Source organism: Malaclemys terrapin, chromosome 1 (genome assembly GCF_027887155.1).
Source record: "Malaclemys terrapin pileata isolate rMalTer1 chromosome 1, rMalTer1.hap1, whole genome shotgun sequence".
Taxonomy (NCBI): Eukaryota; Metazoa; Chordata; order Testudines; family Emydidae; genus Malaclemys; species Malaclemys terrapin.
The window spans coordinates 288510637-288582725 of NC_071505.1; positions in this window are offsets into that span (position 1 = coordinate 288510637).

The following is a 72089-nucleotide window of genomic DNA, read 5'->3' on the forward strand; positions in this document are numbered from 1 at the left end:
CAGCCAATGGGAGCTGCAGGGGCGGTGCTTGGGGCAGGGGCAGCCAGGGGATTTTGTACGCTGCCCCTGCCCCAATGTGTAGGAGCAGGAGCGGGGACATCCCACTGCTTCTGGTAGCCGCACAGAGTGGGACAAGCCCCCAACCCTGCTCCCAGGTGGGATCTTGAGGGCCGGATTAAAATGTCTGGAGGGCTGGAAGTGGCCCCTGGGCCGTAGTTTGCCAAGTCCTGTCCTAGAGCCCTTTAGCCCCTTTAATCTGATCAGGGTCAGACTTGGCAGCATCATCAGTGCCCATCTTGGATGAGCAGCATGAGCTAGTGAATACGCATGTGCTTTTGTACTTTGCTGAATAAAGAATTTAGTTATAAAATTCAAATCAGGTTGGCCCAATTCCCATTTTCTTAATAATAATATTAAAATAATATTTTATTTATTTTATTAGATGAGATTCCATTATAGCTCTCAATCTGTGTCTAGCATTGCTAGTTCTAGACTCCTCAAGCCATACAGTGCTTCCTCCAGCCACAAACTAAAGGACATTTAGCTGATTATTCTGCTTGTTTTTTAAATAGTACTCCTCTCTTTCTTTCTAGTCATCTTGCTTAGCTCATGCTGTTTCTCCTGCCTTGAAATTATACAGAAAATGATCTCAAATTCTCTTATACTTAAGTGTCAAAAACTTGTGCACTGGAAAATGAACAACTCAAATGTAAATGACAAAAAATGGTTATATAACCAATGTAATTCTCTTAAACTGTTACCAAAGGTAGTATTTTTCACTAGAGCCAAACAAGTATCTCCAAACGGTTTTCACAAATATCCACTGCAATAAACATGCTGAATTCACTTCAAGCTGTTTTTGCTTGCCTTTGTGTTTGCTTTCCATGAGTACTCTGTCAAAAATGTTCTCACAACACATCTTAAGTGCATATAAATGCATTAATTTTGAAGCATTTACACTACAAACCTGATACAAAGGGCCAGATTCTGATCCTCTGTGAAAGGTGCCACTGAAGTCCAAATGATCATTTGTGGAGGAAGGTGAAACACAAAATCAAATGTATCTGAATCTAGCTGTAAGAGTTACGCTTAGCTAATCAGGAAACAGAACTATCATCTGAATATGATGTTTAATCAAAACTAAACAGCAGATCAAGAATTATTCTCCAAAATTATTTGGTGAGTAACTTATAATATAATAATAGAGATATCCCATCTCCTAGAACTGGAAGGGACCTTGGAAGGTCATTGAGTCCAGCCCCCTGCCTTCATTAGCAGGACCAAGTACTGATTTTGCTCCAGATCCCCAAGTGGCCCCTCAAGGATTGAACTCATAACCCTAGGTTTAGCAGGCCAATGCTCAAACCACCGAGCTATCCCTCCCACCAACTTAAAATAATGAATGTGTCAGTGAAAATTGTAAGCTTTTTGCACATAATTCACAATAAGAAAAAAAAAGATTTTGCTGAATATTGGTCACAATGAATAATTTGCTCAACTAAACGAAAGTATAACGGTTCTGCCATGCCATTTGATATAAGGAGGTGTGCATTTAGAACCCAGCTTCCAAACACTTCACTCTAACAGAAGAGGAAAGCTGATCCAGTGTTTAATGCAATATCCTTGCATATCAATTTCTCTGCTCTGCCATACACTTCCTGTGTGACTGTGACTAAGTGCTTTCAATAGGAGTTAGGTGCTTTTGAAAATCCTACTAGGCACCTATCTGCATCTTTAGGAGCCTAAATACCTTTAAAATGTGTCCCTCAGCCTTCCTTCTCTCAATTGCTCATTTGTAAATATTGGTATTTTGGGTATAATAGCACCTTCCTACCTCGCAAGGGCATTTTGAGGATAAATACACTGAAGATTGTGGGGTGCTCAGATACCATGGTAATGAGGGCCAGACAAAGACCTAAAATAGAAAGCCACAATGCTGAAATATTAAGTCTCTCAGCTATTTAATCCCTGGGAAAGGAATAGGGGCTCCATGCTAATCAGCAGCAGACCCCGTTAAAGACAAAGATGATGAAATTGGGCAGGATGTAATTCCTGAACTGAGAGCAAGGACTTGTATTTGAGAAACTTGTTTTGATGACAAGTTTTTGCCTGACAAAGCTGTCCACATTGTTTTATTTGATACAATATAGGAGCTAATTAGAGGCACACACTATTTATAAAAATTAAGAAAAAGCCCAAACTGAAAAGAGAATGATTAGATTTATTTGTTATGAAGGTTTCATTGCAGAGGCCTGGACTGGTGCCAGGCACAGCCTCCCTCCCTCAGAGAGCCAAACTCCAGCATCATCAGCTGAATCAGATGGATTCACAACTCCTTTAGAAGTAACATTTCAAAAAGTAAAGATACTGGAAGCAGTGGTGTCAGCAAGTGATGCAGAAACTTGACCAACTTGCTGCACTTGTACAGTGAACAACAAATGGTTTTAAAAGAATACTGAGTGAGCAGTGGGGTGACTGAAGAAATAAGGAGATGGAAAACACATAATTTGCGTAATGGGATGGTAAAGTCTTACGCAGCATTCATGGATGTTACCGCATAAAATTGAACATTGAGGGCTAGATTGTGACTTTAGGACAGGTCTGAAAAAGAGGTGGGACGTAAGTTGTGTCACCTCAGGGGTAGCTCTAAGAGAGACAGTTTACTCCATGTAAGAGAATAGTAACTTAGTGGTGGCCTGTATCTGCAGCAAATTATGACAGTCTTTCCATCCCCAGCCCCCTATGTCAGCTAAGATGTACTGACCAGCGAGTGGGGGAATGGCAATATGACTGTGAACATTCTCCACCCTTCCCTTGATAAATCCCCCTCCACCTACTCCATGTGAGGGGAATGGTAAACAAAGCCTGCTCAGATCAGGTCTACAGATGCGGGGAGTTCTTATTCTCTTGCCATGAGCCCATAGTCCAGGTCACCCACTAGCCTTTAAAGAATCAAGATCAAACTCTTGAGTCTTCTTACTTCAGTGGAGTGAGCCTATTTGTTACATTTATTGAAGAAGTGGATTCCTGTTATTGTAGGATTTGATGATAGAGCCATGCGAATAATAAACCGTGGGATGAATGGAACGTTTCATTTGACCCAAAAAGAAATGTTTAATTTCTGAATATTTTAAAAACTTAAAAAAAAAATAGAATTGAAATCAAGTTTGAAATGAAAAGTCATTTGAAACTGAAAAATCAATACATTATTTTTTTCTGGACGAAACAATTTGGTTAATTCTACATGAATTTCTGAAATGTTTCAGTCAACCCAAATTTGCATTTTTGGGGGAAAAAGTTTTGTCTAAACATTTCCATCCAGCGCTACTTGTTAAAAAGAGGAACATGTTAAAGCAGAATTTATCCATGGTTTGTGAATCCAAAGAGAAACCTTGGGCAGCAAGGTATCTTCTGAAATTAATTAATTTTAAATTAGACATGCTACTTTGGCCAGGTTTACACTACAGACCTATATTAGTATAACTACGTTGCTAAGGGGTGTGAAAAATCCACACTCCCTGAGTGATGCAGTTACACCAAACTAACACCCAGTGTAGACAGCACTGCCACCTCCCTGGGACAGTTACTGCCTTTTGGGGAGGTGGATTATCTACGCTAACGGGAAAAGCTCTCCCATCGGTGTAGTAGCATCTTCACTTAAGTGCTACAGCAGCGCAGCTGCATTGGTGCTGCTGTGCCAGTACAGTGTTTGAAGTGTAGACCTGCCCTTTGATTGAAAAGGAGCAGATATTGACAATTGTGAGAAAGAAAAGCATGGTTTTAATATACGGGGGAGGAGATGTGTTGTGTGTGTGTGGGGGGAGGGGGGATGCAGGAATCATGTTCTTTCTGCACCTGAGATCCTTTGTGAGAAAAAAACAATGCTTTTTCCTCCTTGAGGAACTGAAGTCAGCTTATTGTATCCTATCAAGTTTACAGGGAGCTATAATTCTGAAAAGTGCATTTTGGAAACTAGAATATGTGCTTTGTCTACTGGATAAAACTAAGGAGCAATCCCTGGTCATGGGGCATGGTTAAAAAAACCCTGAACTTGCTTAAGGTCTCTCTTATCCCTCTTAAATATTCCACTTCCTTCAGATGCTATTATCATTATTTTTATTGTGGTAGCACCTAGCACTCATTGTGCTAGGAGCTGTACAAACACGAAACAGACAGTCTCTGCCCCGAATAGCTTATCCCTCACCTTTTCTTTTCTCTGCCATTATTTTGCATGGTTCCTTCACCTCTGACATATATATCAAAGAACTTTATATATATATATATATAATCTTCAAAGTTCTGTGATGTGATCTTGGACTTTGGCATCCAGGAGATGATTTGTGGATAAATATTAAGATTTCCTTGCCTTTTGTTTTGTACATCAACCTAATTAAACCCATGGAAAATCATCCCCTCTATTTTTGTCAAGGGTGTTCTCCCCTGAAGGGAGAAAGGAATTACTACAAATGGGATTAGCTTCTTTTAGTAAATGGCTTCATGTTACTTGTGTAAGCATTTTACTCAGTATTGAAACTAAATATATATTAAAAAGCAACATTTTTGAGGCCATGGATTATTTCTTTTTTTAGTACATTTTATTAGGTTGGTTTCTGAAGCAGTTAAATTAGTTATGGTACTGTTACTGATGTTGATTATAAGGATGTCTGATTTCATTTAGCATTCATACTGCACTGTAAGTGTCTTTTATAACCACCTTACTTTCACAGATGATTTATCCCACTGTAAAATCATTAAGAACATTCATTAGAATTTGTCACTCTGTTCCAGCAGACCAATACTTTTGAAAATAGAGATTCAACTGTTTGCCTTTAATTTCAGTCATGTTTTCTTTTAGGCTTTAAGCTATTCTGTATTTTAACATACTGCTAAGTGGCTCTGCCACGTCTTAATATTATAAGAAATTTTTATTATTATTCCTGGCTGCTCTCCAGACTTAGTCCTACCTTAGTCCCCCTGGCATAGCCAGGTCCGCATCAGTCTGGTTATAAGCCAGATAGTCCTCTCTTATAAGTTTTGTCCCCTGTCCGGTTCTGAGACAGAACTAGGCATGGTTTTGTCCAATATTATGGATAGAGGACACTATTTTGAAGAGCATGCTTCTGCACTGCTGCTGGCATGACCTCACACATACCATGCATGCAAGGTCATGCTGGCAGGGGCAAGCCACTCTTCAAAATGGCATCCTCTGTACAGTGTAACCTCCCATAATAGGAGAAACAGGAAGGGGAGAAGACAAGTACCCCACACTCAAGACTAGTAGAATTTGGTAGGACAGGGGCTAAGATCCCTGACTAAGTCCCCTTTTACTTCAATGGGCTTTGGTTAAAGGCCAAAATGCACAGTATAGCCTTGTAAAAGGCTGCAGCAGCACCAGGCTCATCTGTGATCCCTAGCACTCAAGGCAATAACAGAGTCAAGAGGTGTAGGTGGTGTGAATTCCCTTTAGGCGATGCCTTTAAACTATAATCCAGCCCCTAGCAAATAGTACCTTATATAAAACAAGATGTTAGAACACTTTACAGAATGTGCTTTCTCAGCGAATGTTTCATAATGGGGAGGACAAGTAAAGAACAGAACTATTTCTCTGAAAGAACCACAGTTAGATTTTCACTCATCTATTTACTAAAGAATCTTCATGATCTGGATCGCCACATACTAGCAAATTTGGACCCCGTCGCTGCCTCAATTTCCCCAGTCTCATATAAACTGGCAGGCCAAACACCAACTAGCTGCATCCATGAAGTTCCAACCAATGTCGGTATTTCCGTCTCTTTTCCTAGGGATGCATTTATTACTCAAACAAATAGAGTCTAACATCATTTAAAACAGGTAAACCAAATCCTCAGAGGGTTTCTGCTGCCACCTACATAGTAGAGATACCCCAGCCAGATGTCTACCTAACTTGGTGTGGGGAGCCTCTTTTTGGTCCCTTACACTGACTCAGAATCCTAGCATGACCAGATGTCCTGATTTTATAGGGACAGTCACGATTTTTGTGTCTTTTTCTTATATAGGCTCCTATTACCTCCTTCCCCTGTCCTAATTTTTCACACTTGCTGTCTGGTCACCCTACAGGATCCCCTGTAAAAAATACCATCTGCTGATCTCAAGTGTGCTGCCTGTTGGTCTTTTATCATACCAGCTGGGGAGCAGCTGATTAGTTCCAGGGCGGGGCTCAACCAGACTCTCTTAAAGGGCCGTCTGACCCAGTAACACATACATGTCCAAGTGTTAGAATGGTGTTTTCACCTGTAATGTTTTCACTTGTAATGAGTGATAAAGTTGCTCATGCAATTTTGGATAAGTATATGTGGAGGCTGAAAATTTATCCCTACATCTCAGGGTGCTTTCTGATTAGAAATATATATGTATCAGTTAGAATATCAGTGAGTGTGTATATGTATGTATGTATATATATATATATATTAAGAAAGTAAATTCATTTATTATTTCCACCTTGTCCTTGCCATGAATTATATTTTCTCTCCAATACTGTCCTTTGGAACTATGTCAAAGGAAGTTCATTCATCAGGTGTTTATTTTCATCAGTATTACAACAAATTATATTCACTCTTAAAATCTGAATAAAGGGAAGGCCTTTCTTCATTGCTGATGCATAAAAACTTTCAGCATACAGATTATTTTTGTCAATTGATTTCTGATAAATGGCTGGCGTTAGACTTGCTGAGGCCAGGGCTGAAGCCGAAGCCAGAGGGCTTTAGCACTGGGCGGCATGACTCAGATTACAGGTGGGGTTCAGGCTTTGGCTTCCTCCCTCTACCCTGCTCAGGCTTTGTTTTTTTGCTATCCTATTTGGGGTGGTGGGGCTCGGGTGGACTCAGGCTTTGGTCCCCCCTTGTGGGATCATGTAGCTATTTTTGTTGTCAGAAGAGGGGTCACAGTATAATGAAGTTTGAGAACTGTGCCTAGCTTCAACTTCTATAGGGATTTTCCATAAGGAGAAAAAAAATGTATGTTAATTAGTTAATCAAAATTTCGGAGTCCATTTTAACCTCTCTTTGTTTATGTTTTAGATTTTGGGGGGACTGTTTGTCTTTTAGATTTTTGTGGCTTGTACATTATCATCACTTCACAAATTATAATTATAACTAATCTTACTATTTGTTTGTATGTATTCGTTTAAAAGAGAACTGGATAAATTCATGGAGGTTAAATCCATTAGTGGCTATTAGCCAGGATGGGTAAGGAATGGTGTCCCTAGACTCTGTTTGTCAGATGGCTGGCAGGAGAGAGATCACTTGATCATTACCTGTTCGGTTCACTCCCTCTGGGGCACCTGCCATTGGCCACCATCGGTAGACAGGATACTGGGCTAGATGGACCTTTGGTCTGACCCAGTACGGCCGTTCTTATGTTACACACACAGACACAGACACACACACACACACACACACACACACGACTCTATATAGGTACACAAGATCCTCACTAGCTTATCATGATACCATATAAATATAAAGTGTGATTATGTGCAGTGCCTCAAAGAAATGCAGCACAGAAATCACAGCCCAGGGAGGAGGAGAGGCTAAGGTGGCTTTAAAACAGCTTTGCACCCTCCTGATTTTGGCTTATTCCAAGAATTGCAGTGGCCCTGGGCATAATTCAGATCTGAGGGGGCTGTCTAAATTACAGTAATCTCCTGGGGCTGCCCTATTAACTGTAATACTGCTCAGAATCTCTGCTGTGTTGTGTCCTGCCACCCCCTCCCAAGCATGTCCTCAATGCCAGGGCTTGTAAGGGGTCCTTGGTAGATAGCCTGTGGCTTTCTATCTCATTTTCTGTGTCAGGGGAATCCTCAGTGGCTGGCTTCAGATCTTCAAGCCCTTTCTTTATCACTCCTACCCTTTTACCTGGCATAAAAGGACCAGGACATAGGTGAAAATCTTACCCATAGTCTCTTTCTAATATCCCCATACACATATTTGCATATAAAAGAGCAATCTGAATTTTCATTATTATGATGCAAGTTTGTAAATAGGAGTTTTAAAATTTCTTTTATTATTTCAAAAATATAAATACATTTTATAAAAGATCAGTTCCACCATGGATAATAAAATAGCAGTTTTGTTATACTCTAAATCAGCGGTTCTCCAACTTCAGCAACCTGAGGACACTCATTTTGATTAAAAAATTTTCTGGGACCCCCAAACTTGCCCTGCCCCCATCCCTTCTCCGAGGCCCCACCCCCACTCACACCATCCATCCTCCCTCCATCACTCGCTGTCCCCGACCCTCACTCATTTTCACCAGGCTGTGGGGTGCAGAAGAGGGTCTGGGGTGTGGACTCTGGGAGGGAGTTTGGTTGTAGGAGCGGGGTGGGGTGCAGGCCTGGGAGAGAGTTTGGGTGCGGGAGGAGGTGCGGGGTGCAGGCTCTGTGAGGGAGTTTGGGTGCAGGGTGCAGACTCTGGGCTGGGGCAGGGAGTTGGGGTGGAGGAGGGGGTCAGGGCTCTGGCCAGGTGGCGCTAACCTTGGGCAGTTCCCGAAAAGTGACTGGCACATCCCTCTGGCAGCAGCACCTAGGCAGGGTGCGGCAGGGGGTCTCTGCAGAGTTGGCGCTCAGGATGGGGGCAGCGTGCGGAAACCCCCAGAGCCTCAGGGACATGCCATCCACTTCCAGGAGTGGCACGGAGCCGGGGCAGGTAAGAAGCCTGCCTTCACCCCACTGCACTGCTAGACTTTTAGCGTGCAGGAGGTACTGGGAGGGAGGGGAAGGAGTTGAGGGAGAGAGGGAAGGAGGGAGGGAGGGGGAGGAGTTGATCAGCGGGGCATGTGGACCCCGTGGAGTTCCCTCAGGGTCCCCCAGGGGTCCACGGTCCCCAGTTTGAGAAACGGTGCTCTAAATTTCATAGAAAGTGCTACTCAGCTTCCAAACCATCCTTATTTATTAGAAGTAAAATATTCCTTAACATTACCTTTGTTTTCTGGCACTCATAGTCACATATATCTTAAATTATTAAATGCACCCCACCACAAACATTTCCAAAGGAGCAATAAATAATGTCTATGTACACTATCCTTGGGGAGTTTGGCACAAGTCTATTTTAAAGACGCACATGCACAACCCTCCTCCCCTTTCCTCCCTGGGTTACCCAAGAGCAGGCAACACTCACCTGTGTGCATGGCTGCCTGATGTTGACAGTAAAGGAAATCCTGAGTATACCAGTAGTAATGCTGGCTAGGTGGGAATCTTCCATCCACACCTCTGCTGTAGTCCTTTTACTTGTAAAGGAAATTCATCTTGTCAGTGCTACCCCTGGCTGGGCCCTGTACACACTCAATGACATGCCTTGGGAGCCTCCAGGAATAAACCTGAGCTAATCTGTGCAATGGGTCTAATTCAAAAGTACCAATTATGACCAATATACACTTAAATAAGCATTAACACACCTTTACTTAAAAATTTAAGAAAACATGATATAACAGACTGAGATTAATTAAAACGTTGCAACCAATTTAAATCAGCAAGGGGCATTTCAGTAAATCAATTAATAAATGCAGTTTGCAGTAGTAAATAAAACAATCACCATTCACACCATCCCTAAATGTGCACTCCTCTGAATTTCAGAGTTTTACATGCTTGTGTGGGCATACTTAAAGGTCTTGAAGCTGGGGTCAGAACTCTCTTGGGCCAGTAAAACAGTCCAGTCAATGCAACTGACAGAGCAATTCTAACTTGAGATCATTCCATGCAGCATTTGCCCTCTGAAGAAGGAAATTGTTTTAACCAGAGGTCAGTAACCCTGGATTCTGGCTAGACAATAAAACCACTTTGTCTCTTCTCAAACTCAGGCAGCTCCTTAAAGTCTCTTTGCTACTCTCCTTCCCTTGCAAACACTTTCCCAAACTACAAAGATGGTGATTAATAGGGTCCTAGGGTTACCATTCGTCCGGATTCTGCCGGACATGTCCAGCTTTTTTGAGTTAAAAATAGTGTCTGGGGGGAATTTGTAAATGTCCGGATTCCCCCCCCCCCATGCAGAGTGCACACGCTGACTGGGCAGCCGGCTGGATCGTGCCCCTCCTCCGCTTCCCCCTCCTCTCCCCTGCAACTTGAGATCACTCCCCTCCTCTCTCTCTCTCCCTCCCCCTCCCTGCATTCGCAGATCGCCGGCCAGCCATTTGCCTCGGGCCTCCGGCAGTCTGGAGCTCCTCCCCCCACCCCTGCTGCCCAGCGCGCCACTCCACAGCACTCTGTTCTGAGCGGCACAGTAAGGGGGCCAAGGGGTCGGAGAAGGGGCAGGGAGGTTCTGGAGGGGGCAGTCAAGAGACAGGGAGCAGGGTTGGATGGGTCAGGATTTCGGGGGGGGCTGTCTGGGGGTTGGGGGTGTAAGGTTTTGGGAAGTCAGGGGACAGGTAGGGGGTAGGGTCCTAGGGGGGCAGTTAGGAGCAGGGGTCCCAGGAGGGGGCAGTCAGGGGACAGGGAGCAGAGGGGTTTAGATGGGTCGGGAGTTCTGGGGGGGCTGTCAGGGGGTGGGGAGTGGTTGGATGGGGCGTGGGAGTCCCTGGTGTCTGTCTGGGGGTGGGGATGTGGATAAGGGTTGGGGCAGTCAGGGGACAGGTAGGGGGTAGGGTCCTAGGGGGCCAGTTAGGATGGGGGGAGGGTCTCAGGAGGGGGCAGTCAGGGGACAAGGAGTGGGGGGGAGGGTTGGGAGTTCTGAGGGGGGCGGGAAGTGGGAGGGAGTGGAAGGGGCAGGGGCGGGGCTAGGGCAGGACGGGAGCGGGGCTAAGGTGGGGGTCTTCCCATCCTCTTTTTTGATTGTTGAAATATGGTAACCCTAGTGATTATTCACACTGCCTGCACTGCAAGCCCACTGCAGTTAGTTCTGTGCACAGCAACAGTCTCTGTCCTGGGTCCTCTCTTCCCCCAAGGCATCATTGGAGTTGTAGCCACCAAGGCTAGATTGCAGCACTAAGGATCTTCCCAACTGGAACACTCCCAGTAACATTCAGACGTCCCTCTAATAGAGGGTGCCTATGGGCCTATATTAAACCAAGAGATAAACAACAACGAGTGGCCTATAAAGAAGCAAGCGTATTTGTTGAAGTGAAAAGATTATGATGTGCATGACAAAGATGGATGATTTGGGAATTCACTCCAATCATGCTTCCCCTCCACCCTAAAACTCAAGTTAGGGTCACATCCTCAGCTGATATAAAACATTTCCATTGACTTCAACTGATTTACACCAGCGGAGTACCTAGACCTTTACTGCCCTCAACCTACATCTTTTTCACTTCAGTGCACATGTCTTCTCTATTTTCTACCTGGCTTGGAACAGATTGGCAGTTTATTTTTCCTTTTTAGGAAGTATAAGAATATTTCATCCCTTAAGGGTGATGCTAAAAGTTATCCAGTATGGGAGATAAAGGACGGATAAGTGGAAATATTGTCTTCCTCTATCAATTTTCACTAGTGAGACCATCACAAGCAATCAGACAACATCCTTTTGAACGTGATGTTTTAGTCAAGGACAAATCAAAATGATGCAAAAGGAAAATTGCAAGGAAGGTTTACCAAACGTTATCCCATATTGATCTCACAAAGCCCTTCACGTAGCAGACGAATGCAAAGCATTGACAGGAAAACATTTTCAATGACTCAACAGTCAACGGAGAGCCAACAAAGTGACAGCAGCAGCACATTTCCTATGTTGGAGAAAACTGACCTCATTAGCAAAGAGATGGCTGTGACTCTGGGGGAGGGTATGACTAAATCACAAGACAGTCCATTCTGCAGAGTAAATCTGAAAGTGAAAGATCATTGGACTCACTTGGGTCAAAGGTTTACAGCATGCATAGTCCTGCTTTAAGTTAGGAGACTGTATGATGAATTCATTGTATATGCAGGTGGATGGAGACAGGTATTTTGAAATGAATAAAAAGAAAGAAATGGAAAAAAGATCAGGATTTACAGTAGAATTGAAGTTACCTTTATGAGTGTTTGGGGACAGATGTCTCTGGTCAGATCCTCAGCTATTGCAAATCAGCCTAGCTTCACTGAAGCCAATGGAGCTACTACATTCAAGCCCAGTTGAGAATTTGAACTAATTATCTCAAAATAACAATGAAGATTTATACATGGCGAGAAAGATTTCCAGTTGCTTTGCTAATGGGTACCTTCATTAAAGACACTGCCTGAGGTCCCAATCCTGCTGTCACTGAAATCATTGGCAATTTTGCAATTAACTCTGGTGGGAAGAAAAGTGGACTCTAAATGAGGACCTTAATCCAGGACTGAGAAAAATATAGCATATATCATGCTTTAATGAAGGCTAATAAAACAGTTATTATTCAGTTTTTAAGAACTTTGGATGATGCTGACGAGTCTGAGGTTGGCTAAGTTTGTTGCTAGAGTTATTGAATGGGTGACCTCTACATGAAGAAAATACCAAACTCAGATTTATAGAAGCATTTCCACTGGAATAAGCAAGAAGATTAAAAAGGTCTGTCAGAGAACTGAGACAATTCCAGCTAAAAATGGTTCCATGCTGTCTGGGGCAGGATTTTTATTTTTTATGATTAATACTCAAGAGCATTTTCAAAACATCACTTTCAGAGAACATCTAAAAGTGGCTCATATTAATTGCATCATGATCCAAGATTACATTACAGTAGTATCGTTATTCTTGCTGTCTGCAGAATATTTTTAAATACAAAACCTGCCCTAATAAAAAGCTTGTTAACATAATGAACTTCTGACTTTTTTGGTAGGCAATATGGGTTTCCTTAATTTCATTATTGATGGAGCATCAGAATTAACTTTTTATTGAATTTCATTTGCCTTAAACTTAAATAATCAAAAACACAAACCATCATTGGTTGTTTTGTAAGGAACAAAATGCAATAGGCAGATATCTACAAACCATCAATTTGTTTAGAGAAACATATTTCATTTGCTGACATTTTTCAAATTTCACATGCATAAAAGAGATTTGCTGAGGACTTTGTATTGAAAGTTTGCCATGTTTATCAGGAAATTTGACACCAATGCATCTTAAATGAATACATAAAAATATCAATTGGCTGGCTACTGTGATAGATATATTCAACATTCAATAGGTATTAAATCAAACACCCCAAACAGTAAATTCTGTGATTTTTATAACATTTTTTGCTTGAAATAATGTTTTGTTCCTGGAAGACATTAAAACACATAGTGTTTTGAAAGACCTGTTTATATTTAGAATAATTGACAGATTTCTTGAACTGGCAAACAGTAATGTAGAAATAATTATAATTTATTCTTTCCTGTTCTTATCTAGTTCAGTCAGAAAGTTTGTGTGTGTTTACGTGCATGCATGCTTGCAAACATCAACAGACCCAATGACATTACTAACAAACAATTTTGCTGACTCTAGTACAGTAAAATCCTTCAGCATCTTCAGTTTTCTTCTGGAATAGCTCCCTAACAGATGACAACTTGTCATTGCCAATGGCTTGCTACCCTGGAAAGCCTAAAGGATCCATGCAGAGCTTGACACTTTTATTCCTCTTCCTAAGTCATCTAGCAGAAGAAGCCAGTAATGACCTCTTTCTTTTCACAGATGATTCCACCTTATGTCAACTGATTTCTTCCAAATCACATTGTGCCCATTCTACTATAAGTGTGCCAACAGGGCCATACATTATTTGACAGCTAAGCTATACACTAACTAGTTGCCTTTGGTGAAAGCAAAATACAAAAGGCAAATTTCTCTAGCTGCCGGTGCTGCTATTGGTCATCACTGCAAGCAACATCACTTCTTTTCTGATCATTCCATCAGCTTTGTGAATATTATTTTAGACATATGACTAGACACAGCAAGCAAATGGCTTTGAACCACTTTGAGAGTAATTAAGCATGAAGCATAGCTGTGGGCTTTATTTGATCCAGACTGGTCATTCTATTAGTAATACACTCCATACAAGGTCTTTATACCATTATATTTTCCTGGGATAGATTTTTAAAGCTCTATCCTAAATACTCAGATTTCATAACATTCTATTTAAGATTAAATTGAAAAGATATAATTGAGATGCATTGAAAACATTTTAAAGACTATATATACAGTTTTTTTTTTCCTGCAGTGTATCTGTGTAAGTTTAACAGAGCTCCACTGAACACTGAGGAATTCACTTCAATATTTCTTATACCTGAAGTGGAACAGGCACATTAACACCAAGGTAAATAAGGTGAATCTCAGGTCAGTCATCCTCTACCAATCTAGAGGATGGATCTAAAGACTCCAGAGATCTTCCTTCTGTTCAATGGAACCAAGGCAGCCATGCGTAAGACTGTCCTCAAATCAGTGATAAAATATGATTTCTCTCTTAAACTCTTGAACCATGTCCAGCCTATTTGCAGAGATTTACCTTGTAAGTTTAACACTTGACAGATCAACTGTTCATTAGGATATACTGTATTATGAAAGATTTTTGTTAAGATCATTTTTATTGAAGCTCATAGTATTGGGGTGTAATTCCTTCTTTCTACAAATGGTTTGTTAAGGAGTAAATTGCCAGTTTGAAAATTAGTGCATTGATATTCACAGAAAATCCCATATCCACTGAAGTACAATTTGGAAATGTTATGCTGTAAGTCACCTTCACAGTTAAATGAAGTCATCATATCATGTCAGGGTCACAGAACATATATATATATATATATATAAATTTCTTCTTCAACAAACCACAAACCCATCATATACATATTTCTAACCCATATTACTGTACAAAAATGCTTTCCTACGTAGACTAATAATGTAATTTTAGAGGTTGATTCCGATCTCACTTATACTGGTGTAAAACAGAGGTAACTCCATTCAGGTCAGTGGAGCTACACTGGTGCAAAAGCAGTGCAAGTGTGATCAGAATTAGGCCATAGTATAGTGAAGCAAGTTACGTTGGGAGGTGGCCAGACTGCACTAGAGCATAATCATTAATTGCTAGAGTAGTGTGGTTCCTCAAAATAAAAGCCTTTTTGTTGGGTAGAGTTTGACAGAACGAAGTAAACTGTTAAGCTATAAGAACAGGAGTACTTGTGGCACCTTAGAGACTAACAAATTTATTTGAGCATAAGCTTTCGTGGGCTACAGCCCACTTCTTCGGATGCATAGAATGGAACATATATTGAGGAGATACATATACACATACAGAGAGCATGAAAAGGTGGGAGTTGTCTTACCAACTCTTAGAGGCCAATTAAGTTGGTAAGACCACTCTCACCTTTTCATGCTCTCTGTATGTGTATATATATCTCCTCAATATATGTTCCATTCTATGCATCCGAAGAAGTGGGCTGTAGCCCACGAAAGCTTATGCTCAAATAAATTTGTTAGTCTCTAAGGTGCCACAAGTACTCCTGGTCTTTTTGCGGATACAGACTAACACGGCTGCTACTCTGAAACCTGTTAAGCTATATTGTGCCATTACTCTGTACCAATTAATAGACTATTATAATAGAATCGAACCACCTCTTCCCAACAGCTCTTTTCAGATTTTAGACTTGTGCTCAGATATGCTGAATGATTTCAACATGTTGCAGGTGGAGAGACAAGAGACAGATTACACCCTCAATTCAAAAGGGTAAATCTGGAATAACTGCATCGGCAACATTAGTTGAATGTATAATCCTAGTCATTAGGAGCCCCCATTTACCACAAATATTACTTTACCAAGAGTACGTTCTATGCCTCCAAAAGCCCATGCAGTAGTTCATTACCAAGGCCCCAGGTCAGGAAGGCACTGAAGATTGTGCTTAATTTTAAGCATGTGGTTACATGTACCATTGAGTCAGGACCCAAATGCTGACGAAATGAACGGGTTACTAGTGCCATACAACCTGATCAAGTCAAACCACAAAAGTACTCAAAATTAGCTGCGGTTCAAGTTTGAGCTGCATTTGCAAATGGAGAGTGGTGAGACCTTTTTTTTTTTTTCACCCTAATAGATCAGCGGAAGTATTTTGTTATTTATTTTTGCTGCATCATGACACACCCAAACTCTTTCAGCATCCTGCTTGTAGACTTGGTTCATTGGGACATTTTCCTTGAAAAGTTGCATGCTATTTCTGCTGCATACCTAATTGGCTGAGCCTGTTCCATTTGGTCAGGAGTGACAGTTTAGTTTAGCAGACTCCCTCACAGTTTTTTGTTCAGGGATTGTAAACTAATAATTTGCTACTGGACTAATTTAGCAACAAATTACAACATCTCCTGCACCATACAGCTCAGAGTCAGTGCACTGAGGGTTGGAGCCAAGTCTCCACTCTGTTACTCCCCACCCACTTGCTTGAGCGAATAGGGGAGGAGTAGGTGCATAGAGTCTACTTAATCCTGCAAAACAGGACCTCATGCTCAGATAGCCCGTGGAGGAGTTCTTACCCCCTAGCATCTCTGCGCTGGCATATAGTCCAAATTGCTAGCCCATTGAGTTCAATGGGATTATTTTGAATTAAGGCCCTACTCCATGGTATTAGTTAATGAGAGCACTGAAAATACACATGTACTGAAACACAAATTGTACAATTTAGGAGTAAGTGCAAGTTAGTTTTTCTCCTTTTAACAAAGCGGTTTATTTTTATAATTTAGTATTTACTCTATAGTAGGAATGGGCAAAACTAGGCTAGGTTATGTTTCGCTAAGGATCTTATTTTGCAAATCCAAAAGTTAAACAGGTGGTACAGAGCTAAATTCCATTCTATCAAAACTCCTAGGATTAGTTAATGGAATAAATCAATCTGGTTTTGGCCATTGACTATTAGGCCTAATTTTATTCAATGTGGGAAAAATATAAGCATTTGAAGGTATAAATGAATATGTGCAACAAGTGTGAGTGCTAACTATTTCAATAGGTTATGTTTTCATTAGAGAGATTTTTGACTGACACAAGTATTTCCCAAGTTCTTGCATGTCAAGTAGGACAGTATAATAGTGGTGTGTTTATGCTAATCCTAGATATACTATAAATTAGAAGCAAACATTTCTTGTGAGTTAAAATGCGAAATATGGGGACCTCTGTGATTCGGCAAATATGTACTGGTAGCTTACCTATAGGTTAGGAAGGCAGCCTCTTGCATGGAGGTAATTGAATTTTTATGCAGTGAGGGATTCCACATTGTGGCTATTGGAAACATAAAGCTGTTCAGCTTTTTTATTTTCTTCCTTGTGGTTTGTGTTATTCAGAAGCTGCTACCCTTTTTTTAAAAACAGCCCATAAAAAAAAAATGTTTCTTTATATTTCTTTGGCAAAATGAAGTCCCTGTCCTGTTGCAATGTCTTAGTTCATGCCATGTTCTGTGATCTGACCTAACCCACAGCAATATGAAGTCTGTAACACAAAAATAACAAATAGCCGGTATTTTTTTTCCCCTCAGAAAGCATGGATATGGATAATTATCTAGGAACAGTGGGTGGAAGCAGTTAATGGGCATTTTGCTGCTGGCACTTCTTTGATGAAAATACTGCGAAGCAAAGCCCGACATGGGGAAATCATTATTTAACCTGATGTGACTGGATACAGTTTGACAGATATCATTCAGCTGCTGACCTGTAATGGAAATGTGAAAAATCCATTGTCAAAGCAAGGTTAATTCTTGTTCCGTGATAATCACCAAAGCACTGCAAATATAAAGCGGATGCTTTCTTTGCAAATTGTTATTTAAAATACAGTGTTTTCAGACTTTCACAGGGTGCATTGGTGGCTCACTCCCACACTATTGAGTGGTATTTTATTTCCTTTTTATAAAAAGGATCCTTAGGGAATGAGCTGAGTATCTTGGCAGTAAGAGATTCTTCCTAGCTTGTGTTTGTGAAGGAGAAACACATAGGGGGAAAAAACTTTCTTTTCAGTTGCATAAGACCCTAATAAGTTGAATCAACAAAAATATAAATCTAATTGGCTACACTTTGAAAGCTATTTGACCATGACAGGTGACAGCTATGATGCTCATAAACAGCTCTACACTCGGAACATTATTATGTGGGAATGAGAAACAGTCCAAAAGGAATGTATAAACAACATCACAGCATTACATCTCAGAGTGACATATTGATTAGAGCTGAACTGAACAGTTTGAATTAGATTTGGGTCATGTGGTGAGTGGCTTTCCAGACAAGGCCAGAGATCTGAAACACTCTGGCTGACATTTTGAAAAATGCCAGAAGGAACGGAAAGCCTGGTTCCAGCTTCCCTCCCACTCCTCCCTCCCTATCACCCTTTGCCCCAATAAAACTTGAAACACTTGGCTGTAAGACAAATAGCTCCTTTCCGCCTGCCCTTGTGTAGTTTCACATTTCTGTGTGCAATAATGTCATTACACTTGATACGAATATGAAGAATATACTAGCTTGAGGTGGTACATCATTTTCTACAATCTCAGCTGGAGGCACGTTTTTTCCAAACTAGCACAGCTTGAATATTGATAAGATACAATTAAAAAATTTGACTAACAGAATTGAAAAATTAGCAGTCGTTATAATTAATAATAATAATAATGCATGTATTTCTAAAGGATCCCTGGCCCTCTACTAAGCCATTTAGGGACTTTTACAACATAAAATTCAGTAAAAGCAGATTTCAACATGAATGGTTTAGTGAAGATGGATCATTGTGGGTGTGCCAAAATGGGTTCAGTGTGTAGTTACAGTTCATAAGCCAATAAGAGAGTATGATGTAACATATATCCCCACTCATGGCACTGGCTAAGTCATTGAGATATGAACATTTACATTGTTTCCTCCTTTGGGCTGTTAAACAGTGCAGGTTCACAATATTTTGTGGCCACTGAAAAAGTAAAGAGGAACTTCAGACCTGGCTTTGTAAGAGTGGATACTGAGGGCTTTATAATGTTTCCCCACTCCCCTTTTCTTGCTTTCTGGCTGGCCTTAAGAGAAAGAAAAATGGCCAATAATAGATGCATCTGTTGGAGCCTTAGAAGGTTAGTGATCGTTGAGTTGTGATATCCCTCAGAATGAGCTATAAGGAGGAGATTTGGGCCAACATTTCAGAAAGGGCTAGTGATTTTTCATGGACCAATATTTGGATACCCAATTTGAGATGCCTAAAAGGATCTTTAAAAAGATCTAAGCAACTGCCCTATGAAAATCCCCTTTAAGGTATCTCAGATTCAAACATTAAGGCACCCAGATCTGCTAGTTATTTTTATAAACCTAGTCTTGAATTGCAACCAGGGACTGCACCATTAAAATCTTTATACACTGACAACAAATATAAAGGACAGAGGGTGGGCATAATATGATCATTGTTATTGAAATAAATGCACAAGCTACAAGCTGAAGTGATTCACCGCAGGCAGCCTTGTTCGATGGTGCTTCAATACGCAAACCTTCATGTCATGTGGTTATGTGTTGTTATTGCATGGTCATCACTAGATAAATAAAGGTACAGGCACCACAGCTTACATGATGGAAAACACTTGTACTGCAACTGACTCTCGGTTTTCGAGATGAAAGATGCATGGTTAAAATAACAAGATTCTTAAATGACTCATAAATTCATAAAATAGTAAATTTCTCTCATGTATTAAGCATCTGTGTTTTTAGATTATTTCACCTTTTATTTATGAGCTTGCACTTTCCAAAGTCAGATTTAGTTAGTTAGTTTCTGGCCAACACTAACCCCTGTTTCTTTCTTTCTATTATTTCTCTGACCTCACTGCTGTTTACAAATGTCACCCAAATTAATGTCATCTGTGGATTTCATTATCTCATTAACTTGCTGTTTACTGCCTCCTGTAGTTAATTAATTAAGGTGTTAAATAAAACTAAAACTAATACCGGCAGCATTAGACACTGCACCCATTGCAGTTTATCATTTCCCTGCTGTTATGAGCATTCTGTCCAAACAACTGTTGCTATTCAGACAAATCTGAAATAAGTTTTCAGATAAGATCTTGTAAAATAGGTTCAAATGCTTTGCTAAAATATAAATATATTGGATCTATTGCATTCTCTTCATCTACATAATAATAATAATAATGTATTTGTTATTGCTAACAAAAACAATCAAGTTTGTCTGCAAAGATTTATTTTTTATAAATTCATGCTTGTCCCATTATTCTTCAAGATGGTCAAGATTTTCATTCACTCAGTATTTGTTAATTTTACTTAGAAATTCCCTAATAATTCAAATACCGGGGTTCAGTGTTGAGTTATGATTGAACATGGATGTGGCTATTAGGAGTCGCATGAAGAGAGCTTAGTGCAAATGGAGAGAATTGATAGGAATTCTTGGTAATAGGAATATGCCAAGTAAACTAAAAAGCAAAGTATATAAGACCATGATTGGACCAGCCATGACGTATGGGTGAGAATGCTGGCCTATGAGGAAGAGAGAAGAGCAACTACTTCGCACTGCCAAAATGAGAATGCTCAGGTTGATGCTGGATAAAACAAAACCTGGTAGGCTCTGCAGTGAAATGGTATGAGCCATGATACAGGTAGCCCCCATCATGGAAAAGCTTAGAGAGCATTGACTGAGATGGTTTGTTAATGTGAGACAGTGAGACATGGGATACATTGGTCAGAGAGTACAATGTCTAGTAATTATGGGACAAAGATCATGAGGAATACCTAGAGAAAGTGGTTCAAGATGCTGAAGGCAAACATGAAGAAGGTTGGTGTTAGCTGGGAAGACATACTTGACAAGAATGCTTGGAGATGAAGAACAAGAACAGCCAACCTTGACTTGGAATAAGGAAAAGGTGAAGAAGAATTAGAAACTCCCTGGATCATTCTTCACCACCCCTTTTGAAAAGTACTGCTACATTTGTTTTTCTCTGATTCCGAACATACCACTGCAGTTCTCTATGACTGTGCAAATTACACTGTTATTGGGAGGGTAGGTTCTCTTAGGGATCATCACATACAACAATTGTATCACTTTAACTGTGCTGGTGTAGTTAAAGTAATGCAGCCCCCTAGTGTGGATGCATCAGAGCTGGTAGGAAAAAGATTTTCCTGTCCTAAAAAAAAAATGAGATTTCAAAATATCTTCTGCTCTGCCTCAGGACAAAATCAAGATATTTGGAAATGTTTAATTTATATCAGTATGAGTACCGTGCCTGAGAATAGCAAATATTCTGGTAGCTACGGTACTCACTTGTGGGTAATCGGAGAGCTGGGTTCTAGTGCCTGCTCCAAATCAAGAAGAGGAAAGACTTAAACCTGGGTCTTCCAAAATTCCACATGATGCTCTAACCACCAGACCATTACTATTCTGTGGTGGGACACTCACTCATTAGTTTTGACAAGAAATTTCATCCAGGCCCTGAAAAACCTTCCCTATGAGTTTTGTCTGAACCGATAAGTTGTCATTAAAAGCATTGGTTTTGATGAATCAGCATTTTCTGACAAGAAATGCTTCATCAAAACATTCCCAACCAGCTCTGGGATGCAGTCATACCAGTATGAAGGTGCTTAGATCAATATCCCTATTCCCATATAGGAAGGGGCACTGGTATAAGGCACCTTTATACTGGCATAACTATGTTCATCATAGGGATTTTCAATTGAACTATTCCAGTAGAAATTCATACCCCTAATTAAAATAATTCAGCCACTGCAAAAATTGTGTGTAGAACAGACCCCCCCCCCCCCCCGCCACTGAAGTCAATGGTAAAATGCCCATTGACTTCAATGGGGAAAGCGCTAGGCAATGAAGAGTGCTTTTGAAAAAAACACCATTAATACCTTAGGATGTATCTTCAATGGTGGGTTTGTATACATTCATATTTCCTAATCTGCCCATTATCAACCACTCTGTGCAGCCCAAAGCAGAGGAGGGGAGCTATGGTCCCCTCTACACCAGCCTGAAGAGTAAGACAAACACAAGAAGAGGAGCAGGTTATTTACACTTCATGTACACCAGTCACACTCCCTTCCCAAGTTCCCTTTGGGGTGGGGTGATGGAACTCCAAGTAGCGCTGAGCATTAAAGGCACAATCTAGCCCTTGGTCCGTACTAACTGCATTTACTATTTTTCTTGCCATATTTGCCCTGCAAATCCAGCAAGTAAAAAATCCAACCAGAAGAGGACAAAGAATCACAGAAATGTAGGGCTGGAAGGGCTTTCTAGTCCATATTCTCTACACTAAGGCGGGACAAAGTATAGCGTGGCCATCCCTGACAGGTGTTTGTCTAATCTGTTCTTAAAAGCCTCCAATGATGGGGCTTCTATAACCTCCTTTATATGCCTATTCCAATGCTTAACTAGCCTTTTAGTTAAAAAAGATGTTTCCTATGAAACTTAAATTTCAATTGCTGCAAACTAAGCTGATTGCTACTTGTCCTACCCTCAGTGGACATGGAGAATTATCTGATTACAATTCTCTTTAAAACAACCTTTTACATATTTGAAGATTTTCATCATGTTCCTCCTCAGCCTTCTCTTCTCTAGACTAAACCTGCCCAATTCTTTCAATCTTTCTTCATATGGCATGTTTTCTGACCCTTTTATCATTTTGGTGCTCTCCAATTTTTTCACTTTTTTCCATAATGGAAACAGCACTCCAGCTATTGCCTCATCTGTGGTGAGTAGAGTGGAACTACCTCCTGTGTCTTACATATGACACTCCTGTTAATACATCCCAGAATTGCATTTGTCATTTTTGCAATAGCATCACATTGTTGATTCATATTCAATTTGTGATCCCGATAACCCTAAATCTTTTTCTGCACTACTTTGGCCTAGCCACTTATTCCTCATTTTGGAGTTGTGCATTTGATTTTTCCTTCCTATGTGTAGTACTTTTGCATTTGCCTTTATTGAACTTCATCTTTAGGATTTCATATCAATTGTCCAATTTATCAAGATCATTTTGGATCCTAATCCTGTCCTCCAAAGTGCTAGCAACCCCTCACAGCTTGGTGTCATCTGCAGAGTTTATAAGCATATACTCCACTCCATCTTCCATGTCATTAATTAAAATATTGAATAGTATTGGACCGAGAACAGGTCCCTGAGGGACCCCACTTGACACATTCTCCCTGTTTCTCAATGAACCATTATAAACTACTCTTTAAGAATGGATCTTTCAACTAATTATATGCCAACCTTATAGTAAATTCATCTAAACCATATTTCCTTAGTTTGATTATTAGAATATCATGTGGAACTGTGACAAAAGCCTCACTAAAGTCAGGATATAGCACATCTACTGCTTCTCCCTATACCCTGGGATGGATACCCTATCAAAGAATAATTAGATTTGTTTGACATGATTTGTCCTTTAAAAATCCATGTTGGCTTTTATTTACCACCTTATTATCCTTTAGGTTTGAATATCCCACATCTGCTCTTTAATGATTAGGAAAACTTTTGGGAAATGTACTTAATGTAGGGAAGCTACATATCAGGTTTCCTCTGAGAAACCCTATCAAATTGATGAGTGGGGTTTCCCACCCTAAAGACCTCTACAAAGCAGAGCTTTAGTCCACCCTATGTTCGGTCTAGTCAGATCCAACACATTCATTTTGCTTGATATATGCAGAGGGTCCTGAATTTCAGTTGCTGGCTCCCCAAAAATCAAAAATTGAGTTGTCCAAACAGCTAAATCATTCCAAGAAAATGTTGGGAAGGAAGGTAAAATATAACTGCATTACCTGCCCAGAAGACACTTAGTGGTAAGTGATTCAGAAGAGCCGTGAAGGAGGAGTGGTAGGAGCAAAATAGGGAGGTCTGGATGAGGCAAAGAAACCAAAATAAGCCCTTAAGGGTGCTGCTTAGTCAGAAGTCTGTCTCTTCTGGTTTCCTTCCCCATGCTCTTCGGCTTACATAGGGTTTTGTTCCCCAGAATGTTTATTCCCCTCCTTTCCTTCTCTTGGTTTCAAGAAAGGAGATGCAGGGAAGGTGGCCACAAAAGAGTCTATTTAACCTCATCTTCCATCTGCTACAGAAATTACAGAGCAACTCTCCCCTTCCTCAGTGTAATGAGGGACTCAACGGCAGCAATGAGGGCACTAGCGATTTCCTGTTCTGTTCATTCCCACTGGGACACTTGGCACTGGTCACAATTGGAAGACAGGATACTGGGCTAGATGGACCTTTGGTCTCACCCAGTATGGTCACCTTTATGTTCTCATGTACCATTCTATGAGAGGGAACATGACTTATGGGAGGGCTGAGTGTCTTACAGTAGGGGAGGAGGAAAAAGAAAGGCCAAGTATTCAAACTCAAAGTAAAATTGGATGTGACACAATACTTGGGTCTCCTTCAAAGCAGAACTCCAGGCAGGCCTTTGGCTTTCTGCTTATAGTTGGATATCCACATCTTTTATCTGAGCCACTCATATGTGAGGAAGTTTCAAATAAGTATAGGTTTCAGAGTAGCAGCCGTGTTAGTCTGTATCCGCAAAAAGAACAGGAGTACTTGTGGCACCTTAGAGACTAACAAATGTATTAGAGCATAAGCTTTTGTGGACTACAGCCCACTTCTTCGGATGCATATAGAATGGAACATATATTGAGGAGATATATATACACACATACAGAGAGCATGAACAGGTGGGAGTTGTCTTACCAACTCTGAGAGGCCAAATAAGTATGTTTCATTTGTGCTATATATCATAATCAGATCATATCTGGGCTGGTCTTATCTAGGAACATATGTTCCACTTTCATGTGTGAGGGAACACACATTAATACCAAAGCTGTGCAGTTTCAAAGTCAGATGGAGATACAAAGTCCGTGCATTCTTCCACTATCTCTCCTCCTTGACCTCAAAAAAACAGCAAAGACTGGAGATCCCCAGTCAGTTCTCTCAGCTGTGGAAACATATCATGAAGGACATAGTCAGGTGTATCCCAGGGTAGAATTTCACCCTATTTTTTTTTATTAATTTCCCTTCTGTTATTTTTTTTTTTTTTTTTCGATTTTCTTTGTTTGTTATTATAGACTACAGCCTTGCAGTAGAAAAAGAAGACCCTTTAGTGCATCTGGATTAGGTCAGCTCTGCTAGAAATAGATATTATACATGGCTCTGATTCTATATATTTTAACAAGACGCTGTATAGCTCTCTTCTGCTAAATAAGTGCAGAAATACACATTCCTGAGGAATCGATTAACACAGACTAGAAATGCTAACAATTTATTATCCAACATAAACAGAGAGATAAGAAATAGGGCTCTATTAGAGTTCCTCGCCATTAGAATGGATTTGCTGTTTAAAGGTGGTTGAATGGTGGAAAAAGCACAATCCTTGAAGGACTTTTTTGTAAAAAAGCAACTAAAGTTTCAGGAGAAGAGTCAAAAATTTAGTACGCACAAAGCACAGAAAAGTTTTTAATCTTAGCATGTGCCTCCTTTTTTCATCTGGTAAAGGATAAAGAATATAGTTATTTATATAGGATTATGAGATAATAAGTTCACAGATCACCCTGTTGCATTTTGCATTCTGCAGCTTTGATTCCATGGGTGTCTCTTTTCCTTTCAGTATTATTTATTCAGTCTGTTTAGTTTGCTTTACAGGCTGTGGCAGCATTCATAGGGTAGACCTATTGAACCAAGCTGTAATAGATGTAATACGTCAATACATTTGAGCTGAACAGCTTTAATTAGGCCTTCCTGGTCATTTCATCAATTCAGTGGAGTACCATTGGGATTTGGATAACACCATGCCTCCTGTAGTGCATGAGAATTACAGCACTCAAGCAGTGCTCTGCCAGTCACATCACAAGGTTAGACAATCAATGTTAATTCATATAGTTAAGTGTCTGGAATCCAGCACATAAATTTACCCTTAAAGTAATATCTTTGAGACCCTAAAACCTTTTAAACCCTAATGTCAATTTGAAATATAAACTATCCTGAAATCTCTTGCTGCAACATTCTATTCTTGCATGGCAGCAAATGAAAGGTGTACTTAACCTGAAAATTTATGGTTCTCAAATATAATGAATGTATCTCCTGCATTCCTGTGGCAGAGAAGATCTACTAGAACTTGTAGAAATTACTTTAAGTTCAAAATTCTATGTGTACCAGTCTGCTACAGCACTAACACACTTGGTTTGTACTTTGTTTGGTATCGGTGTGTCATAACACAGTATAAATGCATTAATATATCAGAATCCAAAACTTTATATTTAAAAAAGATTATTCAATTTTACTACAAGGTCGGAGTTTTGTGGGTTTTGTTTTGTTTTTGTTTTCCACATACTAACCATTGGAGGAACAATTATAGCCGATTTCTGGAATAAAATTCATCCCAATTAACATAACGAATGTTATGTTAACATTGAAACCTTTTAATTCTTCTTTTTCTTGCCAAACCTCAAAATGTATTTTCAATTACTAGAGAGGCTACAGAACTGCAAATTTCAGAACTTAGTGATCACACTAAACTAGGCCAACAATTATATTACTTATATATTGCTTATATATTTACCAGCCAGTATATGATTCATTAAATACACTTTGGCACTTACTATCTTATATCAGGTAAGTTCACCTAATCAGGAGCATAGGCTCTTATTGAAAACAAAAACAAAAAAACACACCTCCTTTGCCAGAAGCTGGGAATGGGCGACTGGGGATGGATGACTTGATGATTCCCTGTTCTGTTCATTTCCCCTGCGGTACCTGACATTGGCCACTGTTAGAAGACATGATACTGGGCTAGATGGACCTTTGGTCTGACCCAGTATAGCTGCTCTTATGATCCGATGTCTTAGCTAAGCAAGATTGTAAAAGGCATGGCATATCTGTATACTTTAATTAATAATCAGAAAGCCAGAAAAACACCTTCAGAAAAACAGAAATTAAAACTGTAGTCATCGATGATGCATATAGCAAGCTAATCTTTGACATCTATAAAAAGATGGAAAAATCAAATGAATTTGAATTTACCATAAAGAACATTACCACCATATTTGATAAAGAAAAGGTAGAGGCAGAGCCTGATAATGTTTGACTTGTAATTATTTTTGTATATATTTAAATAACAGTAGTTTCCAAAGGTCCAAATCAGTATCTGGAGTCTTTTGTCATAAATATAAAGATATAGCTACAAAGAACTATATAAACTGAGTAAGACAGTTCCTGCCCCAGAGTTTATAATATAAGGACCTGATCCAAAGCTCAGTAGAGTCAATGAAAGACTCCTGATTTACATCCACAGATAATCAAGAATCAGGTGTTCAGTGTGCTCTAATATTCAAAGTATGGGACTGAGAGTGTGGATCTCCTTAATTTTTGAATCCTAGCTCTTTCACCCACTAACTGAGTCATTTTAGGTAAGCCACTTAACTTGTGTTTGTCTCAGTTTCCACATTTATATAAAAGGTAGAGAAATACTTCCCTCGCTCACTGAGCTTTTGTCAGGATTCATTAGCGTAGTCAATGTATATAAAAGACCTTGTTAGTTCTAAGTCATTATTGGTCAAAATACTGCAGTTCTTACTGTCGTTAAAAGGGTTTTTGATGGAAGACAAATTGAAGGCTTTATCATTAAATTAGCTGATCTCTCATTTCCCAGCGTCCCTATTTATAAAAGGATTTTTTTTAAGACAAAGAAATTCAAATCACCAAAATGTCATAGAGCTAGATCCACAAAGGCGGCATTGAGTTAGCATTGTGACACCTAACGTTTAGATGACCTGCTGTCTAGTGGAATTCACAGCCCCAAGTTCAGTGCCCAGACTCTCCTGACATGCAGAAAGTTAGGTGCCTCAGAGATTAACAGAAGCCAGTTAGCTGAGCAGTGATCTGCCTTAACTAGCCAGTAGCAAATGCTGGGAAGAGAGGTGTGCCCTAAGTCCCTCCCTTTGCTTGGGATTCATAGCTTTTCTTACAGTAATACCACTGTAGCATCCTGACTGATAAATCAATGGTTAGAGCTCTTACCCAGGATGTAGGAGATAGGAATTCAATTCCCCCTCTCTGAGTGCTAGGAAGGAACTTGACTATAGGGGGCCCTTTCCAGGAGTGTTATGGGGCATTCTGGGTCAGGGCGCTCTCAAACTCAGCTTTTGAAACTGTTCTACTTTGCACACATAATTAAATATGCTCTGGGCCAGACAGAGAGCAGGAAAGTGATTCTGGAGCCCAGTGGCCAGGACACTCCCATGAGAGATCTAGGTTCCAGTTCCCCTGCTACAATGCATATTTCATTATTTATACACAGTGGGACAGCTTCAACAGGAGAGTGAGAAAAACCTGACCCCGAGTACCCCATTGACCAGTGATTAGGCCCTTGTCCATGGAGGAAGGTGACCGTATTTCAGGTCCCTTCTCCACATCAGGCAGAGGAAGGGGCTGAATACAGATCTCCCAGATCCAGGTTGAACATTCTAACCACTGAGCTAAAAGTTATAGGGGGGACTATCTCCTCCTTCTCTGGTGTTGTTTTGTGTAGGGCCTGATCTGGTAGGTGGCTTCTGAGAATGCCTACTGGATCAGACCCGGCTCCTGCAGGCCAGGTAGGCAGGACACTGCCTAGGCATGCACTAGGAGACTGGGCACTTAGACTGATACAGCTGTGGTGAATACTCACTGGCAGAGTTTTAGTCACCTAGGGGACTTTACCAGTGGAAATGTATGCACCTAGGAAGTTTAGGCACCAATAGGGTTAAGAAGTAGCTGGGCCAAGGTTTTGAAGATTTACATTTTGGATTTAGGCACCTAAAGTGGAAGTTAGGCACCTAACTCCCTAATGTGAATCTAAATTCCTTTGTGAATCTAGCCTTAATCTCTTTTCACAACATTAATAGCATCCAGGACAGATACTGTGAAATAATCAGAGGTATGGTAAATATAGTATTCCCTACACATATTCTGTAGAAAATACAATTTTCCAAGACCTTGTCCCAGTTTAAGTGGAATAGCATATATTTGGATTGATATCAGCTAAACTTCAGGTTAATCACACATTTAGCTATCATAGTGCGATGCCATGCAAAAGCTGAAGTGAGACTTTGCATTTAATGGATGAAATTCTATTTGCTACAACCTGATAGCAGGTTTGGCAGCTGAATGATGTATTTCCGGAAATAGGAAGATGTCCTAGAAGTAACTTGTGGCTGCTTCTAAAGATTTATTAAAACTAAGTTGACACTTGCATCACTGATAGAGGTAATTTCAGAGCTCTTGAAATTCTACTGACCCTAAGATAATGAAACTACCACCTCATGCACATTTGTATTCTGTGGCATGTAGCATGGCTCATGGATTGGAATGTGAAACACTATCATTATGTGCTAGAAGAATTCACACTGGTGACTGAGGGCAAACACATGGAAATGGAGATATTGCAAGGAAGGTAGATACTGTAGTCAGAACCAGATGAGTAGCTCGGTGCATAAACAACAGTGATAACAGGTTATTTAGACACTTAATAAAACTTTGGGTCTGCAAAATGAGTACAGCCTTGTGACTAGACCAGATTTCTTGAAAGCACTTTTTTATCCTGTATCACAGCAAAGAATTTATATTATGCCCTAAAACAAATCAAATCCAGTGCATATGAAAAGTACCATGAAATGTGCTTAGAAAAGTCTTGCTGAAGCAGAGATATGTGCATATTTATGACACAGACAGCCATAGGCTGTACAAATGAAAGCTTTGCTTATAATCCAAGTAACATTTTTAACAGTATTTTAAGATAAGAAGGATATATGTTAAACTCTGATCAAAAGTATCTTTAAGCTCATTCAAAATGTGGATTGCCTGTACAAAATGCGATGATTGCTTTATACTAAAATGCAGCAGAAATATTAATGAAAATATAATATTACTGCACCATTTCACTGCTTTCACAGACTTTGTAAAAAAAAAAAGAGAGAGAGAGAGTTTTGAAGGTGTTTGACGCTTCACAGGGATTAGAGGAAGAAAGCTAATTCACTAAGTGATCCTAAGTACATTGATCACTATTTGATAAAACTGTGAACTGGTAAAAGGAGGTGGGAAATATGGTTAAAAAACACTCTTTAGAGGTGGCTGTGGGGACTGGAATCTTTCAGTCTGGGTCAAATCTGTCAATAAGGAGCTGAATAATTTTGTTCTTCCCTAAAGAGGGTCCCATGAACTAAGGGTTAAGGCACATTGAAGGGGTAGTTTGAGGAAGCTTGCATTGCCACAATCCATGCTGTCTATGCTCTCCAGGACTGAGGGTTTGGCATCTTTCCTGAGCGCTAACTTAAATTATGTACAGCACTTATGCAAGTAGCCCCATTAGGTCTAATTCTCATTTATACTAAGGCCCGTTTATACCCACTTTAAGTTTATGACTACACTTCAAGCACTACAGTGGCACAGTAGCTACGCCACTATATCGTCATAGTGTAGACACTTCTTACAGCAATGGAAAAGGTTTTCCACCTCCCCAACTGGCAGGAGTTAGGTGATGGAAGAATTCTTCCGTCAGCCTGGCCACAGCTGCACCTGGGAATTTTTTCACACCCCTGAGTGACGTAGCTAAGTTGATCTAAAGTTTAAGTGGAGACCACGCCTAAGGCACCTTTACACTGCTAGAGTTAATCCTGGTCCGACTGAAGTCAATGGCGATATAAAGGGGCCTTAGTGTAGATGAGAAAGAGACCCTTTGACTTCAGTGTAACTGATGACTCATATTTGTAAAGTTAAGTATATGCTTAAGTGTTTGCAGCACTGGGGACTATGTCAATATGCTTGGTTAAATGGTGTGTGCTATGGTTATTTTGATTGTTACTTTATTTTATGGTATACCAAGAAGTCTATAATTTTCACTTTTGGGTTTCTTAGTTTTAGTGTAGACTTTCCATAAATTGACTATTGTAAAGGTGACTCACAAAATATTGTGCCCTTTTCAATTCTTTATGATGTACAAAAAAGGCCTGAATTTTTATCCTGCATGGTTTTTTTTTTCAATCTTAGAAATAACAGGAACATCAAGTCCAAACTCACATTTAACTAAGAAAATGGCACCAGTTTAACTAAAGGTCTTATTTTAAAGTGTTCTAATTAAACCAGAGCAAAAGGCTTTGTGAATACTTTTATTTCCATTTAAACTAGGTTTTTTTTTTTTTTTTTTTCAGTCTGGCTTCCGTCAATTAGGAATCAGTTTAAGCTAAATTAAAATAAGTCAATCTTAAACTGAAATAAGCGTATCCACGCAGGGGGTTGCTTTCATTTCAATCAGTTTAAAATAATGGTTTAAGTTAAGGAGGATTTGGCCCTCAGTCTCTTATGGGATCACAATTTCATTAGTCCTTCAGCTACTAGAGTCTTTCAGGTTGGACCTGAGCTGAATTTATAAGGTAAAAAACAAGCAGAAAAGGGCGGGGGGGGGGGGGTATGTGTGTGTGTGTTAGTTACAAAAACCTTTCAAAAGCACTTTATGTATCATAAAGAAGCAAAAATGGAAAAAGCCCAATTTTTCTTTTCTTTTTCCGGTCATCTTTAAGATTCCTGTCCTGAATCCATATTTGCACTGTGAAATGACTGTAAGGAGCCTGATTATCTTTTTTTTTTTTCTTTTTAAATAGAGCCAGATCCTCAGCTGGTGGAAGTTGGCATATCCCTGTTGGCCCTTTGAATACATGGATGTATGCTGACTTGCACCTACTTGAGGATATTACCTCTGGACTATTGTATGTCATTTGCAAACCACAAATTTCAACACATGAACTGCTGGAGATGTTTGGATATATTCTGACCAGTTTTCTCTACAAATCAGTGGACAGGTATAATTTAGCCTGCTCAAAACTTACTGAGTCGTTTTCCTCCTGACTAATATAATTTATTATGCTATATTGTACATAAGGAACAACAAGGAGTCAAGTGCAGAGCTGATTTCTCATTTCATTTCCAACACGCGATGCTCTGTTCAGGAAGGTAGGATTATTTGCTAAAAAATGCATTAACTTTGGCATAACCTTGATATGTTTACCAAAATTCATTTAAAATTTATATTAGAGCTATGAAAGCTTTAAAATTGCTGCCTAACAAATTATTCACGGAGCTATTCAAAATGGTTCACTGCCATGTTTGTACTTGCAGGTCTATTCCAGGAAAGCTTAGCTGGAGCAAAAATCACAGCTTACGACGAATGGGTCTCACCTGATGGCATCCCTAAGAAAAGAATTCAGGTCATTGATGACAGATGATTTGTGAATATGGATCTATATGATACACAAGAGCTTTATGATAAACATGAAGCAATAATATCAGTCACACACCATAAAAGTCCACAAAAACAGTCATGCCATTGAATTAATATATATATTTGCATTCAGTTACGATAATTGTAATATAACCTCAAAGGGTAACACTTCCTGGAAAGCTACAAGCTCTCTAGTTCTGTGCAGTGAAATGACATCCTTAATTCAAGGTCATTTTTTCATGAATAGGTTTTTTTCAAGGAAGGATCTAGCACAATGAAGATGTTCAATATATTTACAAAATGTATCAACAATAACAAATATTATCGGTGCTCACTTCTCTTCTTGAAAGCTTTTCTACGAAGGCACGTTGGTTGGTGACCAAGTCCTAAAAAAAGAAATACTAGAATGTATTTCCAGTACTTCCGGAACTACCGGAACACCCCCCAAAAATTTGAATGACATTTCACAGCATTCCAGCATGACTCAGGTCCTGACGTTGGCATAAATTGGCATCTGCTGAAGTCAGTGAAGCTCCTGCAAATTATACCACCTAAAGATCTGGCCTGTAATTTATAATGGTGCAATTGAAAATCACCTTTTTTCCTTACTTTTATATTCTGTACCTACATATTAAATTGCAGAGGAATATATATGATCGTGAGTATACTTTAAAATGTGCTCATTGTCATCCTTACATTTCCTTTCTCTAGTTTTGTTTTTAAATTTAAAAGTCAGCCACAAAGCCCATAATCGACTGTGACAAAATATATAAAGCATAAAAGAACAATAATTATATCGGGGAAAATACACAACAATGTTAATAATAACTCACAAAGTCAGTTCTATTAGAAAAAAATGTCAGGCTCCATTGCTTTACACATGTGCAATCAAATCAGTGTATTTCTACAGTGCAATTGGAGATGTGATGGTAGCTCACATAGCCATACCCAGACTAACTTTCATTTAGTTTGTGTGGGTACAAATAACAATGACAATGTGGTGGCATGGGCTTCAGTGAAGTTTGTACAAGGTCACCAGGAACATACGGGTACATACTTGCATTGCTAGCCTGCACTTAGCTCCGAGACTCTCTGTCTTCACTTCTATTTTTAGCTTTGCTAGCTACATTAAAGCTAGTGCAGATATGCCTACCATACTTGCAATCACACCTCTGATTTCAATGTTAGATATGATCTTATAATGGCAGTGTTTTACACTCACTTTGCACGTGTCTATATGACTACACCACAGCAAAGGCAATGGAGAATCAGGCTGATCTGAGTATGATTCACAAACCATTATTCAGATAACAAATAGCTTGAAGCAGAGACACACAAATTCAGTTTATTTCTCAAAGACCAAATTAATATGCTAAATTTGTCTATAAAAATTCATGTGATTTCATGTTTCATGTTTTTTATGTATTGAAAAATTTCTTATTAAGATATATTGGCAAAGAGCTAGTTTTATAGTTCTTTTGCCCAAGCAAGTATTTTAGAGGTATTTCTTTATATATATAGGAGAAGGAGAAGACAACTTCTTTTATGATAAGTTTCAGAGTAACAGCCGTGTTAGTCTGTATCCGCAAAAAGAAGAACAGGAGTACTTGTGGCACCTTAGAGACTAACAAATTTATTAGAGCATAAGCTTTCGTGGACTACAGCCCACTTCTTCGGATGCATATAGAATGGAACATATAATGAGGAGATATATATATACACACATACAGAGAGCATAAACAGGTGGGAGTTGTCTTACCAACTCTGAGAGGCCAATTAATTAAGAGAAAAAAAACTTTTTTTTCTCTTAATTAATTGGCCTCTCAGAGTTGGTAAGACAACTCCCACCTGTTTATGCTCTCTGTATGTGTGTATATATATATCTCCTCATTATATTTTCCATTCTATATGCATCCGAAGAAGTGGGCTGTAGTCCACGAAAGCTTATGCTCTAATAAATTTGTTAGTCTCTAAGGTGCCACAAGTACTCCTGTTCTTCTTTTATGATAGAATATATATAATATTTGTGATGAATTAAAGATTATCCAGAGAAAAAGTTGGTTTCTATCATAAAAAGTTGTCTTCTCCTGCCAATATTATTCATGGTTACAAACCTACAGACACTTATACACATGTTTAACTTTATGCACAGCGAGAAGTCTCACTGAGACTTGTTGTATAAAGTTAAGCATGTACATTAAGTCTTTGCATGATTCTCGACTGCTCGGTACCTTCTGTTATTATTTACAGCGGGACAACATGAATATGAAGTGTAAAACATTGTCCTTCTGTTCTGGTACCATTTACAGTCATTTTGTCCCGGTCTGAGGCTCCAATACAATATCTATTTTAGATACTTATAGGGCCCCTGTTGCTATACATATGAGCACCTCACAATCTTGTATTTAACCCTCACAGCACCCCTGAGAGGTAAGGAATGGCTATTATTCCTATGTGACAGATGGGGAACTAAGTGACTTGCCTAAGGTCATGCAAGAAATCTGTGGCCCAGCAGAGTACTAAGCCCCAATCTCTGGAGTCCCAAATTAGCAAATGTGCTTTAATTTTAATTAATTACATTAATTAATTAATTGTAATTTGATGTCAATAGGACTACTCATCTCCTTAAAGTTATACTTGTGCTTAAGTGTCTTCCTGAATCAAGATATAAATGACTTCAGATCAAGGCCGGCTCCAGGGTTTTTGCCACCCCAAGCGAGAGCGAGGGACCGTCTGCCGAATTGCCGCCGAATAGCTGGACCTGCCACCCCTCTCCGGAGTGGCCGTCCCAAGCACCTGCTTGGCAGGCTGGTGCCTGGAGCCGGCCCTGCTTCAGATGCATGCAATGAAGTATCAGTTGGTAAGGCTCCAAGGGGCCAACTGGACAAGACACCAAAATGTTTGCAGAAAAAAATGTTCCGGGGAAAAAAAATTAAAATAGTTTGTAAATATGAGGCTACTCTGATGTCCCAGATCTACTGCCACAGGCACTTTGAGCTTAAAGTGTGATGTGATGCTTCCAAGAAATATATTTTCTTTTCTCCACAACAACCTTTCATACCTAGCTCTCTTTACTGATAAAACATACACATCACTTTTTAAATATCAGAGAGAAGAGCTCTAGGTATCCACTCTCCCCCCCCAAAAAAAAAAACCACACACACACATAAAGATTATAAGCTTTTTATAAAGATTAAGCACAGAGCAGGTTCTGACAAAACAGCAGGTACCCACTTAGCCTCCCCCAATCCTACAATTCACTGTACGCGGGGATGGGGGGCGCCGCCAATGCCCAGGATCACAGACTTAGACAAGGTAAAACATCGTACAAGAAAATTAGTTTTATCTTTCGCCAGTGTGAGTTACCTGATGCTCAGTAAATCAAGATAGTGATGGGAAGTAGCAGGCAGTAGAAACTACCTTCAGCAAAGAACATGTAAATCTAATTAGTGATTGAAAAATGCACTTAAGGATTTTAATTATAGTACCACAAAGAAAAAAATTCTTTGTGGTGCTTTAATTAAAATTAATTAAAAAAAGAAGAGTGGTTTTTTTCTGAAAAAAAGGCTCAGGGAAAACTGGAGGACTCTTTGTCCTACAGCCGCATTGGAGGAAGCCAATATATCAAGTTTGCATTTATTTGTGGCTGTGGCAAAAATGCTTGGAGCTATAAATGTTGAAATGAAGAACTGGAAGCAAGAAATTTACAAGCTTCATGATAAACTTAAAGAATGAGAAGTACCTGTGGCACCTTAGAGACTAACAAATTTATTTGGGCATAAGCTTTTGTGGGCTAAAACCCACTTCATCGGATGCATGCAGTAGAAAATACAGTAGGGAGATATATATACACAGAGAACATGAAAAAATGGGTGTTACCATACCAACTATAACAAGACTAATCAATTAAGGTGGGATATTATCAGCAGGAGAAAAAAAAACCTTTTGTAGTGATAATCAGGATGGCCCATTTCCAACAGTTGTCAAGAAGGTGTGAGTAACAGTAGGGGAAAATTAGCCTGGGAAAATAGTTTTTACTTTGTGTAATGACCCATCCACTCCCAGTCTTTATTCAAGCCTAATTTAATGGTGTCCAGTTTGCGAATTAATTCCAATTCTGCAGTTGCTCGTTGGAGTCTGTTTTTGAAGTTTTTTTGTTGGAGAATTTCAACTTTTAGGTCTGTAACTGAGTGACCAGGGAGGTTGAAGTGTTCTCCGACAGGTTTTTGAATGTTACAATTCTTGATGTCTGATTTGTGTCCATTTATTCTTTTGCATAGAGACTGTCCGGTTTAGCCAACGTACATGTCAGAGGGCATTTCTGACACACAATGGCATATATCACATTGGTAGATGTGCAGGTGAATGAGCCTCTGATGGTGTGGCTGATGTGATTAGGTCCTGTGATGGTGTCCCTTGAATAGATATGTGGACAGAGTTGGCAACAGGCTTTGTTGCAAGGATAGGTTCCTGGGTTAGTGTTTTTGTTGTATGGTGTGTAGTTGCTGGTGAGTATTTGCTTCAGGTTCGGGGACTGTCTGTAAGCTAGGACTGGCCTGTCTCCCAAGATCTGTGAGAGTGAGGGATCATCCTTCAGGATATGTTGTAGATCCTTGACAATGTGCTGGAGAGGTTTTAGTTGGGGGCTGAAGGTGTCGGCTAGTGGCGTTCTGTTACTTTCTTTGTTGGGCATGTCCTGTAGTAGGTGACTTCTGGGTATTCTTCTGGCTATTTCAATCTGTTTCTTCACTTTAGCAGGTGAGTATTGTAGTTTTAAGAATGCGTGATAGAGATCTTGTAGGTGTTTGTCTCTGTCTGAGGGATCGGAGCAAATGCGGTTGTATCTTAGAGCTTGGCTGTAGACAATGGATCGTGTGATGTGGTCTGGGTGAAAGCTGGAGGCATGTACGTAAGTATAGTGGTCAGTAGGTTTCCGGTATAGGGTGGTGTTTATGTGACCATCGCTTATTAGCACTGTAGTGTCCAGGAAGTGGATCTCTTGTGTGGACTGGTCCAGGCTGAGTTTCTTGAGCACCATTTGCTCAAGAAACTCCCTGAAAAAGCACAGGAAGAAATCTGCACAGACACACTCCTAGAACTCCGACCAGGGGTATTCTATCTTCCTACTGTATTTTCCAGTGCATGCATCTGATGAAGTGGGTTTTAGCCCACGAAAGATTATGCCCAAATAAATGTGTTAGTCTCTAAGGTGCCACATGTACTCCTCGTTCTTTTTGCTGATACAGACTAACACGGCTACCACTCTGAAACCTGTCACCATGATAAACTTAGAGTCATGCCTCATAGTACTCTCAGACTATCCCCAACAGATTTAATCTTCAAAAGAAATACACTTAGTTACCTGAATGATGAAATGAGAGAAAAGTCATTTTCTGAAGATTATGCTGAAAAACAAGCCAAAGAATAGCAGAAACAGCCTTATTTGTTGTGAAACACAAGAAAAAGGGAAATTACCCACTTTGTACTGATTAAGATCCATGGAACAATGAAGACTAATGGTTATAGCACAGAATGAAGCCTATAAGATCACAAGGGACTTTTATTTTAAAGTACTTAATGGATAAGTGACTGCAGGGAGAAGGAAGAACATGATGATCTGATACCACCTGGGAAAGATACTGTTTTCTTCTGTTTCTTTGTTTTCCTCCATTTTCCAGGAGGAATGATTAATAGAGAGAGAATGAAGTGACAGAGAGTTGAGTAAAGTGCATTCACAACTGAGAATAATTTAAGGGTATGTCTACACAACAGCTGGGAGTTGCTTCCTGGCATGGGTGGATACACGTGTTAGCTCTGCTCAGGTTAGGACATTAACAATAGCAGTGTAGCTGTGGTGGCTAGCTGAGTACCATTCCGACGCAAGCCCCCCAAACACATACACCCCAAGTACATACTTTGTGGCTAGCTGGAGAAAAGGTGAGAGTTCTGAAATGTTAATTGTTTAATAAAGTGAGACTGCCCTTCTAAATAGATCAAATAACCACAGCACATGACCTGGAAGTGTCAAAATTTGCTGGTTGAGGAAAGAAGCAGAACTGGTAGTTGAAGCAGCTTGAACTGTTTGTCTCGTTATGCAGTGGTAGTAAAGGGGCAGCAAATATAATTGGAATTTCAGCTTCCTTGTCTTTATAAAATGTTTGCAAAAGTCACTTCAACCTTCTAAGTACTTTTCTCAACATAAAAATGTGGCACTTAGGATCGATGCTTCTTAGAACTCACTTCATTCAAACAGCAAAGGCATATGTCATGGTTCAGTAGCAAAGTGCCATAATGTTTGGCACTAAAATCATGTACACAAAGACTCTCTGTGAGAACAGTAAGTCATGTAGATACGTTTATACCCTCAGTCCAGCTAATTTTGGAAGTAATCCAAGTCATGCTATTTGTATGTATGACACTTATTTTAATATGTCTCTGGTGCTCATGGGAGGTATAAACCAATTACTCTGGCTCATATATTAAAATAATAGTAATAATAAAAACGTAGATGGCTCAAGAAAATTAACCTTCCAAGTACTGAGGGGACTGTGCATTTATGAAGCGTAGATGTGGTGTAACTGATTTGAATGAGCTGAAAAGTGTATGATTATAATATATCCTCAAAGCAATCTGAGTGGCATTTTGCTGTTCATACCGTATGTTACACTACAGAGCAGTGAAATTATAAAATGTTCTGTTGTGGTACTTCCCATTCTCTTCCTTTTCTCAGCTACAATTGTGGAGCACAGCTATTGTGAGGGATTTTTAGCCTGGCAGACTCTTTGCTGAACAGTTTGTTTGGGGCTGTGTGCCTTCATGCTTTTTGACCTTTGTTTTCTCTCTACTTCCAGGGTCCCATCTGTCTTGTTGCCTGGTTCCAGACTGCATCTCTTGGCTTTCCCGAGTCTCAGCTGCCCAGCTTTCCACTAGACTCCATTTCCCTGTCTCTTTCTGCTTCAGTGACCCCTCCAGCTTCCTATTTAACATTCTTCAAACTTCCCCATGTCTCTCTTTATCTCACTTCTTTCCTCTCAGCACTCTCTCTCTCTCCCCCACTCTTTCTCTCACTAGGTTACTGTCTCTCTTTTAGGGATCTATAGTCTCTCTCCTGTTCTTTCTCTACCCCAGGTCAAACAGCTTTCCTGCTGCTCATTATATAACAGTAGACTGGTCTTACTTAATTCCTATATATATATATTTATATATATATTTACTCCAGGCTTCAGATCTTTCTCCTCAGATCTCCCTGGATCTGTCCATGCCTCCAACTCTTTTTTGGTGTTGTAAACCCAAAGTCTCTCTTTCTCTGCCAGTTCACTCTCAGATGACAGGCTAACTTTCTCTATCCTATGCCAAGAGCTAATCATTTTTGCTTTCCTTCTCTGCCAGCCTGAGCTTCCATGTGCTCTCTTCTGCCAGTCTTTCTGTCAGCTGCCAGACACAGACACACTTTAACTGTTTTCCACTCCCTTTCAATTTCTTCCTTTTTATTATTATATCTTCCTTGTCACATCTTTTCCATCTCTGTTTGCCTCTGTTCTTTTGGCCCCAGTGTTATAATCCCAGGAATTTTTTTCCCCAGACCCCATGCTAGTCAAGTTACCTCCAGACTCTGCCTATCTTCTGCTCTGTCTTATCCAAATTCCATAAGAAACCATTCTTTGCCACTGGCCTATCCTGAGATCTATCTCTTTCATATCAATCATCTATTGGGTATCAACCATGTGCATTCTCTCTGGTGCCGTTCATTGAAACATCTATGTCACTTTAAGAAATTCCCAAAAGCCTCCAATAACAGGCTCACCCCAAATAAATCAATAGTAATAATATTATGAGGGTTACATTTGCCTATCTCCTTTTATCCCAGAGGAGTCCAAAGTCCTTCAAAATTATTCAGCACATAATGCATGATATCTAACTGAAACTGCCTAGAGACTTTAGGTACATCATTTATACTTAATAGAGCTGAGTATATATAGCCTGATCCAAAGCCCATTGAAATCGATAGAAAGACTCCCAATGACTTCTGTGGGCTTCGATAAGGACCATAATAAAAAATATTCATTTGAATTTAAAGATTAATTTGTTTGAGCCACATTTGTGGCAGGATTGTGTTTTCTTCTCAGGAATTGCTGTGTGCTTATTAGCAAAAAATTTCTCAGAAAGGGAATTTTATGCTTGCACTCACAAAAAGCAATTTTTACCATTTCTTTAGCAAGAGCAAGAACATTCTCTCCAAAACCTGATCCTAACAGTTACTCATCCAATCGAGGAGCACAAACAATATTATTAACTTACCTGGTGAATAACTTCTAAGCAACACAGCTCAGATTTGGAATACCATGAATATAACAAGAATAGAAAGCTAGAAAGTAAATGAAATCTAAGTTAAAATAGCATCTGGTTTTGAATAAGTGAAGCAAACAATAAATTCAGTGTGACCAATGTCATGGTAACATCAGGAACCCCAAATCACGGTATGATTATTCTCGGAAAGAAGGAAAAATGGGAATTTGAAATCAAGAAGCAGGCTTGATTAGTTGTATTTGCTTCAGAGTAGCTATTGAATAAATTAACAAAACTTCACCAGCTATTGAAATTTCAGAATAAAGTGTTTCCAGAACTAAAATCTGCAAGCAGAACATTGACTTATTTTTATGTCTCGAGAATACAAAAATTCCAGTTTTACCTACAATGGTTGCAGGGAAGTCACTAGCCAATCTATTGCTCTTCAGTATTATCTGAAGAAGTAGTATTGACACTTCTGAAAGAGCAAAATCCTTCCCCTACAAAAAAAGATGTAGCCAAATGAAATTCCCTTAAACTTTTGCTTTTTTTGTTAAATCTGATGAGGGAGAAATCAAAATGAAAATATTTCTCACTTCTGGTTAAATGTCTTGGGTATAGCTGTGTGAATAAAAAATCCCCCAAAATAAAAGAAAAATAAATACATCTTTCAGGTTGCCTGGAAAACAAAGTTATCAAAATGTTAGATGAATCAAAAAGTAAAGAAAAAACTGGTTTGGTTGAACTAAATGTTTTGTTGAAGCTGAAATGGGACAAAAACTCATTTCAAATTAAAAAAATTAAAATGTTTTGTTTCAAAATGTCAAAACAAAACATTTCAATATATTCAGAATTTATTATTTTTAGGGATTTTTTAGTTTTGTTTTTTTACTGATACAATTCAGCAAAATTGACACAAATTCCTAAAGTGTTTCAGTGTCTGCGTTTTTCAAAAAGGGCTAGGATGAAAAATTTGGCCCAGATCTAGTTCTGGGTGACATTTCAACTTAGAATAGAAAATATTTTTATTAATAAAACTGCCCACGCCTTCTGAGGTCCTTTCCCATCAGTGTCTTATCCTCCGCTCAGCATAACCAGATTCTTCTTCAGTCTTTCCTTATCTTTACAGTACTCTTTTGATCAGTTCATCAATCCTGTTCCCCTATTCTGTCCTCTCTCTCTCTCTCTTTCTCTCTAGCTATTTATAAAGCATTCATTTCCAGAGGTTCGGAATACAACATGCTCTCTCACTGCTCCTTTCATTACGTGTGTACAATTATTGTCGCTTTCTTAGCAGATTCTGATTAGAATTTCAGACTAGAAAAAGGTGAAAATGTTTAACATCAAAAGGAACTAATCATTGGAACACTTTAACTAGGGATAAGATTGATTCTCTGTCACATGAAGTCTTTAAATTAAAAATGGATGTCTTTCTAAAAGATATGTTCTAGCTCAACCAGATGTTATGGGTCTGAGGCAGGTATCCCTTGGTGAAATTCCATGACTTGTGCTATGCAGGAATTCAGACTAGATGATTATAATGGTCCCATCTGCCCTTAAAGTCTATGAAAGGGGATGACAAGGAGGCAGGGTTGATTTTTTTTTCCATGAAATTATTATTATGTTGTTAAAAAAGAAAAAAAGAAGAAAAACAATACTTCAAAATTTTCCATGAAAGTCAATTGCCATTTTTTGATCAGCTCCAATGGTATTTATCTTCAGGGAACTGGTAATTCTGCCCTCCACACAGTAGCAGACTTAAGAGTACTGGTCTCAGAACCAGTGCATTGGCCGGACAATTCCCAATGACAGCACTAAAAGCAACATCGAAAGAGTTGTCAGAATCCATCCTTGTAGCCTGGTGATATTTCTGCGAGCTTCAGGAAACCTTTCATTGTCTGAGGTTCTGCAGCTCAGAGGCACTACTAAAATGATTTGCTTAGGCTCCCTTCTGGCCAATTCTGGAGCAGTAGTGATCAATCACAATTGAGTTCCTGGTACTATGTCACAACAAACTGATTAAACCCTCCCTGAAGAAATCACAGATGCTACTGGGACTAATGATATCCAGGATTTTAAATTACAAAGTTCTTTGTGTTCACCTTTCAAGGAAAATGTTTTAGTCTGAAAACTCAGCAAATCTGATTAGAATTGTGCATTTTAGATTTTTGTAGGTATGTGTGAAAAATAGGTTAGGTTTTAGAACTGCTGTTTAAGAAAGGGTCTTCTTTGTTATGATACTGGCATTTAAGACATGCCTGGGCTTTTCTAATTTTTCAGCTGGTTAGGAACAAATAATAGTTGTTTTGCAGTTAGCAAGCACTGAGATACTATCAGCAGCATTCGAGAATCCACAACTCTTCAAGACTATGATGCTGCAATCCATTGCTGTGATCATTCAAGAAGATAACAGATATCCTAGCCTGGAGAAATCCAAGTTTCCAGGGAGAAGATTTTGATTAAATTATTCCCATTGTATTGCTCACACTCTCACATTCTAATTTTCTATCCCCTGCAAACTCATAAAGTAATTTTACAAGAAATAATGGCTAAATTTAAATCCAGAAATGCATTACGCACTGCCTGGGAGATCATGGTTTAATGCTAAAATACAAATCTTTTTGTTAACTCCTATATAGGCACACAGAGAGGGCTTGCCTTTACTACTGCACTACCTTGGTGCTGCTGCATCAATACAGCAATGCTGATGTAGCACGTCTGGTGAAGCATGTGCTACAGAGAGCACTCTCACGCCAACATGATTACTCCACCTCAATGAGAGGCAGAAGCTATGTTGGTGGGAGAGTGTCTCCCGCAGACATAGCACGGTGTAGACACTGCTTTAAGTCAATATAACTTAAATGACTAAGGGGAATTTTTTTTCCACACCTCTGACATAAACTACATTGACTTAAGCGGTAGTGTAGACAAGCCTAGAGTCTGAATTAAGTTAACTCAAGGTGAATCAAGGTGTCTCATGAAATTGTCCAACCACTTTGGTTTATGTTGGATTGTGATTTCATGGAAGTGTCTTCTCAAAAGGAAATTGAATGGATTGAACAGATAAAAGTCATGTCCAGGGTCCCCTACCCTAAGACAAGGAAATGCTAGCATCATCCATTGTGGAAACTCATAACAGTGGCAATACCCGGTTGAAAAATGGAATTGGGGGCCAGATTCCTGAGTTGGACTGACCGACAGTGCAGAAAAGAATAGATTTTCTGCTCAGTCTGACTTAATTCACTTCAGCATAATTTAGTACCCCATCCAGTCTGTGATTATGCCCCCATTCTGCTCAGGGCTTTCAGGATCCCTCTCATCTGAAAAGGTAGACTGTCCTGGAGCCTGGACCTTCAGGTCTGAATGCACAACAAAGAAGGGGGGTGGGGAGTTTGCACAGTTTTGGCTCTAAACCAATTCAGTTTCATTTGTTCTACTCAAAACTTTGAACCACCTTCGTGTTCCTTCTTCTCTAAGCCCAGTGTCTTAAAGGCCTACATTCCTTCAGGTCCTGAAGGAATCAATTCTGAAGAACTTAGAGGAGAGGAAAGTGATCAGGAACAGTCAGCATGGATTCACCAAGGGCAGGTCATGCCTGCCTAACCTAATTGCCTTCTATGACGAGATAACTGATTCTGTGGATGAGGGGAAAGCTGTGGACATGTTATTCCTTGACTTTAGCAAAGCTTTTGATACGGTCTCCTACAGTATTCTTGCCAACAAGTAAAAGAAGTATGGGCTGGATGAATGGACTATAAGGTGGATAGAAAGATGGCTAGATCGTTGGGCTTAACGGGTAGTGATCAATGTCTCCATGTCTAGTTAGCAGCTGGTATCAAGCGGAGTGCGCCAAGGGTCTGTCCTGGGGCCGGTTTTGTTCTATATCTTCATTAATGATCTGGAGGATGGCATGGACTGCACCCTCAGCAAGTTTGCAGATGACACTAAACTGGGAGGAGTGGTAGATACGCTGGAGGGTAGGGATAGGATACAAAGGGACCTAGACAAATTAGAGGATTGGGCTAAAAGAAATCTGATGAGGTTCAACAAGGACAAGTGCAGAGTCCTGCACTTAGGACGGAAGAACCCCATGCACTGTTACAGATAGGGACCGAATGGCTAGGCAGCAGTTCTGCAGAAAAGGACCTAGGGGTTACAGTGGACGAGAAGCTGGATATGAGTCAACAGTGTGACCTTGTTGCCAAGAAGGCTAACGGCATTTTGGGCTGCATAAGTAGGGGCATTGCCAGCAGATCGAGGGACGTGATCATTCCCCTCTATTGGACATTGGTGAGGCCTCATCTGGAGTACTGTGTCCAGTTTTGGGCCCCACACTATAAGAAGGATGTGGAAAAATTGGAGAGAGTCCAGCGGAGGGAAACAAAAATTATTAGGGGGGTGGAGCACATGACTTATGAGGAGAGGCTGAAGGAACTGGGATTGTTTAGTCTGCAGAAGAGAAGAATGGGGGGGGAGGGGGATTTGATAGCTGCTTTCAACTACCTGAAAGGGGGTCCAAAGAGGATGGATCTAGACCAGAGGTTCCCAAAGTGGGCGATACCGCCCACTGGGGGGCGCTGGAACGATCCAGGGGGGCAGTAGTAGCCTCGGGTGCAATTGGGGGGCGTTGAATAAAAATAAGGGGGCGGTGGAAGCATAAAGAAAGAATATAAGAAAATTTTGAAAAACCGTTCGTACATGTTTCATCTGTTGTGTAACATAGAGTTAAATTTGTAGTGATTACTTTATTTTCCAAATAAATTCACAAATTATAACCGATCAGGTGTCAAGTCCGCCAACAGCTCTTAACAAGCAAGTGTTGGCAGGCGAGCGTGTCGCGCATTGTCAGGAAGTCCAGCATGCATCGGCAGGAATATGTGCGTGTAATGACTTGTTTACAATACGATACTATAAATAGGCGACATGTATGAAATCTAATTTAGATTGTTTCTTAATTGTGTAAAAAGCAGTTAACAATAGTGCAAATAAGTATTTAAAATTTTTTATTCATATTCAATACCTTCGATCTTTACGGATTACGGATCACATACAAAGCAAATTGTATTATTGTTGTTTCAATAAAACAGCAATTTACACGTGAGTATTTTTATACATTTTCTTACATATCTACCGTACGTTTCTGTGTCTCTAGTGCTTATTAATAATAAAATCGTAGCAGGCTTGTGTCGGTACAGTACTATTTGAAGTGTACAGTCAATATATTTGTCATATTTTTATTACAATATTAACGAAAACGGGAATGAAATAGTAAAAAAACTGTTAACTATTAACATTTATTTATATCTATTGAATCATCTCTGTTAATTGGTAAATAAGGCATGTGTTAATAAGGAACAATTATTTAAATAAGAGCAAACTAAATTAAAACTATTAACTGATTTTTAATTGCATATTGATTATTTTTTAATTAATTATTTCTTGATAAATTTAGTTTGATATTTGACAATTTAATATCAAATACATATATCTAATGCTGAGCAAAGAACAAAACCCAGTTTATTAGTTTCATTAGTATTTTAGTTTGGTTGTCTTTTGCCACCTTACGCAAAAACCACTGTATACCTGATGTCGTGGGCGATATTCTAATAACACATCTTTCTTTACTATATTGTAGGACATAGGTAGAAATATAGATACATAAAAGAACACAAATTTGTCACTGCATCTTTCTGTTTGTTCGCTTAAAGAAGGTAGATTTCCAGGGGGGCGCTGAGTAATTTTTTTTCTGAAAAGGGGGGTGCTGAGTAATTTTTTTTCTGAAAAGGGGGCGGTAGGCCAAATAAGTTTGGGAACCTCTGATCTAGACTGTTCTCAGTTATACCAGCTGACAGAACAAGGAGTAATGGTCTCAAGTTGCAGTGGGGGAGGTTTAGGTTGGATATTAGGAAAAACGTTTTCACTAAGAGGGTGGTGAAGCACTGGAATGGTTTACCTAGGGACGTGGTGGAATCTCCTTCCTTAGAGATTTTTAAGATCAGGCTTGATAAAGCCCTGCCTGGGATGATTTAGTTGGGGATTGGTCCTGCTTTGACCAGGGGTTTGGACTAGATGACCTCCTGAGGTCCCTTCCAACCCTGATATTCTATGATTCTATCTCTTTCTGCTATGTACCCAGGTTATCAGCTACAAACTGTACCCACATTATCAAAAATTTTGGGGAGATCAGATAACTCCACCCCACCGGACTCTCTGGTAGGTGATCAGCTGGCTTGCTCCCTCCATTCATTTAATCAGTTTGTGGGGTCTGAGATGCACTTTGATAATAGGGAATCTCTATTCTGGAAATTAACTAATAATATTGGGTCATCTTTGTCATTTCATTCCCCTAATGAGGTAAAGCGGCTGGGAAGAAACATCTGAGTCACCCCACTGCTGACAAATTGAAGGCAAGGAGGTTTTTGCATTCTCCAAAGAAGATCCTTCCAAGCAATGGAGTGCACAGAAAACTGGAGGTGGTTCACTTAGCCACCCTTGATTATCTCAGACTTAGGAGGAGTCCAGCTGGCCTACTATCCCACCTTGGGTCTTTACAGCACTAACTTCACAGAAAGAACTAATTACATCACATCAAAGGTGATTGGTTAAAGATCACTGGAATTCTTCAAGAGGGGTTGTGGATCCCATGCGAAGGAAAGTGATAATGGTCAGGCGTCCACTTTTCCAGAATATTTTTCAGATTTTGGTGAACCTTCCACTAAAATGGAGCCAAGTTTTGTGCTTTTAATGATATCCAACATCAGAAATGTTCCTTGTTTTCTGGTTTCATTACAAATGATTTGCATGTCTCTTATTCACCCCTTCTTCTCTCCCCTCCAAAATGTATTGTACTGTTTTACACTGAAAAGCCCTTCTGAATATTTTGAGGTCTTTACTCTGGTTTATTTTTTAAAGTTTTAGATTTTAAAAATATTTTACATTAAAAGAACCCTAAAAGTGATAAAAGGCATCATAAAACCTTTTAAAAGAAGCAGGTTTTGCTTTTCATTGTTGAAATTAGGAATAGGGTAATCATTTCACTTTGTTCTATAAGATTGTAATATAATAAGCAGAAAAGTCCACAGTATCCATTATAGACATTAGGATGATTTAGAATTTTAAGTGGTGGGGGAAGTTGCAGAAGTAATTAGGAGCAACAGGAAACAGTTTACAATCAAGTGGTGGTGTTCACAACAATTAGAATATATTATAATACAGTGTTGCCAATTTTCATGATTTTATAGTGAATCTATGATCTTTGGTATTCTTCTTAAAGTAGCAGCTCCTGGAATCTAGTGATTAAAGCAGACTTTCAACTTCCATATTTTTAAAAAGTCAATTTCTACCCTTCACAATTATGAAGAAAATGTTAGCAATACTACCTTTAAAGGCTCAAACAAAGCAAAAAAAAAAAGGTCCCAAATTTGTTATGTTAAAAATCTTATATTTTAACCAAAATATCCTTTATTTTCTGGGACCTGAGTCATGATTTTTGAATACCTGGCAATAAAATTGACAATAAAATATAATTTAATTAATATAAGGCAGCATGGTACAATGGCGATGATACAGGCTTGGCATACCAGTTTTCTATTCCTGGTTTCACCACTGGTCTTCTGTGTAACTTTGGATAAGTCACTTCACTTCCCTGTGCCTTTGTAGGGCAAGTGAGTCTCATCAACTGTGGCAGGCAGTCCACCTCAGAGTAGGCAAACTCTGTTTTCAAACCAAGAATGTCAGGCCTGGTCAGCCAATTTGTAAAAGCTGTACAAACCACACATGCTCTGTGGGTCTGTGCTGCCGACCCCACTGAATGAAGTGGGACAAAGTGAAGCAAGCATAATATAATAATTAATGGCATTACATTGGTGTAAAACTGAACTAACATAGTGTTATAATACTGTTCACACTCACATCCTGTATGCTGTGGAATGAAGGGTAGAAAAAAGTTGGAGGTTATTGTTTGATACATTCATATATTCCCAACTCAATAAACCCAACATATGTTGTACATAACTGTTCATTGTGCTCTCAGAACTCAAGGCTATGTGTGTGGAAGGGAGGAATCAATAAAGTGAACTTAAAAATGATTGACATCTATTTATTACCTAGAACACTTTAGCTCTGAATATTGTCCTCTTGGGGCATGCTAAATTCATGCACTTTCCTCCCAGCTTTATGCTATTAACTTATCTTCAAGAAACACAAAATTCTGTTTAATTAAAAAGCCCTGGGAACTTTACTTTAGTGCTCAGATTGGCACTTAGGCAGATCAAACTCCTCACCTTCACTTCTATGGAGCTATGCCCTGCCCTGAACCTCAACTCCTGCCTCCTCATCCTCCCACTTTCCTGCCAGTTCCTCTCTCCTCACAGCTCCCTTTATCTGATTCTCTCTCTCTCATTATTCTGTGTTTTTCTCATCCTAAGCAGTCCCTCTCCTCCTGTCCATCAAATGATCTCACTTTCTTCATTTCAAATCTGTTCTCCAGGCTCACCTCTTTCAGCTTGTCTTCCATCATTAATCTAATTATATGGTTATACTCACCTTTGTTGGAAAGCACTTGGAGATTTGTTGATGAAAAGAGCTGCATAGGAACTTGGGCAATATTATTATTATTAATAATAATATTCATATTATTTATTAATTATCTCCATTCTATGCCTTCTATAATAAAAATAAATATAAAAAGGTAGGAGAAACCTCAAATCAATCCTTTCCCAGCCTTTACAAAGGACACACATACACACACAAAATAAATAAATAAAAACTTGTATAGGTAGTAGCTTTCTCTTGGATTCACTTCATTCGCCACTGAAATGGTGTGGAAAATGGCAGGTGCTCAAGTGTGCAGAGCAATTCTGTACAACAGTTTATTTCCTTTCCTAAATGGGGAATGTAATCTTCAATTGAAACAGCAAGCAGAATTTGGTGGGTAGAATGTACTTACTCATGTTGAAATTTGGCCAGGGATAGCAAAAAATAACACCTATGTTCTTCTGAGAAGTGCCATCACATCATTAAGGACCACAAATCATTATGAGTTTAGCTTGACATCTGATAAAAAAGACAGTACAGTACCTCATCTCCACAGTCCTTAACAGTATCCTGGGGCACTGATTCAGCGAGAGATGAATGTGACCTAATGAATCACTGACACCACCTCCTACGCTATCTGAGTTTTTCTTGCAGTTCTCCCATCTAAACGCTGATCTGTCCAGGGCTATCCTTGCTTAGCTTGTGTCATCACAGCCCAGTGTGGCATAGTATTGCTACAGACCATGTTTTCAATGACAACAAAATTTGCAAGAGCAGTTTTCTAGTGACATTTCATTTTTCTTTTAGAATTCTAGTAGAAATTGTTTCTACAAAGATAAAGTTCTGTAAAAATGCCACATGAAAGCATTCAATCTGCAAGTATTAAAAAACTCTAATTATGGTTAATTACTTTTATGAAAAAAGGCACATACCTAATTAGTTGCCTTTATCTCCATTTGCACCTGGAAATGTTATTGTGAAATAGGCACATGATGTACAATCCAACTTATAAAAGCATGTGCTTAAATTAAGTAAGCAGGTAAAATGACGTAAATAGGTGCAACCTACTTTATGATGAATCATGATCATGGTTTGCAATTGGTGTGCTTCCCCCCCACCCCCATAATGAGCTGATCAAACTGACCTGAAGCATCAGCATATGAGAGAGTATGAAAAAAATCTAACTGCACAAAATATCTTTACAGTTAAACTTCAGCACAAGAACTATCTGCTATTGGTCATACTGGGCCTTCAGACAGAAGGCATATAAGGGAACTCTTCAAAAAACAGTGTTAAATCATTCTGTGAATTTTCTGCAGTTGCAGTGCAAAGGACTGTGGAGGCCAAACCACTGAGACTGCTAATAGTGTACTCAGAGACTCCCATCTAGGCTCATTATAGGAGGTGAAGACCTTGACCTATGGGGTAGGAGAACGCTTCACTTGATTTGTTCCACTCTTACAGCATCCCCTGCCAGATGATCTATGGATCAATAAGAGCCGCATCATCAGAGGGGATGACATGACCTGCCCTGATCCCGAAACAATTCATACGGTGGAGCAAGAGGACTTATAGTGTGTTAACAGAAGGTCAAGACATCACCAGAATGAAGAGGTACATAATAGGTCATGCTCATATTGCAGGGGACTTATCTGTTAAAAATATTTTTTGAAGTTATATTAAAAAAATATAAGTGAGCGAAGCAATGTTTCTCTATTGTTGGAAATAATAGGATTGAAAATTCCAAATTAATTTCCAATATCATTTTCAATTGATGGGACTATTCACATGCTTAAAGTTAAATGTGTATTTTTTTGCAAGATTGTGGATTTAGATTGTATTTATTTTCCAAATAGAAACCTAGCTAATTGATAAGGGACAAATTCTTGATGAGTGAATATGAAGGTTTGTCTGATTTCATGTTCCGGTGGCATAAACTCACTTTCAGTTTACCTTTGAAGCTCAAATAGACTTCAGAGCACTACTGTATTCATTAGATTGCCCCGTGGCATCCCCTTGAGGCATGTCTGGGCACAACTCACCACACTGCAGGTCTCCACCAGTATATCATTGTCATTGTCCTCCAGCCAAGGCATACTTCAGTTCTACCTCTTCTGGCGTATTAAGGTCCAAAGGAAATCAGACACCAAAAAAACAGAGTTGTCTGACGAAGCTTGAGTGGGACCCTGCCCTTCTATTCTAGGTTTGGTTCCAAACAGTCCGCATTTCCACCAAATGTCCAGGGTCTAGTCATCCCTTCTAACAGGGATTTATCCAGCTGGCAAGCTAGATTAGTCTCTGGGATGCAGCCAGGCTTCTCTCCCATCAAGAGAAGAAGAGAACTGCTCTCCTTTATGGTCAGCCCTGAACTGGGCTAGGTCTCTTTCTTTTAACTCCCCTCTCCACAACTTACATTAGCTGCAGATGAAGTGGGGCAGGACCAGATTCTCCTTAACCTTCTCATTGTCAGAGTGGTGCCTATATGCCCCATCATATATCTTCTCCCTCAGGATCCTGCCTCGGGCACTTCTCTCCCTCACCAGCTCCCCTCCTTCTTGAGAGAAAAGGTTCACATTTCAGTGAGCACTCCCACCCCTATGCTGGACATGGAACAAGAAGGGCTGGAGAGACAGGTACCACCTCATGAGTAGGGGGATAGTGTTCTTCATGGCATGGAGCCATCATAGAAGAGCATTATCTGTAATCAGGGTGAATTCATTGTTCAGAAGGTAATATCAGAAATTCTCCCTGGCCCATTTCACTGCTAAGCCCTCTTTTTCTGTAATAGAGTAGGCACTTTCTCTTGTGACCAATTTGTGGCTTAGGTGAAGGACAGGATGTCTCACCATTGACCACCTGGGACAAGACAGCCACCCACAAATTGCAGAAGCATCAGTGTGTAGGAGGAATTTCATGATGAAGTCTGGGTTGTATAAAACAGGCTCCCAACAGAGGTGAACTTTTGGCATCTGAAAGGCCCTCTCAAGGCTTCCATCCAATGGATCTTCCTTGGGATACTGCCCTAGAGCTGATGGGTGACAGGGGCCACAGTAGTTAAGGACACCAATACAAAACAGTAGTTGTGTACCACTAGCCCCCAGAATGGGCATACCTGTTTCTTTGAACTCGGTCCATTAAGTCCTGGATCTTGTTTACTAGAGGTTGTACCTGGCCCTTCCCCAATGTATAACCTAGGTAAGTAGTTATGTCTTTGCCTATGTTGCATTTTATGAGATTTGCTGTTAGTCCCTCCTCTTCAGAAGGTGGGCCTCCCAAAACATTATAGAACCATAGAAATGTAGGACTGAAAGGGACCTTGGTAGGTCATCTAGTCCAGTCTGCTGCACTGAGGCAGGACAAAGTATTATCCAGACCATCCCTGACAGCTGTTTGTCTAATAGGTTCTTAAAAGCCTCCAATGATAGAGATTCCGCAAGCTCCTTAGGTAATTTGTTCCAGTGCTTAACTACCCTTACAATTAGGAAGGTTTTCCTAATGTTTAACCTAAATCTCCCCTGCTGCAATTTACGTTTATTACTTCTTGTCCTGTCCTCAGAGTATAGGGAGAACAATTTATCACCCTCCTCTTTATAATGAACTTTTACACTTATCTTATAAGTCTGTTATCATGTCCCCCCTCAGTCTTCTCTTCTCTAGTCTAAACAAACTCAGGTGGGTTTTTTCATGTTTTCTATACCTTTAATCACTTTTGTTGCTCTCCTCTGGACTTTTTCTAATTTGTCCACATCATTCCTGAAGTGTGATGCCCAGAGCTGGAAACCATACTCCATTTGAGGCCTTATGAGTGGTGTTGAGTGGAATAATTACTCCTTGTGTCTTGCTTACAACATTCCTGCTAATACATCACAGAATGATGTTCCCCTTTTTTGCAACAGTGTTACATTGTTAACTCATATTTAGTTTGTGATCCGCTACAACTCCCAGATCCTTTTCCTGTAGTACTCTTTCCTAGGCAGTCATTTCCCATTTTGTATTTGTGAAACTGATTGTTCCTTCATAAAGGTAATACTTTGCAGTTGTCTTTATTGAATTTCATCCTATTTATTTCAGACCATTTCTTCAGTTTGTCAAGGTCATTTTGAATTCTAATTCTGTCCTCCAAAGTACTTGTAATCCTTTCCAGCTTGTTATCATCCACAAACTTTATATGTATAATCTCTGTGTCATTTATGAAGATATCAAATATAATTGGTCCCAGGACAGATCTCTACAGAACCCCATTCTTCCAGTTTGTGAACCACTGATAACTACTCTCTGAATATGGTTTTCCAGGCAATTGTTCACCCACCATACAGAAGGTTCATCTAGGTTATATTGTCAAGGTAAGCCCTGGAATAACTAATGTGGGGCCAGAGGACCAGGTCCATTAGCCATTTCAATGTTGCTGGAGGTCTGTGTAGTCCAAACATCATGGTCCAGAGCAGATATTGACTGCAAGGGGTGCCAAAGGAGGCTTTTTCTCAAGACTCTGGAGTGAATAGGATCTGCCACTATCTCTTTGTAAGGTTTAGGGTGTCAATATATTTGGCCTCATCCAGCCACTCATCAATTCATGACATGGTATATGCATCAAACTTTGCGATGCCATTGACTTTTCTAACGTTAATGCACAGTTGGGTGGTGCCATCCATTTTAGGGGGACAACATGACTGGACTCATCTAGTCTACACATGAGTCTTTAATCACCCCGAGGTTCAGCATGGATAGGAGTTCCTTCTTCATATTCTGTGGAAGAGGCCACTGGGTCTCCCTGACACATTGTCCAGGCTCAGTTTGGATGTGCTACAAGATAAGGTGGGTTTCCGCTGCCCAGACAGCAAACACAGTAGAGAAGTCATCTACCAGTTGTTGGGCCTAGACATTCTGTTGCAGCATGTGCTTGTCTTCAATACAGGCTATATGGGGGCCTAGATACTGGGAGCTGAAATTCTGGATATCTGTGGCCATGACTCCAGAGGATATGGAGCTATAAGTAGGCCCTCTCAGAATCTCCACAGATTTAAGAGTTTGATGTGATAAAATTGTTTTGCTTTTCTTTCATAAGGGCCCTGCCAACAGCCCAAAAGTTTTGACTCCAAATTAGGGAGTAACATGGAACAGCTGATCCTTGCATTTGAACACTCAGAGGTGAGCTGCTTGCAAGTGTCTCTGGGGCATCCTGGGCATTCAAGAGATTCTGCCCTGCAAAGGTGCTTAGAGCTTCTAGCCTCACAAAAGGTGAGGATACACTGCCCAACATTTTCAGCATGAGGCCCCTGCTCCTCCCACATTTCCTGTACAACATTCAGAGTTCCTAGTCCAGAGTTCCCCGAGATCCACACAACAGCTCAAAGAGGGAGAAGCACCTCCTGCACCACAAACAAAAGATTGGGGGTGAGAGCAACTGGGCCCAGTGATGAGAGTCTCTGGCAATTAGTTTTTTTAACATATATTTTAGTGCCCCGTTGAAGTGCTCCACTAACCCACCTCTTTGAGGATGGTAAATAGACGAATGAAGAGATTTGATTTTCAGTAGTCTGCACAACTACTTTAGTACCTGGGACATAAAGCTGGTTCCCTGGTCCATCAGAATCTCGGGCATAGGGCATAGGGGCACCAGTTTAATAATACTGTGTAGGGCCTCACAAATCCTAAGGATGGCCCTGCATGTAAGTAAGGGTTGCAGTATTAGGTAGAAAGGCTCAAATACTTCAAGAAGATCTGCAAAAGTGGTCCCTTTCTTCCACACAGAGTAGCATTGACCTCCATGAAGGAATCAAACATGGATTAGACATGGGAGTCAAGGGTGGGAATTAACTTCCCCACTGACTTCAGTATGACTTCATGGGAATAAGCAGGGCCATCCTTAGGATTTATGGGGCCCTATGTAGTATTATTAAACTGGTGCTCCTATGCCTGACAGCAGGCCAGGCTCACATGTGTATTGTAGATCAGAGTGGTCTTTTGAAGGATTTATTTTAAAAAAACTATATGTCTGAAGATCGAAGCACTTAAGGCTAAATATGAATACTCAGATTGTGCATCTAAAAAATCTATGCAAGGATTTTTTAGAGATGTGATCTTATAATCTTCAGCAACACACTAATGAAATATTTTTAAAGCAAATTTTAAACTAAGGTCCTGTAGACTAACATGTTCTGAGTAAATATTACAGTAATGCACAGTAATGCATAACTGTTTTTGTCAGTAAATGACAGTATATACCTGGGGCTTGGCAAATGCCTGTTAAATGGCTTCATTACCAGCCGAGGGATGTGCTGCCCGCCGCTTCCCGCCACCCCCATTAGCCTGGAGCAGCGAACCGTGGCCAGTGGGAGCCGTGATCAGCCGAACCTGCGGACGTGGCAGATAAACAAACCGGCCTGGCCCACCAGGGGCTTTCCCTGAACAAGTGGCAGACTGGCTTTGAGAACCACTGTCCTGTATGCTGTGTATGCCTAAGGATGGCTCTGGGAATACGGGTCCATGCATGTGGATCCTTTTACGAGAACAGGGCTTTAGGCTGATAGCCTCCAATCCTCCAATGAGATTGGCACAGACTGACCCCTTTGCCCCAGCAGACCTCCAATAAGTGTCCATTTAGGGGAAGGCATCCACCTACGTGGATCTCATTACGGGATCAGAGTTTTAGTTGTGTTTATTACGATGGTTCCAATTCAGTAAAACACTTCAATGCAACTTAAGCATATGCTTAAATGCTGTGCTGAATTAGAGCCCATAATTGCCTCAACAATGCAGGATGCTAGATACAGAGCCAGATACAGCCAGTGTGCCTGTTATGCTACAAAGAATCCATCTATTTATCACCATATGCTTGACTTCAAAATTTGAAGCCAATTCTAAATTTCTTCATTAGCATATTTTTAATTTAATTTATTTATTTTGATTTTGAAAAGTTGATTCTAGGCTTTAGTTTTTTTAATGAACCTTAGCATTAACTGTGCACAGTGGTGATATGTGACAGTGTCAATGAATTTCCATAATTGTGGGGACAACGTTCACGGTTATACAGCTATAAACCTCTTTTACCCAGTCAATTAAACTGGGTTACTGCTGATTTGAATCACTGAAGCAGCACAAAGCAGCCAGAGTGTATTTCTAAATCTGTTCCCACGTTTCTTCTTGTGGCCTTGAACTCATTTCACAAATCTTCATCTGCTTAAATCTTTTGAAAATACTTCCTTTCTGTCTGTCTGTCTATGTATTTAATGTATGTATCCACATATTCTGGGCATAAAAAGAGATTAGCAAAGAATAACAAATATTCTGGTCATTGAAATATAAGAGGCCAGATTTTCAGCTGGTATACATCTCGCTGATGTCAATGTAGCTATATTAATTGACATCAGTTAAAGATCTAGCTCGATGTCCCAACATTTTGAAACATGGTAAATACAAGCAAACAAACAAACCAGATATTTTAAAAGTTTCTATACCTCTAATTTTTAGAGTTATTTGAACAGATTAAACCCTATCCTCCTAGAATGATGAACACAATATTCTACAGCAGACCTGGTAACAGATGGTTACTAATCACTGATAAATTTTGCATATTTAAAAAGGGAAATAGCTGTTAGAGATGCTACTGATGTAATTATATGAGCACATAGAAACCATGTGAAGATTTGCAGAAACAAAACCTGACCTGAGGATAAATATAAAGCTACAGCTGCTATGAACCTGGGAGTTCACTACAGCTGATTTTTTTTTAAAAGGACAAATGCTTTAAAAAACAATAATCTGCAAATAATCATTTGAAGTTTGGAACATATTTTCTTTGAATGTACTTGCAGTCTTTATGGTTTTGTTTTCCATAAATGTTCTAGAAAATAAATTTCCACAAAATAATGTTCTCTAAAACAGATATTACAGCTGAACTGTAGTGGGTTAGTGGTTGTACCGCCGGTTCTGGCTCAGTGGGAGGCAACTCCGCCTCCCTATGTCAATGGGGTGCTGCCCACTATCAAGGAATTAGCAAATCGAGTGCGAGGGTCCATGTTCCTGGTGGTGGGGCAGGGCCGAACAATAACACGGTCTTGGCCCCTCAGGCCAGGTAGAGCAAACTGAGGCTATGTCTACACTACCGCTGGATCGACGCTCTGGCAATTGATGCACCGGGGGTTGATTTAACGGGGTCGAGTGAAGATCCACTAAATTGACCACAGATCGCTCTCCAGTTGATGCTGGTACTCCATCCCGATTGAGAAGAGTAAGTTAAGTCAACGGAAGAGTGTCTCCTGTCGATCCAGTGTGGTATAGAAACTGGAGTAAGTCGACCTAAGCTACATCGACTCCAGCTACGTTATTCACATAGCTGGAGTTGCATAACTTAGGTCAACCTACCATGGTAGTGTAGACATAGCCTAACAGTCTTAGGAGGCTCAGGCCCTCAGGCAGGGCAGAGCAACCAAGCAATCTATTGCCTGTCATCTTAGCTCATGGAGATGGCAGACAAATGCAGGCCTCTTCTCTTAAGAGGGTGGGGTTGGCATCAGGGGGTAGGGAGACCTGGTCCCACCCTACTCCACCGAGTCCCAGCCCAGGGTCCTGACAGTGGCAGAGGGTTCCACCACTGGGTCAGCGGGGATCCTACTGCAACATGCTGACTTGGGTTCCAACAGTGAAACCAGACCAATGTCTTCCTTCCATAGTCTGAGTGAAGGATTCTGTAACCCAGAAGTCCTCTCTCCTCCGGGATACAGTGAGCGGCAGTCCCAGCAGCTTTTCTCCTGGGTTAGTCTACTCCAGGGGCAGGGTGTGGCGCAGGTTCAGCTCCAGGGTTCTGCAGTGGGCTGGAGAAGTCTATTTCCTTTCCAGGCTCAGACTCAACTGGGCTAAAGGCTCCACCTTTTATACTGCCCATCCTGCTGCTTAGCTTCCAGTGGGAGAGGCAAACCCAGCCTGGCTTCTCCCTCCAGGGATCAGCGAGTTGCTCCTCCCTCTCTGGCTCAGTGGGAGGCCACTCTAGGAACATTTGCAGAAAGCAAATTTTGAATCATGGAAATCTGAGCATCCAATCAGACAACAGAATACTTTTTAGTCTAGGTGTCCAAACAAAACAGGTCATAGCTCAAACACAAAGTACTCATAACAAAATGCTCTTGAATAACCTAAGATGGAGAATTATTCACTCAATTACTCAGTGAAATTGTTAAACAAAAATAAGAAAATTGTAATCTGTGCACTAAAGTCTGAACAGAAAACAAGATGAAGAGTGTTGATAAATTAGTAGCAATGATGTATTGATAATATATGGTGCTTTTCTGGGTGTAAATATTTAGGGATTTCTTCACAAGATATAGATGTGTCTGCAAAGCTTCCTGTTGCTGGTTACTTTTTTATAGGAAGAGTTATATAGAACTATAAGCCGCTCAAGCCTATGTGATTTCACATCATGTACTTATGATAAACAGGTGTGGAGAATTTGCAAAAGGCTAAGATTCATATTCTTATTTAAGAATGGCCCAAAAGATTTGAAAGAAATATAAATATTAACCATTGAAAACATATCCAGTTGCAAGTGCTATCAGAAGTTTTGTGATCAGATATGGGATGGAGATGTGTGCCACTGACTGCATTACTAAAAAACAGAGTATGTAGCACCATAGCTTTTGCTACATTATAGGATAATTCTCAGGAACACCATTTCCAGAATATATTAATTATAGAAACAATAGCCTAGATTCTCAGCTGCATTCAGTATTTGATAAGCACAGCTGAAGGAAGCTGCAAAGGAGCCGATTGTGCCTATCTGACCAGGTGCCAGTTCTTTGTCAGCTGCAGGCATGAGGTACTTTAGTGAAGTGTAAGGGCAAAATACACCATCTGGCAATAGTCCAAGGGAAGAGCATGCCAGCTCAGAATAACAACAGTACAATAGCATTCTGGCCATGTACCCCTCCACCCCCAACATGTTCTTAACACCTGGGACCCTCAGGTGAGGGATGTAGGAGCCAGCTATGCTGGCTTTTCACCATCTAGGAATTCTGCTATGCCTTGGGCATTCCTCAGCTAGGAAGATCTGTGGCTTTCCAGACCCTTTGCACTGCTCTGCAATGAAGAAGAGGATCTGGTCCAGTGCCTCCATTCCAGAAATGTTAGCTCATTGACACTGCCCTACCACATACCTGGTCTAAGGAAGTGATATATCTGCAAGTCATGATGAACAATGCAAATGATCAGTAAAAGGGACTATGTGGGACTAGGGTATATTTTTATTAACTGTATGTTCTAGTAGGATTTTAATACTTTTTCGCCATTTCCAAAAGTAGATGATATTATGTTGCTCCAGGAAAAGATGACGAAAACACAAGTCTGGACAATGTAACCTGACAAGTAATTGAGGAAAATTGTTTGAATGCTCCTTGTCAAGCAGTATGTGACTGATAGGTAACAGCAAGATGGCAGAGAAAAAAATATGTAATCCTGGTAGATTGGGGATGCTCAATCTTTTAATAAAAATAGCATTCTCTATCTAAATATCAGACAGTCTCAACTGAATTGTCTTTGGCATCCCCACGCACTAATGCATTTGTTGAGAGAATATGCTCTATAATGAATGGTATCTGGAGTGAGGACAAAAACAGACTATCAGGAGCAGATACAGCAAAAACAAAACAACTTTATGGCCACTCCGGAGTTCTGCTAAGAGAACTGCTAAGAGTTCTCTGAGAAGCTGTGAGGCACTGAGTCACATACACAGTAAAAATATTCAAAAATGCCTCTAAAAGTATTACATTTTCTAAAGAGATTCACGGGGGAGGGGGATGAAATGGAAACTGCTGCTAGTTGGCAAAGTCGTAAGGTCTAGTAGTTCTATCTTTATAGTTGTTTGTATAAAGACAAGTGTCATATACAATTTCACTGCCACCTTAAAAATACTGATTTCCCTCTGAATGAGAATTATGACTCATTTATTTTCCTTTTTAGTACATTATCCACCTTAATAGCATTACTAAACACATCTACCAATCCCAGTCCTGCAATACAATTTACAAAAACGTAATACTGTCAGCAGAGTTGGTAGAAAGAGTGAAACATTTTCATGAATATACACTGGGTTGTGCTCCACTGTTATTCATGGAGTCAAATTACTTATAATTTGAATGTCTCACTAATTTATTTGTGAAAATGTTTAGAATTTCCTCAAGTTTCATGAATATTAGCATGAATGCTTTACTTAAAAATTAAAATCAGAAATTCTTTATTTGTTATTCACTAGTCCTTTGCTTAAAACATATCAGCCAACCAAGAAGCAGAAATAATACAATGTGTGATGTAGATGAACACCCATAAAATGAAGATGAAGCACTGGAGAGAAACATTCACAAAATATTTGTTATGCTAACATTCATTTCCATAAACTATTCTGCAAATATTAAAGAATAACATAATATATGTAGAAGCCAGGATTGATTTATGAATAGCTAAAAAATAGCTAAAAAACCCCTACGGGTGATGGGAGAACTTCCAAGTTTAAATGTCCATTTTTTGCTCCCATTTACACCAAAATAAATCCAGAGGCACTCCAGTGAAGTCTATCAGCCAGATTGTCATTTGGTGTCATTCAGCATAGCTCCATTGAAATCAGTGTAGCAATCCTGATTTATGCCAGTTGGGGATCTGACACAATGGCTGTAAGAGCAGAAGTTGGCCCAAAGTCACCTGTAATTCAAAACACAAGAAAATCATTTAATGACATAATGTGAGTTATTACAGCATAAACTGGAATGTAATGGGTTTCCACACAGCACCACATTGGTGTCATTCAGGCTGCTCACACAGTGATATAAGGCCTGTTTCACTCCGTGGCTTTGCAGAAGACTCTGTGTGCATATGGAGTGGAACTGGAAGGGATCTCAAGAGGTCATCTAGTCTAGTCCCCTGCACCTGTGGCAGGAGTAAGTATTATCTAGATCATTCCTGACAGGACATGTCCACTGAGGTGACTCTGTGGGTACATCTGGCATCATGACGTGGGGAGGCCAAATCTAGCCAGTAAATTTCTTAGATGTCATTGATTGTACAAGATTATCTCCTATTCCCACTGCTGGTGCAATATGCAATTCTGCTCTCATAAATAAACTATGGCTGAGCCAGTGGATCAGGGCACAATGACATGGGCTATAAGGGTGTTGCAGTGATTCTGATTAGTGTTCATTACTTTGCCAATGTCTGAACCCAGGGATGCTAGTGTCCCATGCAGAGGGGAGGTTACAGCAGTGGCATTGGCTGGGATGGGCACAGTTTGCCTGGTATGAAGTCATTCGCAAGAATTAGTGTCCAGGACAGGATGCATTGAACTGAGGGACTCAGCAATCACAGAAACCTCACAGATAAAGGAGCACAAAGTGACACTGGGGATAGAATACATACACACCCAGTGTAATGAAACCCCATTCCCCATTAACTTCCATTGGTGTGAATGTCTGCCTGTGAATTGCAGCCCAGAGTGAACGGTGAGTGAGTCTAGCTGGGGACACGCTGCTATTTTACATCAGCTGATTATAGTGCCCTGCATTTCCTATGGCATTCCTGCTGGAACGCAGCAGGGGTAGTAAACTGCCTTGAGGACATAGCCAGGTGGGTCTCGAATAATGCATAGGTCTTCTGCTGGCCCTCTGTACAGAATTTCACCCAGAGTGAAGGGCGCATATTTCTCTCATCATTCTGTTCTGATAACTTTCCAAAATATATTTCTAAGAATAGCTTGCCTGGTTCTCTTTTTCCCCCCAATATAAAATAGCCATTAACTCTTCAGGCAACATATTTGGATTTGCTAAATAGGAAGTGGAAATGTCAATAACTATAGAATATTGGGCTTCCTTTTTTTATTCTTCTTCAAGAAGTTGATATTGCTGTTTCTAGCCTTTTCCTTCACTTAATGAACTTATGATGATGGAAAGGTGTGTGTAATTAGAGCTGTCAATATTGAATTCTAAATGTGCACTGCACTATGAATTTAATTTAAGTTTCTCTATCCCCATTCCTCCCTCCACATTGCCACTGGGAAAGACTGAAGCACTTGACTGCCGCTGTGGCAAATTGGGTCCTAATAAGTATGATGCTTTACTGCTTCTTGTTTTTGCTAAGATACAACTGCAGTATTTCAGAAGAACTCACCTGGGCATTAATTCAACAAGAAATGGTGGTAGGAGTATTATATTTTCCACGTTTTGATATCTCACTGAATAACTTGCATATAAAGAGGCCAGGCAGCTGGTTTGTGTCAGTGACTGCTGTGCTTGTCATTTCAGCCTCAGATTTGGCTGATTCACCTCTGCCGAAGCTTAAGAATAATATTCGTCTTGCTGTTTCCTATTATTTTGAAAGTTTAACAAGCATGAGAGGAAAATAGAATCAGACTGTGAAAAATACATTTAAATGTTATAGGGCTTTAGTTTATTATAGAGTAAGAGGCAGTCTCAATGAAGTGTTACCACTACCACTAATAACAGGTTTATTTGGAGACAGGAGGGTACTGTAAGTAAGGAATATTCATTTTCAGTGCGGAGAATTAGCATATGTTGTATGTTGACAACCTTAGGGATGTCAGTCAAAACTGATAAAATCTAACAACAGCTACAAAGGAGATATGAGGCATTTCTATAAAAATCATATTTAAGATGGAGGTTACTATGCTATATACAATCGCGTCAGGGATCAGTATGAATTCCTACATTAAATTCGAATAAGAAATGTCACAAATGGTTCATCAGGAGCCACAAACTCACAGTGCTGCACTCCAACCCATTGCATTAGTTGCTGGAATGCACTATAAAAGTTTGGTAATTTAAAAGAAAGGGGAAAAGAAACATGTTTGAAAATAATTTAATTTCTTAGACCTAGTTTTAGAAAACCGTGTTCGCCAGAAGCTGAAAACACCACCATATGGCCTCTGTTGTGCTGTATTAATGGAGCCATTCTGTGATATGAAATGGCATGACCAGGACTGAGGTTTCTTCTGTCAGATTGTACCTCAGTACAACATCCCAGATTTTGTAACAACGCTGTTACTTCAGAAACAAGAAGAAAAATCCTTTGAGTATTTGTAGCACCACAAATAAATCCTTGTTTCACTTAGAAAGGGGCCCATGTTAAAAAAAAAATCAGATCAGGAGCAAATGTAGTGCACACCAAAGGTGGAGGGTGCTTGGGTTTAAGGTTTTGAATCAGCCCATTATATGAAGAGGGGTCAGCTGCAAAATTCAGATCTTCCTTTTGTATTGGATTTTGAACCTCCCCTCCAATTACATTGCTAAGCTTTAGCAAGGTGGGGTGTTAAATCAAACCTATCCCTAATTCATGAATCCACAGGTCAAGTTTCCTATCTACCTAAAACCATGTCCATTGTTCCCACTACCCTTTGGCATGAGGTGGGTATGATTAATCAGAAGAATGTAATACCCAAGATATAGTGGAAAGCTAAGGTGATAGCTTTACTAAAGCCAGATCATTCTTTAGCAGCCAGTATCACTTCTGAGTTGAAGCTACAAAGTCCTGGAGCAGATGATCCTACAGAGAATTATGCCCATGACAGGACAAATTTTGAGTGATGATCAGGCAAGTTCCTGACCAAATCAAAGCTCTTTGACCAAGTGTTAGTGCTTGCTACATACCATGAGAATAGATTTCAAGAGAAGAAGAAAACTAGAGCTGTCTTTTTTGACCTTACAGCAACCTATGACATCCTCTGGCATACTGATCTGCTGTACAAGATGTCAAGAATTCTTACTAGAGGTTGTCATGGCAACTGATGCTCCAAGATAGATGTTGTAGGTTTCTCTGGGCCACAAAACTAGCACCTGGAGAGTCTAAAAGAATTGATTCTTGCAGGACTTGGTGCTGGCACCAACTTTATTTAATGTACTCAGCAATGACCTACTGAACACTAATTCCAGATAGCTCATGTATGCTGACGATATCTGCCTGGCCTCAAGGGATCTTACCTTCCAAAAGATTGAAAAGAATCTGTACAGTGATATGGCACCCTTAGGTGACTATTATATGCCATGTTGTTGTAGCCATGTCGGTCACAGGATATTAGAGAGACAAAGTGGGTAATATATTTTATTGGACCATCTTGATTCAAGCTTTCGAATTTAGATAGAGTTCTTCTTCAGGTCTGGGAAACTTACTCAGAGTGTCACAGCTGAATACAAAGTGGAAGAGTTGTTTAGCCTAATTAGTTAACAGGTATTTCAAGGGACCATTTGAGGTGAAGCGGCCCATTAACACTCCTCCATTCAAAAGGAGGAAAGGAAGGGATCAGAGAAAAAACAGCTGGGGGTGGGGATGGTTAAGGGGTTATAGATTGTTGTAACAAGCAATAAAGCCAGTATCTCTACTCAGTCCATGACTTTTAGTGTCTAGTACATCAAAGACCGTGTCCACTTTCACCATGCTCAGAGCCAACTTGAGCTTCCCATCTTTTTGACTGGTCAGTGGTTGGCACACAATCCAATGCCATTGTATCTAGGGGTTACTCTACATCACACACTCACATAAACACACCATTTCACAAAAGTAGCTCATACGATCATGAGCAGAAAATATCTCCTGAACAATCTAGTAGTGTCCATCTGGAGAGCCAACAAACAAACACTGCACAGTTTGGGGCTGTGTCTCTTCTGCTCATCTGAAAAATACACTGTCCCAGTTTGCTTAAATTCTATCCACACACAAACACAGTCTGATCATATAATGAGAATTATCACAGACACACTGAAGCCAACAAGTCTTGTATGGTTATTGGTCCTAGCCAGTATTTTTCCACCTAACATCCAGCAGAATGCTGCCAACAACTGCTCATCTCAGTACAGCAATCTGTTCAGAGATATGTGGGATGCACATGGATACCAAATGCACAGCAGAAATCCTATCTGCACTGTGCTGCACACTGTCCACCCAGCTGATAACTTCACTCTGGTAGACAGAATAGGAGAGAGCCTCTGCCACTACCAGGTACTCCTACATCAGCATCAGTGCTGATGAAGTTTCCTGGTTTGGGGATCCACATTGCCTCTGGAGCCAACTTAACAGGTTTAGGTGTCATCTGGTTCATTATCCCAAGACCAGCCAGGCCTAGGGCATCCAGGACAGCCAACTGTGCATATGTAGTGCTGTGGAGGATGCTGTACACATGCTGGATAGTGGCTCTTTTTTGTGATGGGTTCCTCAGAGGTCCTCTCAAGCTGAACACTGCTAATTGGCCTGATTGTTTAGCTGTGTTTTTTTATTTGTTCATTCTTGTTTTTTAACTTTCCCTCATCCACTCTCAATCCACTCAATATCTCTCTCTGTCTCTTTCACACGCGCGCGCACATACACACACCCCTTGAGAACATTTTCCTTTTAAACGATGGTATTTATAGCAAAAGTGCCACAGTGCTAAAATAGTTTCCAGTACAATAATGGGAAAATGACTGCTGATAAAGCCTTTCTCCCGGGTGATTTTAAAAATGGATTCATAGTGCATTTAGATTTTTGAATGTGTTTAGTTCATGGATTTATATTTTAGGAGAGGAGAAGTTGCCATACAGTAAACATCGTTTGAAACAGACAAATCTTCTCCTGATGTGACCAGGAGCAATTACTCTATACGCACTTTTTAGAAACACAATTTTATGATGTTCTCATATTGCCATTCTCTAAGTCCCCAGTCGACAGGTGCATTCTGACTGGTGACAGACTTGGAGCTGCTGGAATCCTGAAAACATCTCTGTTTAATCTGGCTCGAACAATGACATAGCCTTTATAACATTTTGACATCCATCACTAGCTGTCACACTGCTTAAAAAAAAACCCTGATGACTGCAGTATCTGACACATGAACTATGAGTCATGGGCATCAAATCATTATCACATGATCCCCCAAATGCCTTAGTGCATTGTAGTAGACATTATGCGGCTGAATGTCACCACAATGGAGCTCTGCAGTAATATAATGACCAAGTGTGGTACTTTAAACTGGAGTTTGGAAATGTATAGATTTTACTTATTTTAAAAAGTCATTCTTAACTTTAAGATTTAAGTCTTTGGTCTACTTCAATCATGAACAGACTACAACTGATCGATTGTAGTCTGTGATTGAGAAAGATAGATCGATAGATAGATAGATAGAAAGGAAGGAAGGAATCTGGTTTGTCATATATTCCAGGAGGTCATTTAGAAGGCGTTCAATGTCCAGTACTTGATAAATTTCTCAAGTACTGTTGCTGGGGGAAATAAATCTCCTGTCCCTTTGGGGAAATTACAATAGCTGGATAGAAAGGGAGAATTTCTTTTTATGCTACAAATGGATTCATAGACACTGGTGATGATCAAGTAGCAATTGCTGAATTGTAATCAAATACCTACTTAAAGTGACCACAGCACTGCAGCATACTAAGTCGTGGTTCTGGCATTAGGTCACTTTTGGGCAGTGAAAGTGCTGCTGTCAGCCACATCTGTGCCCATGGAGATAATTGAGGGGCAGACATGTCAAACCTGTGGACAAAACACAGAAATTGGGCTTGTTTTTGGCTTAATTGGCTTGTGAGTTACTTGGTCGCTAGTTTTTGGCTTGTAGCTTGTTGCTTGTTGTAGCTCGTTGCTTCTTTATTTTTATTTTTATTTTTTTTGATCGGCTTCCAGCAGGCAGGGACAAGGGATAGCTCAGTGGTTTGAACATTGGCCTGTTAAACCCAGGGTTGTGAGTTCAATCCTTGAGGGGGCCACTTAGGGATCTGGTACAAAATCAAAATTGGTCCTGCTAGTAAAGGCAGGGGGCTGGACTCAATGACCTTTCAAGGTCCCTTCCAGTTCTAGGAGATGGGATATCAACATTTATTTAATTTTTACTTTTAAGCAGGGGCAAGGGCCAAGCAGAGCAAGGGGAAAGAGTCAGGGGTGCTCAGTGGGCCCACCACAGTCACAGACTCCACACCGGGGGAATCTAATCACATACAGTGTTGGGATTCTTAGGGATTGGCTTGTTTTGGCCTTGTTTTGAAATGGGATTATCTTGATTTTTGGCTTATTGTGAAAGTCGGGGTGCTTATTTACTGCACAAAAGTTGGCAACTGTGGTGAGGGGGACAGGATTTGCCTATTTTCTGTTTGATTTCTCTTTGACATAGCAGCAATCATTTTAGATTGGCTCTGACCACTTAACAGGTGATATTGAGTCAGATATGAGACTCTAGTTGGGGGTGGGGTTCACTAACCAATGAATATATAGTATTATTCCACCTACTTAACAGAGTTCAAGTGGGGAGCTTGTAGGGCCAGAGAAGGGTAGCAAGAAGCCATAGCTAATTGGAATGGAAGATATTGGCAGAAAGAGCTAAGTGGAAAGAACAAGGTGGCAAGTCATCACTGCGGTTGCAATGAACACCTAAGAGCATAAGGAGGTAGCTGACACATAACCACAATGGGCACTTCTAGATTTCAACTACTATGGCATACAGATATTTTAAGCCTCCTAGAACTTGCATAAAACTGAGACTAGGAAATATAGTCTATTCCTCACTTTGCTACATACTTGATGCGTGATCTTGTGGTAGTCACTGAGGCCCAAATCCTCAAAGGTGTTTAGGTGCCTAAATAGCTTTTGATGATCTGGGCCTAAATATCTCTGTGCTCAGTGTGGCCATCTGTAAAAATTAGGATAATTATATGTATTTTACACCTCCCACAGCTGTTGAAAGGCTCAATTTCTTATTCTTTGCAGAGACCTCTGAGATCTTTAGTTGCAACGCAGCACCAAAGTTCAAAGTATTTATTATGAATCTGACTACAATAATCTTTATATGAACCTGTGCCTGGAAAATATGATGGATTTGTCTAAAAATTAATTTCAGTTGAGGGATTTGTCACAGCCAAAGTGTTATATCTTTTGGCACTGAGTGAAAACTAATGTCGAAAAACTATTCTTAAATTATACATTTTTTTAAATAAAATATTTTGAAAAACATTTTTTAAATGTTGGTATTCTAACAGCACTACTAGAAACACAGGTGAGAGCCTATAAGACTTTCTGTTATAAACCAGGATTTTTAGGGATTAATGTATCAGCTTTTTAAAATCCCATTGGGTTTAAACTTGTCATACAAACTGTCAACCCAGATCTCTTCCCCCCCCAAAAATGGTTTAAATACTTCAGAACATTTTAGATGTAAACCAGTCCCCAAAAATAGATGTTTTCTGTTGGCTTATGTGCTTTTTGATTAGATGTGGGTAGAAACGTCACTTGGCAGCAATATTTACAACGTGCATACCAGAACACTTCAACTCTAGGTTCTAAAAATTTGAGGCATAAGGTTGGCATAGAATAAGCATCATAAATACCCGGCACCCTATTTTTGTGATTGGTTAATGATAGATTAATGAAAAGATTAATGAATTAAGCTTGCAGCCTCTTAATGTGGATTTTACAGGATGTTCGTTAAAAGGATTGTGTTTAGTTACTGGAAAGACTGATTGCCACCTAGAGTACTGAAGCCACATGAATCTCTGTATTAGCATATAGGATCAAGACGACATAAGCAATTTTAAGGCTATTTAAAATAATTTCTTGATTGATTAAGTTCTTCTGCTGAGCCAGAACATTTTGCCTAATGTCAGTGAATATGCAAAGCATGCTATCATTCCTCACTTAGCCAATTACTTCACTCCCCACCCCATCGGATACACACTCTTTTTGTGTTTTCTTTGTTAGGATATCAAGTTCCCTAGTTCTGCCAGCTTCTGTGGTGGGACCCTGTGACAGAAGGTCAGCAGGAGCAGATCACTGTGTATAAAACACATGAAACCCCTTGCTCCATCAAGGGGCTGGAGCTATCTAGCACAACCCAGAAAGTGACTGTCGCTGTCTGGAGGGATCCAGTGTACACCATGAGCATCCTTCTGTAGTGGATCACTCAAGGAGCCCAATCTACACTGAAAATTGTCTTCCTGTAAGTGAATCTCAGGTAGGGTGGCAGTGCAACCATCATCTGCCCTTCCCCTACAGTGAATGCCCCTCTGATACTAGAACATTATAATTAACAACACCAGGCAGATTTTGTGCTTATTCTAGGCTAGCTTGTTTTTGAAACTGTCATAAGTGTTCAGGCAACAGACAGTCTAACCTCCCTCAATTTGCATGCCCAAGCAAGGACCACTTACAATTACAGTCTTCTGGTGCACCTATGGAAAGGGTAGAGAGGAGAAGGAGGAGGTAGGATCATGGCCACTCCCCCACCATACAGCAAGGTGGGGCTACTACAGCAGCTGAAAGCAGGCTGCAGCATTCTTATGCATTGGCCCACTGGAGGTATGATCTGCTGGTATGCGCACAGTTTTGGGGCCCACCGGATTTTGTTAAACATTTTAGAGTCTAAAAACCTTTTCAGGCTATTGAACATGTAGATTAATATATATTCGACTAATTTCAAACAATAGTTATGTTACACAGCTTCCTTTTTGGCAGAAAATTGTTGAGCCACCAAATTTTCTCTTTCTTGTGAGTATTTTTGTTTTGTTTTCTCTCTCTTTCTCTCTTTTTAATACATGCAAAAAAGTTCCTTTGGGAAGGCGGGGGGCAGAGAGCCCAAACAGATAGGAACAGTGCACAAATGTTTATTTCACAAGGGTAGTTGGGTATTCATTAGAAACATATTTATAGCCACTCCCAATGCACACACTTATTAAATTGGTCACACATTTTTGTTGCTGTTTGCTAAACATGCTGTGGAGTTTTACTGAATACCTATCAGTTAAATCCCAAATGATGTTCTGCTTGAACTGAACCTAAGTTCTTAGCCATATGCTTCTTGCTAAAATGTTAATTGGAAATATTTATGGTGCTGAATTGAAAATTAGAATCTGTTTTCTGTATATGCAAATTATTTAACAATGTTGTGTAGGTTTTTATGTTTTGTAACATTCTAAAAATGTATGCTTGTGTTTAAGTCTTTCTTTTTATTCAGTTTTCAGACTCCAACCTCTTTATCATGCATTTTCCCCAAATTTCCAGAACCCAGATTAATGTGTGATTTCACAAAACCTTTAGAACCCTTGAAAAGACTCAGAAGAAAAAATATTTCAGAACTTCATTGAAATTGGGATGTCAGTTACATGGTAAATAGCTGGATATGGGCAGCTTGGTGTTGAAAGAGCGATAACAAATTTGTTCAGATACTTTACTCAAAAGCAGAAGTGGTGCTTTGGAGGCCCTAAGTGGGAATATTTTTTGACATCCTCCCCCAATGTTACACACTAAAAAAATGAATGGGAGGGCCCCTGAGCTGCTCAGGGCCCCAAGCAATTGTTTAGTCTGCTTATGCCTAGGGCCAGCTCCCCTTAAAAGAAAAAAGATGTTTTTTACGAGCAGAGCTATCTAATGTCATGCCACTTTTTAAAGAATTTTCCTGTAACCTAGTGTGGCAGCACTGTTATAGTTTAAACTGCCTATAACAGTCCTGCCACTGTTATAGTTTAATCTACACATCAACGACCTGCCACCAACCCAGTCACAGAAGTTTTTCTATGCAGACAACATCTGCTGCGGGCTACAGGCTCCAATTTCTATGATCTGGAGAAGACCCTGAGTGACGTTGCTGCAAAGCTGGCTGGCTACTGCAAGACATGGCACCTTCAGCCTAGCACCTGCAAGACAGTCTCTAGCACATTCCATCTCTACCATGTTCCTACTAAAAGGAAACTAAACATTGTAATGAGTGGCCAGTGGCTGAAGCATATTGCCTCTATATAAATCCAGGTATGCCTACAGCTTGATTACTGCATGCAGATGTGGTCGCCCCATCTCAAAAAAGATATAGTGGAATTGGAAAAGGGCAACAAAAATGATTGGAGTATGAAACAGCTTCTATATGAGGAGAGATTAATAAGACTGGGACTTTTCAGCTTGATGTGCTTGATGGGGGATATGATTGAGGTCTCTATGACTGGTGTGGAGAAAGTAAATAAGGAGGTGTTACTTACTCCTTCTCAAAACACAGGAACTAGGGTCACCAAATGAAATTAATAGGCAGCAGGTTAAAAAAAAATAAAATGAAGTATTTCTTCACACAATGCAGTCAACCTGTGGAACTCTTTGCCACAGGATGCTGTGAAGGCCAAGACTGACAGGGTTCATAAAAGATAAGTTCATGGAGGATAGGTCCATCAATTGCTATTAACCAGGATGGGCAGGGATGGGGTCCTATCCTGTTTGCCACAAACTTGGAGTGGGTGACAGGGGATGGATCACTTGATGATTACCTGTTCGGTTCATTCCCTCTGGGGCACCTGCCTTTGGTCTGAGCCAGTATGGCCGCTCTTATTTTCTTATACCCAGTTTACTTAGATATGACCCTTGACTGAACACTAACATGCAAAAGCCAAGCAAGATACTTAAGCAAGACAGCAGCACAGGTCAAGACATTCAACAACCTTCTCAGCAAGCTGGAGGTTCCTTATGGTGAGCGGCTGCTCCAATCCTAAAGACCTGAGATTTTGTCATCTTGTACTCAATAGCGGAGTACTGTGTGCTAGCATGGAGTCGGTTGGCACACACCAAACTTGTTGACATGCAACTAAACTCAACAATGTGCATCATCACAGGAATTCTCTGACTGACTCATCTTCCATGGCTTCCAGCTGAGTCACATTGCCCCCCCCCCCCCATGTCAATAGGGAGATTGCAGCTTGCAATTTTCTTAAAGCGGCAGCTCCTGGAGTCATGTGATCACATAAGAATCTTAACTTTCCTTCTCAAATAAGAGTAAGTTTATAGCCCCTATGCTTGCAGAGAAAAAATGAAAACATGAACCTAAAGGCTCAAAAAGGCTCAAAGTTAAAGAACTCCAAATGTATTTATTTCTTAAAATGACATGATCTTTTCCACTCAACCAGGGTTTTTGAATATTGTGCTTTCGAAGCCTGTTCAACTTTCTGGAAATATCCAGGCCATTCTGCACATGCTTTGAGTCTTAGCACAGACAGCAACATAATTGCTTACCTTATTTGTATAGTCACTCCAATACAATTCCTTCTAGAGCTCCTGAGGAGCCCCACCCCAAGGCCCCACATCCACTCCACTGCCTTTGGAAAAGCTAGCACCTATGAGGATGCTGGGCATGAGCAGCTCATGAGAATGCAGTGCTTCAAAT